General features: G+C 37.0%; 3 protein-coding genes across 3 annotated transcripts; all 3 read left to right on the top strand.

The window, feature by feature from the left end:
• Nucleotides 1–12,202: 12,202 nt before the first annotated feature.
• Nucleotides 12,203–21,048, top strand: LOC114350090 (transmembrane protease serine 3-like). Its single transcript, XM_028300737.1, has 10 exons — nucleotides 12,203–12,424; nucleotides 12,935–13,202; nucleotides 13,704–13,802; nucleotides 14,164–14,357; nucleotides 14,625–14,723; nucleotides 18,192–18,413; nucleotides 18,677–18,944; nucleotides 19,842–19,937; nucleotides 20,167–20,360; nucleotides 20,858–21,048. The coding sequence occupies exons 1-10, from the start codon at nucleotides 12,224–12,226 to the stop codon at nucleotides 20,957–20,959; spliced, it is 1,743 nt and encodes a 580-aa protein (XP_028156538.1). The 5' UTR covers nucleotides 12,203–12,223; the 3' UTR covers nucleotides 20,960–21,048.
• Nucleotides 21,049–22,969: 1,921 nt separating this feature from the next.
• On the top strand, nucleotides 22,970–25,649 carry LOC114350043 (brachyurin-like). The gene is made up of 5 exons (XM_028300676.1): nucleotides 22,970–23,191; nucleotides 23,685–23,952; nucleotides 24,154–24,252; nucleotides 24,662–24,855; nucleotides 25,382–25,649. Exons 1-5 carry the CDS (start codon nucleotides 22,988–22,990, stop codon nucleotides 25,481–25,483), a joined length of 867 nt encoding a protein of 288 aa, XP_028156477.1. The 5' UTR covers nucleotides 22,970–22,987; the 3' UTR covers nucleotides 25,484–25,649.
• Nucleotides 25,650–27,796: 2,147 nt separating this feature from the next.
• On the top strand, nucleotides 27,797–30,903 carry LOC114350044 (brachyurin-like). Its single transcript, XM_028300677.1, has 5 exons — nucleotides 27,797–28,044; nucleotides 28,371–28,638; nucleotides 29,915–30,013; nucleotides 30,188–30,381; nucleotides 30,735–30,903. Exons 1-5 carry the CDS (start codon nucleotides 27,844–27,846, stop codon nucleotides 30,834–30,836), a joined length of 864 nt encoding a protein of 287 aa, XP_028156478.1. The 5' UTR covers nucleotides 27,797–27,843; the 3' UTR covers nucleotides 30,837–30,903.
• The last annotated feature ends 34,371 nt before the right edge of the window (nucleotides 30,904–65,274 follow it).

Here is a 65,274-nt window from a genome sequence, read left to right as displayed (position 1 = left end):
AAAGTTTTAACTGGATAAAGTATGTGGGGGATATTTCTACATATAAGACTTATACGGTGGTGGAATGTAACAGACGCTGACATATCTAACGAAAATCTTGTAAAGGAGTTACGATTCACGCGTTATTTGCTTTCAACGTACTTATATTTCATTTGGAGATAATGTCCTCTCGTATTAATGTTCCACGTTGAAGTTATGGCCTGTTAAATGGCATGGAAACCGAGAAGATGTCTGATAGGCAGAACTTGTGGTAGATCTAGATAGTCGCGGGATTAGATAGGGTCTTATTTGTTAGGATTTATCGCGAAACATTATGGCAAAAAGTTGTCTGCCGGCGTATTTGCCGAGTCTTGCTTATTGTCTGTGGAGAGTTGTTTGTTAGTTTTTTTATTTGCATAGACTTTTTCAGTGTAACAAGGTTATTGTTAATGGGAAATTATAATATAAGACCTAGGAGGTCTAGAATGGGTATCATGAAGACTTGTTTATGTTGTCAGGAACTGCTTAAGTGAATCCAAAAATAAACCGTTAGAGGTTTTTAAAGTTTCTGCTCTAAATTGAGTCGAGTCTTTGGTATCAGATGCCAATTAAAATTTCACCGGTCTCCAACGTGTCCACTATTCCATGAAATATTAGGGCCATAAATCTTATTATGCTGTATGGTATTGAAAGATACGTGACGATAGGATTAATAAGGCCGTAAAACAAGAACTTGTTACAAACATGACAGGGGTGCGACCGTCTTCAAATAGTGGACCTGTGACCTCCGGATCTATTTCATCCTATGAAGTGGAACCTATTTCCTATGTTTTCAGGCAAATTTCAGAAAGTGTCAAAACTTTGGGAGCATTCGCTGGACGACGAACAGGAAATGTTGAATTAGCTTTATTAAAGCTAGAAGTTATTTCATTTGATAGAACTAACTTTTGGCGTCAAGCAATTGTAACATTCACATTTTCACAGTCTTGTACGCAAAAACGTACAAAAATAGAGCATGATAAATGTTAAAATTTATTAAAAAAGATTATGAAATACATAGGAATACTCTTAAACAAGTAATGAAGTAAAGGGTTCTTGGTATAAAGTAATAAATTATCCATGTGGTAATAAGCGTTGGCAATTAAAGCAAAGCTAATTAGTGCTTACACCTGAAGCTTGAGGATTATCTTGCAAGTAGCGGTGGTGAAACCTCAACTTAATTGTATTTGCCGCTTTAGTTAAATTAACACAATCTGCAAACAAACTAATGAGATGAGAACACAATGTTCATATGGACAAGATGTAGTTGAGCAGAATCTTATTGTAATTGTAGTTATGTGATGGATATGTAAACGTCGTAAGTACAAAGATAACTTACGATACTTTGTTAAACTTGCGGTTTGTGTAAAATAACGCATTTTCAAGTCTGGGCAGATTTTTTCAAAAGTTTATCTGTAGTTACAGACAAAAACTTTTCAACAAAAAGCTACAACCGACGACGAATTTTGACGAAAATCTACCAGTTAATATAACCTATAAATAACTAAAGCTAATTTTCAATGCATGGTGCTAATTGGCTGGGAACTTATTAGTACTCATAGCTAAAGTACCTTCAACGTATCCCACCCAACTAAACACCTTAATACATAGTCCATTATGTGGTAATTTCTATGAATAATGGATGATCCGTGGCCCGTGGCTCTGCCGTGTAATCGCTCGGGCGGCATTTGATTAAAAGGAATCTAAATCAATTTGAATTTCACTTACCGGCGAGGCAATTTATTTCATATTAACCAGAATGTTAAGATGCAATAGTAAATTTGCTGCAAATTACCCGCTACATGACTTCGCAATTAATGGAACGTATGCGCGTCGAATTTTACATTTTATCAAATCTTTAAATTCACAAGTAAAACTTTTAATTTTTGTGGGATGCATTACATTATTTTGATCAGTGACTAAAAGAAAGAACTTAATCTAGTTCCAAGTCGACGAAGTATTTGCTACCGATAAATTTAACTTCTGTTGTCAGCTAAACAATCATTTGTTGTCTCTAATGGTGGCCACAGGAAAGCTGTATTTCCGTAGAAATTAATTAACAGAACGTTTGGGACGTCCATTAACGTCACTTTTATTACACACATATCATTCGCACAATTGCGTAACAGAAAGTCCTTACTACGATCTCAAAAATAAATTGGACCCGCTTTAAAAATAAGTGCAGCCATTCTGGTTTTGCCGCCAATGTAAGTACGAATATTTCGTGCAAGCACATTTCCATTACACAAAACTTCTGTTGCCGACCGTGAAATGTTCTTGTTTGTGGAATTAATTGTTATTATTATTGTTAACGTATCGTCATTTTTATTGCTGCGATGACTGATAAAAGCTGTATCGGTAGCAAATTCGGCGGTTTTTTCGTTTTGCAACAAATTATGTGTATGAAAACCTCGAGAAGGAGGCAGTTGTGAAATTTTTGGCCTTTAAAAGAGTCTCGGTTATGAAGTCCAGACAGTTTAAAGATTTTTTACGAGCGCTAAACAGCCGGCCGTCGCTCTTGATTGCTCGGCGTTTCGCTCCGAGCCCTTATTAAGCGATCGGATGGTGGTATTTTGCTACCACTTTTGACTGTGGCATTTTAAACTCAATTTGCGATAATAGTTTCAATTAAACCGCTGCTAAGTATTGCTGCCGATTAATTAGGACAACACTTCCACTGAGTTAACGTTTCCTTGAAATAAGTTGAACTGAAGTTTATTCGTGCTGTACAAATAAAATATTAATAATTTATAAAAAAAAATGCATTCGGTGTCCGCTCACCTGTTTTCAGAGTTATTTCCTGACACATAAATAATGTTAACAACTTCGTCGTGTTTAATATGTGTGACATCAGATTATAATCTCTCTAATAATATGTCGTTAGTATAATTTTAATGCGATTGTTAGCAGCGTTACCTCGTTATCGGCCACATAAATGCACTATTTGGTTAATTAACACGTCCATTCTAACTCACATAAATGTCAACTTTTACATCTAACATAACTCTTTCCGAACCATTTCACCGTCGTAAATATATTTGGAACAAACGAACGGACGTGTCTTTTATGTTTTTGGTGGCTTGATGAGTTATATAGGGCCAGATCTTATTAATTTGCTAGTGGGATATGTTTTATGGCTGAATTAATTTGGATAACTTAGATAAATTTTCAGTCGAGCTTTGTTAGATAAGATGAATGAGATTTCTTTTGTTGATGCGAATCTTGGAAGCTTTCTTGAAAGCTAATTGCATTTTGGTAAATGGACCGACGTCGTTTAGTTACTACACGAACTACTAACGCAGTTAGAATAGTAATTAATACGATACTTAGTGTTAGAACTTGTACATAAGTTGATTACTTGACCGCGTCTTTAGAGCTATGGGTTCGGTTTATTGTTTGACAATAAAGTTCACTGTTAACTTAATGGCTGTAACTTGCGGTCTGCTCACTATCAGCTAATTGAAACCGTAACTATTGCTATCTGCTTGTAATTCTATCAACAATAAAAGGGACATAAAACACCTTATAGTATGTGGTGAGATACAGGGTGGCGATTTCAATACCGGCTCTATAAAGTCAGATATACCTTAGTTAAATTGACAAACGATTATTTAATTTTCCTTATTTCTTCACTACTACTACCTACACTTTACTTGAACTGTACAATTTTATGAACCAAATAAACAATTCTTCTTTCTTCTAAACAGGGCTCTATCTCTATGAACTTTCAGAGGTTTTTTTCAGGATTTAGATGAGGGTCCCAGTCAAAGCGGTTTGTTGTGGTGAGCATAATCATTTAATTGCATACTGCAGCTATCTAAATCCTTTAACGGTTGGCGACAAAGCTGTTGCACGTGTATTTATCTGCATGGTTTTGTTTCATACAACTTTCTCTTCTAAACATAACTCATTGTAAAAGTGATAATAAACTTAATGTCAATAAACACCTTAGTGCACAGAATTATAGTTGCTTTCCCTTTCGTAGTATTTAAAAAATAGCTTTAGGTTTTCAATCAGTAGCCTTTTTATGGTGAAGTTTTCTATAGACGATTTAAGGTTTTTTCAAATTTCAAATTAGATGTTTTCAACTAATAACTAACCATTGGTAATTGTCAATTTTATTCCATCGCAGTTGTTATACAATCTGTGTGCGATCCTGCAAGCGTACGACAAACGTCCGGCTCAAAATGTCTTAAGGCTTGGTATTTCTGCTAAAGTAGGTATTTCGCGCTGTCAAAATCTGCGCGCGCAATACTTCGCCGAAGACAGCGCGCCAAAGAGCTCTCGCGGCTACACAGTATAGAAATACCAGTTGGTTAGGTTAGGTTGACTTCCTTCCGTTCAAGCGTCACATTCACAGCACTTTCTAATACAAATCATATCCAAGTGATACAAATTAAAACAACTTTCAGAATTTTTGGGAATATATTTTAGAATCGAATAAATATAAAATATAACTGCCAAAGTAAACACGGTTCAAAGAGGCGTGGCGTCACCCGACCTTCCGGAATTTTCAAGATTACGTCACCCGACCTATCGTTAGGTCCTCGGGAGCTTGAGCGATTGGAAAAACATTTTATGATCAGTTACTCTTAGTAGCGATTATTTAGAGCTTGGATAATAAATTATAGTTGTTGCAATTCACGAAACTTTGCATGTGGTTAATTACATTAATCAGTACACGCATCAATTTTGTTCAGTCTTTTTGTTTATTAATAAATAAAAATATCATACTAAAATTGCATACATATTTTTTTGTATTGGTCTGGGTGTTTTCTTTCCATAATTTATGTATAACGTATGTACGGGGCTCTGTATTGAAAATCACTATGAGCATCACACGCGGTTACCTGCCGCAGGCACCCGCTCTGAGCACTCATGGGAGTTTATGCAGAGGTCGCTAGAGTTTGACTTTGAGCTTTGTTTATAGTCATTACGAAGCAGATTTTGATGGGAAACTGCACTGTCTTGAATTCGAAAGGGTAATTTGACGGTGTTAGGGGAATTCTAGGAATAAATGCAGAGCCTCCTCATTGAAATTGAGACATTTCAATTTGAGATTTCACTTGACATTGATTGCATGAAGGCCAGCGGCCGACTGCCGCCCGCACCCCGCGAAGGCCCCCTCAACAGCAAAACGTTCGGAATTTATCAAAAGTAAAATTTATGAATGAAAGTAATGTTCGATTGAAAAACGCAACGTGTCATTTAAAGATTAAAGAATTCCCAATCTATTCGTGCAAAAATCTTTTAAATTAACATAGCCGTTTTGGAGGAGTAGGGAATTTAAGTAAAAAATCGATGTCCCGTATTTATTTTTTTAATCCAAAACAAAGAGACGTAGCGAAAATTCAAACGTCACAAATGTAGTCCTTGAACTGTTGTATAACATATATTTTTTTCAACTATTTCTGTCCAGCAGTAAAAGAGGAGTAGGCTTTACAAAATGCCCATTTGGCGCGGATTGAGGACACTAATCGCCTTAATCTAACAAATACAGATTTTGTTTTTACTTAAAATTCAAACCTTGGTAGCGACCCCTAAATGTCTTTTAAAAAAAATAATGAAAGACTTTCATATGGTATATATTCAAATTACGTGGTGCCCCGCAAAATATAAGAAAAAAAATTTTTTTCGTAGGAATAAGGACCACCCTAATCTATACATATATAAAAATGAATTGATGTTCGTTAGTCTGATTATAACTCGAGAACGGCTGGGCCGATTGAGCTGATTTTGGTTTTAAAATGTTTGTCGTAGTCCAGGGTAGGTCTAAACGGTGAGTAAATACGCGCGCAATATTGTTTTTCTGTGACAGACAAAATTCCACGCGAGCGAAGCCGCGGGCGGAAAGCTAGTCATGACATATTTACGTAGTACCTACTAAATGTTATCAGATGGCAGATTATTATTTTTGTCTCTCAATATAATTTGCATAGTGACAGCGAGCAATCAAATAGGATACCTAGCTGATAGATGTTACGAGGATGACCGATGGCAACTCACAGGATTGCTTCATGAAAATTCAGTAGTTAGGTAGGTACCTTGATTGTAATACTAGCCTAGTACAGGGTTTTAAGTTACCCAGGTAGCGTTTAGTTCACAAACTTTAATATGTAAATTTTGACCCAGTTTTCTTCTGGTTCACTAGTGATAAACGACTTTTTAGAAACGGCGTGGGTAAAATGAACGATTCTTCTTTGGGTTTCGCGAAAATTGAATACACAGCTAGTACACAATTAGGCGCTTACACTACTATCAGCGTCTAGACCTAGAGCTTCCTATTTGCCCCTATGGGATTTAAAAGTGCAACCTGCGCTGCTCTTTCTATTTTTAATAAATAGGCAATATGATAATTCAGAGTCGGACAGTAAAATAAACTGCTTACCTATTTAACTATTCAGTGTTACCACAGAATAAATAATAGTTACTGAGTTTATTCAGTAATTGGAAATGCAAAATACGATTCACAAATTACGAATTATCTACCTAATTGATGACAGGTTTCTTATTACACGCTCCACCTGTTTCCCCAATAAATTGTACGCAAGTTAAAAGGAATCTCGAAATTATTTATAATTTCACACGTGAAGGTTCTTGAATTAGGCACTCATTTGTTTTATCTTTGTTCAGGCAAATGTACGCTTTACAAAAGTAATGATTCTTTCTGCTGCTCTGAGGTGTTTTTATTTCGTTTTGGCTTCTCTTTGTAAAGCCAGCACAACAAACAATAGTGCCCTAGTATTTCGCCGTAGATTTGTTGCGCGAGTCGAAAATTTAGTGTAGCCCCTTTTAAACTTGACCTGTTACGTGGAACAAGGCTGCAATGGAGCTGGCCAGTAGGTATTTACAGAAATATTGCAAAGTCATTTGGACTTAAAAAATCATAGAAGATTTTTAAGTTTTAAGAAAGCGTCATTGCTTTTAAATTAGTTATAGGAGCTCAACTCATAACACAGTTATTGTCGATAAAGAATAGGTAGGTACAACTTATGCCTATAAAATATTGTTTTTTATTGAATTAATTGTATTTAGCAGTAAACAGACAGTGATGATTTATCAAGAATTTACTGACTGAATTTTAATGAAATTTTGTTTTAGTTTACGGTAACGTTTTCATCTACATTGTCATGGTCTAAAATGAATTCAATGTTCACTCATATCTCTGAAAGGTGAATAACATGAATGAAATTCAGCATATTTTTAGCCAGTCTATTCTACGGTTCCTGTGTTCCCAGTTCCGCCACGATGCGACACCCGCTCTCGGCGTTTTGGATTATCTCCTCCTTAATTTTTCTTTCGCAAAAAACAAAGAGCGGACTTAAAATTTTTACGCTCTCCTGCACCCGGCTAATGTCCCCGCGTGAATTACACGAACCGTGCACCGTGTGCATACATCACGTAATCACGCATTGTTCTTGGCATTAGCTGTCTGCGGCTTTGTAAGATTTTTTGCCCGTGGACATTATTTCGGGAATTTGCGACTCCATCGCTGTTCTGTTGGGATAAAAATGCTAATTATTTTTTTTTGAAACTGGATGTTTGTTATTATAAATTACTTGGTTGTACGAACAAAATTGTGAAATAGAATGTTGATTTTTTATTTACTTCTGTAGGTTAATTTTAGTACACTTTTATAAAACGTGAGTTTCAAAAAATTCTCATAAAAATTACTCATTTACGGACATAAAGTAAATTACATGCATCTTAGATCATTGTCAGAAGATTGACGATTTGTCATCAAACTTTAGTCCTCAAAAAGGGCATAGGTATTCTAGAAATTGCCTAACAACATGGGCATGGCTGGACAGGGCAATATTGGACACTGAGACCGTTCCACAAAAGACTACCGATCAATTCGTTCGGTCGAATATTGTGTGGCGCATCCTTTTAACGTTTGTGAGCCGCAAACAAAGATGTTAAATACCCTAGATATACCGACAACGTTCAAAAATGGCCTGAAAAATGAGTGCTTTTAAGCTCTCTTTTGCTCGTAGTCGCGCGCGAGGCATAGATGATTCAATACGCCAAATTGCTCCTTAAAAAGAATTAAAAAATATACTTTTATAAAAGACAGTCTCGACCAAGATTTTATACGTGATCACATCTAGGGTATTGAATATCGTTGGCCACAAACGAGTACCCTGTTTGACAGCACTTGGAATAGACAAAAATAGAAACGCAAAGGCTTTTTGTGGCTGAAAAGCACTAACTGGAGTGCCACCATGATGAGCTCCAAATGAGATTGTGGTCTTAGTACGATTCTCACTGGCGAACAGCTATAGGAGGATTTTGTAGCAATAAAGGAAGTTAAACTTTCTAGTTCATTTTATAACATTAACGTTAGGAGGGTTTTGTATTCATTCAAGTAAATAATTCTAAATTAGTTTTTCTCTAATTTCTCTCATCTATTTTTGGCTGACTTCTACCGTCCTTACCTTACCTTCTACGTATTTTTAACATGAAGTCTGTTGCAACTTTACAATGCGCATAAAATAGTTAAATATTAAACCTGAGTTACTTTTAAACCAATCTCATTTCCTCGACTTTATACTGGTGGGTAATTCTAGTATCAAAATTCGAGCTACCCTTGGGAATGCTAGTAAGGTTTCAAGGAATATAATGCGTTCTACGTAACACTTTCACAACCATGTAACTTGTTAAATAAAGAAGTAACATTTTGGGGTTTTGTGATGAGTGCAATTCCGTTGAATTTCATGTACTAGTTTATTTACAGGAAATATTAAACATTAAATTTAGATTGACTATTATTAATACCTGTGTTGTCAAATAATTTAAAATGAATGAGGGAATTCTATTGAATTAAGTAGGAGGTTAGCATTAGGCGTAACTACAGTTAAGTTACATAAAGCTTGCTGTGAATAGTGTTTGAAAAATATCGAAGTCAGAAAATATAGCTTTACCTGCAATAAAAAAATTCAAGCGCAGACAAAAATTGAGATCTTTCTCATATGAAGGCCATCAAAAAGTTGCTCTATTTGAACTTATCATGTAAGTGAAAACAGTCTTGTTTTCTAGTGTTCTCGACTTCTACTACTATAGGGATGTTTGTTGAGTGTTGTTGGAAACGGGGCCACGAATGCGACTCGCTTTAGACTGGGACCTTTGCTCGTAACAGGCTAAATAGAAAAACTGTTATTTTATTTCAAAATATGTGTTTTGGCGTTTATAATACTATGTATTTTAAAAAATAATTTTTCGTCCAGAAAAGTGTAAAAGTAACGTCTTCTCAAAAAAATCTTTCTGATAAATTCACTAAAAGGCTCCACCATTGTATCAGGTTAGTTCCCTGCAATGAAAAAAATTTAAGTGAATTTCAGTTTCTACCTACACGAGTTTAACATTTTGTAGGATGTAGGTATACAAATCCACTTATTTCAATTCAAATATTTAGGTTTATGTAATATGAGAGGTTTCTTGATCATAGCTTTCAATAATTAATTGTTAAAAAATAAATCCGTTTAAAAGACTTAAGTACGATGATTTTATTCAACACCGCTTCCGCAAGTTCCATACCTCATAATATAAATGCATTTTTTAAGTACTTAGTACTTATCAATGATTAAAGCACTAATCCATTGCTTTTATTTGTTATCGATTTGTACAAAAATATCAGTAGGTACGTATTGAAGTAAAGCACATTAAAACGATGCACTTGATTCGATAAGTTAAAATTTAAATACAGGTAGGTAGGTACTTAGTCCTGAATTTGGTGTTTCCTTACAGACAGGAAATTCTTTATCATTTGAGATTTGAGTCAAATTAAGCTGTGAAATTACAAAAACACACAAGCACATACACCACACACTATTCCGAAGTACATAAACAGCAGTTAGAAGTACCTACCTACCTAATAGCATCAAGCTATCCAAAAAGTATACGAATCTAACGAAAACGTACCTAAATGTATTTACATGGAGTTTCAGTTACTGATATAATATACTTTTAGAAAGAAAGAAAGAAAGAGAGAAAGAAAAAATATTTATTTGGTACTAAATTTTACGTACCGTTTCAGTATTTAGTATAGGATTCAGCTATACATATTTCCTTAATAATGGTACAGGTCTAGGTCTAAACGTGGACTAAAGAAGACTGATATGAGAAAATAGTTAGGTGTTTTCAGTAAAAACCAATAATTATAAATATCATAATGTTGTAAAGCTACTTACCAAAATTCCCCAGAATGCAAACAAACTATTTATCGTTTCCCTTCAGTTATCTCTCCCACAGACCAAAGATACGGTAATCTACGAGTTTTTATTAAGTAAGTACGTGTCATTTTAATTACTAAATTAATCTCTTTATCTATTATCGGGTTTTCCTAATTACCAAACAGCAAAATAAATAATTGATTCCTTATCTTTCATGGAAGCTTATGAAAAACTAGCGGCCGCCCGCGACTTCCTACGCGTGGATCCCGTTTTACCCCCTTCATCTATCTTACGCGGTTTAGATTTTTTCATACAATTTTTTTAACGCTAACTCCCGTTCCCGTGGGAATTCCTAAGTATACTATAACCTGCCCAGGAGTACGAAGAATAATTGTAACAAGTTTCGTCAAAATCCATCGAGAGTAGTTTTTGTTTCTATAAGGAACATACAGACAGACTGACAGACAGACAGACAGACAGACAAAAATTTTACTGATTGCATTCTTGGCATCAGTATCAATCGTCGAAAGTCGATGATTATTTAAAAGATAAAAATATTTGGGATGCGTTACTGCCTAGCTCGCATAAATATTTATAACTTTGTACATTTTAAAGCATGTAAACCTTTGAAAAAGAGGCTGACAATAGTGACTGAGTTTCTTGCGCTGCTTCTTCTCAGCACTGGCCCTTTTATTGTCCTGAAGCAGTGGCAGGGTTAGTACTGGGACGTGTAAAAGTGCTTTTTTTAAGCCTATTTACAGAAATAAATGAGTTTTATGAGTTTTAGTTTTTATGATCACTAATCATCCTCTGATAGTTATTTTAAAAATATATTTTCATGTACAGAATAATTGACCTCTCTACAGATTTATTAAAAGTATAGATAGATAAATATGCGACAGGTCCATTGATATTATGGTCCCAAATGTGTCATGAATGCTGCTAAACTTAACAGATTCTTGGAAAGTCACACGCTCGTCCGCTTTTGGCAGAGCGGTTGTGGTCATGTTAAGTCCTCTACTTCGATTGTAGAAGCCCTCTGCACGATCTACCGCCATCTTTTCTTATCATCAGAGTTTTATTTATCAGATCGAAGCCACGATAGCCGAACGGTGAAGGGGTTGGACTGGCCGACTCGTGATCCGGGGAACGCTGGGTCGGTCCCCGCCGCCGCCACTCGTGACACAAGCATTTATTTAGCTTAGTACGAGGAGCTAACGGGAGTATTGTTGAGTATTAGTAATTTGTGAAATAACAAAAAGACTAGTGCAGTCAGATACGCAGTTTCCTTCCCACTGCAGATTTCATGAAACTGAGTGCATGTGACTGGTCACGCGATCGGGTGACAAGACACACAATGTCTTCAGCAAATCGTTCGTCGACGCGTTGTTGCGGACCCCCGTTGTGTCACCATTTTATCATTGGGAAATACTAAGGGAAATACATTTAATCCATCAAAAATAATTAAGTAATCATTAAACCAAAGGGTAGGTGCGGCACTATCATGCACACGGGATAATTATAATACACAAGATATATTTTTTATTACTTATGTATAAGACAAATTGGATGCCTGATGGTAAATAGCCCTGTACTTAGTCATCACGGAGAAGAATCTGTTGATGTGAGGTCAGAACTACATTGCAATTATGGGAAAAACTGCATTGCTATTATGGGAAAATATGACTACTTTCTATTTTTTGATACTACTATGAAAACGTCGCGTCCCGGTTTACCTACTCCGTGTTACTCCGTGACTTATGCCATGGCGCTTGCAACAGTGCCAAAATATCGAAAACATGGTAGCAATCCCGTTAGTAATAATAATTATACTGTTGTCTGTCCTTCGGTCGACACTACAGGTCTAATTCTTCACACAAAAAAAAAACAGGGAGATAAAAATTATGTTGTGGGATATAATTTCCCGCACCTCCTCAAATTACATATGATAAGATTAAGAGCGTAAAATTTCTATCAATCTCTATACTATAAAATAGAAGTAAATTTTTCGGAGTTAGTCTGACTCTGGCAAAATGAAGGTACTTCTTGGATCACTGGTTCTAGTGCTGGCCGTCGCGGCTTCGTATGCCGAGGGGCCATACAACTACCATCAGAGGATTGGTATTTCTGAGGCAGCTAAGATCAAGAGCAATGAGGAAGATGCGGCTAAAGCCGGAGTAACCGGCAGAATCGTTGGTGGATCCAACGTTGACATCTCCCAAGTACCTTACCAAGTAAGTTTTGGTCGTTTATTTTTACATTTTATTTTGATACTGTTATATTAATAATAATAAATAATAATAATAAATATCCTTAGACATTTCACACTGCGCTTCTAGTCCCAAACTAAGCAAAGCTTGTACTATGGGTACTAGACAACGGATATAAACATACTTAAATACTTTTTTTTGATTAATTAAATGACACAAAGTATTAGCTAAACTAAAAAAATTGCAATGAAGTTAAAATTTAAAACCTACACTTTATTCTACAATGAAGGGAATTTAGATATTTTTCTTTGTACTGTAGGCTAGGAGGTAATAATAAAAACTTATCACTGTTTGACTTATTTAAAACTAACAATACAAGACCCAAGAATATTTCAATACTTCTAGTTGGTGCACGCTGCATAGGTATAGGTTTGTGCCTCTATATAAACAGCTAGATAGGTACTTCTTTGCGTGAGGCTTCTTGCTATGTCAGAACAAAATCTTGCTTAACTGACGTAACTTCCTTTTTCCCAGGTCGGTCTCGTCATTCAAGTTCTGTGGATCCTGCAATCCGTCTGCGGTGGCAGTTTGATCTCCAACAACCGTGTGATCACCGCTGCTCATTGCCACCATGACGGTGTCATCACCGCCCAGTCCCACACCGTTGTTCTCGGCTCCAACACCATCTTCAGCGGAGGAGTGCGCCAAGCTACCACCAACATCGTCATGCACCCTCAGTGGAACCCCCAAACTGCTGCCAACGACATTGCCGTCCTCAGAATCAACAATGTTGCTTTTACCAGTGAGTACCACATTCTTCTCCAGCCCACCAGCCCACCAGCTCGTAGAGACGATGGCCGTTGGGGCAGGAAAGTTCTCGAGTGGCGACCACGGGCTGGAAGACGTAGCGTGGGCAGGCCTCCTACTAGGTGGACCGACGATCTGGTAAAGGTCGCGGGAAGAGCCTGGATGCGGGCAGCGCAGGACCGTTCATTGTGGAAAACCTTGGGGGAGGCCTTTGTCCAGCAGTGGACGTCATTTGGCTGAAACGAACGAATGAACGAACGAACCACATTCTTCTGTTATCGCATATGACCAACGTTTTTCAAGTATCAAAAAAATTTATTCAATAATATTCAACTCCATCCAACAATGAATGATGTGATGCAATTTAAAAAGAAACTCCAACATCTGTCTCTTTCGTTCAGAAACGAACAGATTGATGACATGAATAACAGTGCTTTAATCGAGTCCTTTAAACCACTTAATAGCAGCCTAATATTGTGTTCTGTCATCGTTTCAGACGTGATCCAGCCCATCGCTCTGCCCAGCGGCTCTCAACTAAGCAACTCCTTCGAGAACCAGATCGGCATTGCTTCTGGATTTGGACGTACTGTTGATGGTAATATAAGAGACTACTTACACTTTAAAATGCACATTTAAGGACAAAGAGAATTTAATAGAGAGAGGAAGAGAGAGAAACATGATATTTCAAACGCGTCCTTGTGTTATGAGATACTCGTATATTTTTGATTCATGAAGTTAACTGCTTAGCTATGTTTGGTACTATTACTTATTCTGGGGCTATGTTAAGCCTTTAACGGGCATAACAAGTCCAAAATGTTCATTGTTTTTGGACCTTAAGACAAGGGAATACAGTTCGAAATGTGGTGGGAACTATATTCCCACTGCTGTGTAAACTAAACAAGTGCTATTCAAAAGCCTTATTACAAAAAAATAATGACTTTTATGCCCTATTCCAGGTGCCAACATCCCCAACAACCAAGTCCTGAGCTGGGTGAGACTGCCGATCATCTCCAACGATGACTGCGCGGAAATCTATGGCCCCTTCGTCCACGCTAGCAACATCTGCACCAGCGGCGCTGGCGGTATGGGCACGTGCCAGGGAGACTCCGGCGGCCCTCTGGCGGTGGAAGTCAGCGGCTCGAGACTCTTGGTGAGTAAACTTTTGTATTAATGAGTGTCTGTGTAGACTGCGCGGCAATCTACGGCCTCTTCGTCCACATCAGCGATATACGCTAGGTTAAGGTTATACGCTAGGAAGACTCAGTCGCCCTTTTGGCAGAGTTCATTAGACAATAATCTTTAGGAAAAATTTTGCACTTTCCGCGAAATGTAGCTCGCGGCGCTACTCGCTTGAGGAGTTATTCACTCGCTGAACTTTTTAGAAAGTATATTTATGTAACAATTTTTTTCTTTCTAGGTTGGTGTGACGTCATACGGTGCTGAAGCAGGTTGCGCAGCTGGATTCCCGGCTGCGTACGCGCGCGTCACCTCTTTCACTTCCTGGATTTGGTCAATCTAAGCTCAAAATAATAACAGTGTAACATCCTTTTCGTACTGGATTTTGTGATATTCAGAATAATTTTTATTTTATTGTTTTGAATAGAAAAATAATATTCTGAATTTGCCTGGTCTTTATGTTGTTAATAATTTTTATTAATGATAATAAAATAATTTTAAATTAAATTGTAATTTGTCCGTTTTTTCCTTTTCCCCGTCCGTCAGCTGTGTAATAAAATAAGTGGATATTCTCAATATTTTAAATTTACCTACCGTTATCGTAACTTGAAAAAGTACATATAACCTAAAATTGTATCGTAACTGTAAGGCCGCTTTCTGGGTTTTGAACATTTTGGACATTACCCACTACGCTTCTAGTCCCAAACTAAGCAAAGCTACTAGACAACGGATATAAACATACTTAAATACTCTTTTTATTTGTAAATACATACTTAATAGACATAGTGACACCCAGCCCCATCACAGAAATTAAAATTCATCATTTCAATTTCTGCCCGGCCGGGAATCGAACCCGGGACAGCCCGGGACCTCTTGGAATAGCAGTCCGTTCCGAACCACTACATCAAACGGCCGACTATATGATAAGTGGGTCTAGACAAACTGCAAATTATAATCGCAAACCAGTCGAAAAGTGGTCGAAAAGCCCCTTTTTTGTATGGAGTTTTGACGGATTCGATTTTCGATTCGATCAAAAAGTGCGTTTTGTCTAGGGGGGCAGCTTTGCAATGAAAATGACAATTAGGTACCTACCAACAGTAAGGCTGAGTTGCACCACCTAACTTTTACCGTAGCTATAACGGTAACCGGTGCTTTTTGTATGGAGTTTGACAGATTTTTGACGTTTGTTCAAAGTTAAAGTAAGATGGTGCAACTAAGCCTAAGTGTGCGGACTTGCATACCAGTGACAACCGTCCGGCTCAAAACGTCTAATTTGAAAAAGCTCTAATGGCACAAAATAGTAACAGAAGATAATCACCTGTATTCTATGTACGTCATTAAGCTTACGCACACTATGTGTACACGTTGCCCGAGCGCACTTTGTATGTAGATTATTGCTCCTATGTATTTATTGGTAACTAGCTTTCTGCCTTAGGGCATGTAATATCGGAAGGTTTTCAATTCCGATATTGGATTCCGATATTAGATCTCAATATCGGAATTCCGATATTAATATCGGAATTGAGTTCATGTGCTATAAAATTAATATTTGGTTATATTCGTAAGAATTCTGGATTGTTTACAATAAAATAATGATTTTAATCAAAATCTTTAATTTTGTACAAAACAGCACTTCATAAAATTGAAGTATTATAACCATTTTTACGTTATGGGTATCCATTGCATTTGGTTTTTTATGTGACAAGAGGCAAACGAGCAGACGGATCACCTGATAATGAATGGTTACTGATAATGAGCCTATATGGACTAGCAAATAATTAAAGTGTTTTTGTAAAATCACAGGTATCAAACAAACTTTTACTCCTTCATTATATTACCCTGTTTTATGTTGGCGGAACGAATTTTAGAGTCATTCAAATCACGTGTTACAAAAATTGTAGAGAGTGGTAAAAAACTTGAATATGCTTGTAATTTGTTCCTTTTTGATTATCGATGTACAACTCACAAAACCACGAGCCATCATCATCATCATGTCAGCCATAGGACGTCCACTGCTGAACACAGGCTCCGATGCTGATTTTCACAATGGCCGGTTGGTGGCGGCCTGCATCCAGCGCCTTCCTGCTACCTTTATGAGGTCGTCGGTCCACCTTGTGGTTATGAGTCCTACGCTGCGCTTTCCGGTACGTGGCCTCCACTTCAGAACCTTGCTGCCTCATCGTCCGTCTGTTTTGCGTACTAAGGCAGAACCGTTGGAAGACCTTATCACAATGCTCGAAGACCTTAATCGAGTTTCCCAACAGGTAGGCCTTCGGATGAATATGGAAAAAACGAAGCTTATGTCGAATGTCCATGTTGCTCCTTACCCAGTTTCGGTTAGGAGCTCGATTCTCGAGATTGTTGACAAGTAAGTATGTCTATCTCGGACAAACGATCAGCTAGGTAGTTAGATGCAATTTCGAGAAAGAGGTAAATCGTCGAATACGAAGACGAAAGTCTTCAATTAGTGTGTGTTACCAGTGATGATATACGGCTCGAAAACGTGGCCTTTGAATATAGGGCACAACGTGCTATGGAGAGGGATAAGCTTGGTGTTTCTTTACGAGATCTAATCAGAAATGAGGAGCTCCGTAAACTAACTAAGGTCGCTGACATAGCCCGACGGATTAGCAAGCTGAAGTGGCAATGGGCAGGGCACATAGTACGCTGAACTGACGATCCATGTCCAGTAAAATTAATGTTTGAAAGGGAGTTGAAATGTCGTTCTTTGTTGACCAAGTACCTATGGCAAATGCTAAAATTGATTTAGGTCAAGTTAAATTAACCATAAATAGTAAAAATATTAAAATATTTGCAGTGGAACAAAAATTGATGGTGAGAGACATGAGAAAATCATTGGTCTTTGCCAATCATGTACTTTGGGCTTTGTGGCAGGTTGTGGCGAGTTTAAACGCTTTGTTTAAAATCTCAATTAAAACTTTTATCTGATTCAGATATTACGATATTGGGTCGCTCAATATCGGAATTGAAATATCGGATCTCGCAGTCCGAGATTCCGATATTACGAGATTCCGAGATTCCGATATTCATGCCCTAATCTGCCTGTGGCTTCGCCGGCGTGGAATTTTATCTGTCACAGAAAAACTTTATCGCGCGCATCCGTTTCAAAATCGGGATAAAAACTATCCTGTGTCCTTTCCCGGGCCTCAAACTATCTCTTATGCCAAATTTCATTTAAATCGGTTCAGTGGTTTAGGCGTGAAAGGCATTTTTGTCGATAAAATTGACATAATAACATCGCCTTAAATTATCGCTAGCCCTATCCCAAATACACTGTATGGATAAATTGGTGCCGGCTCGTGCCAAAATTTAATCCGTATAATCAAATCAAATCAAAATCTAAAAATAATTACAAATTATCATATTAAAGGGTAGTTGCGGCACTATTATACATACGGGAAATTGTAATTACTTACTCCCGATATATTCTTTATAACTGTAGGAAAATCGAGTATATTTTGTAGCCTGATGGTCATAGGATAGGAAATAGTTATTAAGCAGTGAAAAAAAATCATAACATAAAACATTTTTTTCTATGGGTAGCTTAGTTAATTAATAACCCTCCTTCTGGCACAGTCGGGTAAAAATTCACACCGAAGTTCCAATTAGATTCAAAATACTTACATGGAGATAATTAAAATAGTTACTTAGTTAAACATATTCTTAATCCTTTTGTTTGATCAAGTATAAAAAAAGCACTGTATACGTCACAATTAATTAGCCGTAGCTCCTCAATCAAACGAAGATAAGATTGGGCATCACTATAAAATGTAAATTAATTTGAGAGGCGCGTATCTATTCTGACTTATTGAAGGTGCTGCTTGGATCACTGGTTCTAGTTCTGGCCGTCGCGGCTTCGTATGCCGTGGGGCCCTATAACTACCATCAGAAGACTGGTATTGCCTTGGCAGCTAAGATCAAGAGCACTGAGGAAGATGCGGCTAAAGCCGGAGTAACCGGTAGAATCGTTGGTGGATCCAATGTTGACATCTCCCAAGTGCCATTCCAAGTAAGTTTTGGACATAATTTTATTTTGACACAAAATTCATACCTGTTAAGGTTACAAAATTATTGGAAAAAGTTAAAAAGAATAATAGAATTAAAATTGAACACTACACTTTTGTTACACTACAAGAGACAAACAAGGTTCAAGATTTTTCTTAATTCTGTGTCATTTTATTTATTTCTTATTTAATCTCGCGAATTTCAATATTTGCATAGTACTTTAAGCCAGAATATAGTTGATAATTTCTTTGTAACATCTTCCCCCAGGTCGGTCTTGTCATTCAAGTCCTATGGATCCTGACCTCCGTCTGTGGCGGCAGTTTGATCACCAACAACCGTGTGATCACCGCTGCTCATTGCCACCATGACGGTGTCATCACCGCCCAGTCCCACACTGTTGTTCTCGGCTCCAACACCATCTTCAGCGGAGGAGTGCGCCAAACCACCACTGACATCGTCATGCACCATGACTGGAACCCCCAGACTGCTTCCAGCGACATTGCTGTCCTCAGAATCAACAGTGTTACTTTTACCAGTGAGGACCACATTATTCTGTTGTCGCATTATATTACAATCACTAGCGGCCGCCCTCGACTTCGTACGCGTGGATCTCGTTTTACCCCCTTCATCTATCTTACGCGGTTTAGATTTTTTCATACAATTTTTTTCCCGCTTACTCCCGTTGCGGTGGGAATTTTGCAATATCCTGTTGTAACTAAGCTTTATGTTTACTAAGGTACCTGCATGCCAAATTTCAAGCGTCTATATTACGCGGTTTAGATTTTTTCATACAAATGTTTTTTCCCGGTAACTCCCGTTCCCGTGGGAATTTTGCAATATCCTGTTGTAACTAAGCTTTAAGTTTACTAAGGTACCTGCATGCCAAATTTCAAGCGTCCAACTTAAGCGGTTTAGATTTTTCATACAAAAGGATTTTCCCGCTAATTCCCGTTCCCGTGGGAATTCTTAAGTATCCTATAACCTGCCCAGGAGTATGAAGAATAATTGTACTAAGTTTCGTTAAAATCCGTTGAGCAGTTTTTGTTTCTATAAGGAACATACAGACAGACAGACAGACAGACAGACAGACAGACAGACAGACAGACAGACAGACAGACAAAAATTTTACTGATTGCATTTTTGGCATTAGTATCGATCACTAATCACCCCCTGATAGTTATTTTGAAAATATATTTCATGTACAGAGTTGACCTCTCTACAGATTTATTATAAGTATATAGATTGTTTGGTACCTAATTGTTAAAAAACTTTATTCTATATTTAGCGAATAATGATATGAAAATTTAATTCAATCCAACAATGAGTGATCCACTTTATTTAATTTTAATTATTATTAAAAATATTTTTAAGCCAAACCATTCCGGTCTTCCAAACTTAACTAATAATTTATATACTTGAATTAACTTTTCAGACGTAATCCAGCCCATCCATCTACCCAGTGGTATTCAACTGGGCAACACCTTCGACGGCATCGGTACTGCTTCTGGATACGGACGAACTGCTGATGGTAATAAAACATCACTCTCTAAATTTCTAAAAAGTAGTGAAGGAAGAGAAAGAGTGAGACAACAGAGAGAAGTAAATAGAGAAACATGATATTTCAAACGCGTCCTAATTGGTAGCAAATTATTTGTTACTTTTTGAAGTTGACTGCTTGACAAATTATTACCTAAGAACATCGTGCCTTTTTAAAACTCTTATTGCAAAAAAATAATGGCTTTTATGTTATATTCTAGGTGCCGGCATCCCTAACAACCAAGTCCTCAGTTGGGTGCGACTGCAGATCATCCATAACAACGCCTGCGCTGCAGTCTATGGTCCCTTCGTCCACCCTGGCACCATTTGCACCAGCGGCGCTGGTGGTATGGGCACGTGCCAGGGAGACTCCGGCGGCCCTCTTACGGTGGAAATTATGGGCGTGAGACTCTTGGTGAGCAAACTTTTGCATTAATATGTATAATGTATTGAGATCCACGCCAGCAGTGTAATGTTGCACACAGGGAGGCCGTCTGGCAGTGAAAGTCAGTGTCTTGAAGGGTAAACGTGAATTCGTAAGATGAATATTTTGGAAAAACTAAGTAGGTACCTATGTAGATTTGAATATTACATAGACATCCGTCATTAACTCTGCCATTGATTTAATTTTCGCGTGTAATTTGCCACTAATTTGCCACTAACGCAACATTTGTGGTTATGTTTGTTGTTTCGAATGATCGAATCCCGATGTAGGTATGGAGCCATGACTCTTACACGTGCATACTTAGTTTTTTTTTAATTTGTTATCTTATCACTACATCACACCAAGTTAAATAATGTGTTAATTTGTTGTGATTGTACGAACGACCAAAGATGTGTGCAACTAGCCATAAGCTCACTTCACACGCACAACTTATTAGGTGTTTGTAACATATTTCTTCTTCTTTCTAGGTTGGTGTGACGTCATTCGGCGCCGAAGCCGGTTGCTCAGCTGGATTCCCGGCTGCGTACGCTCGCATCACCTCTTACTTTTCATGGATTTGGTCAATCTAAGCTCAGCTAGTTTATATTGAAACGAAAAAAATTACCGGCTGTGTAATCTTTGTGCTGTGAAACAGTTTTTATAAATGATAATAAAATAATTTTGAATTAAATTTTAATTTCTGTTTTTTCCTTTCCCCCTATTATCGAAATCTTAGATCATCTGTAAACCAGACCCCTAAGTCTCTCACTCTAGTAACTCTTTTCATCGGCATCTGGTTAACATTGTAGGTCCTGTAGTTGTAGTTGACTACGAGTTCTTGCAAAGGATATCATGACACACTTTGAAACATTAAATTGCAGCTTGTTATTTTCACTACATGCCACAACCCCGTCAATATCCCTTTGCAATCGCTCGCGATCCTTTTCATCTTTGATTAGCAAAAACAATTTATGATCAACTGAAAAGAGCAGGCACTTTGAATATCTTACCACCTCCAACAGATCATTTATCATTAAACTTGAGCACAAGATTACTGCCCTGACTCACTCTTGATCGAATTAAATATGGTTCAGACCGGCAACCAGAGTATTCAACGAAATGCTTTCTATTTGTCATGTAGCTTGCTAAAAACCATAATAGCTGAGGCGTGCAGTCGATAGCAGCTAACTTCCGAAGAAGGATATGATTGTCCACAACATTGAGTGCCTTGCGGAAGTCGAAGTATGCTGCGTCTACTTGAACCTTTTCACTGTCAACAGCAGGCATTATTTCCGTTACATAGTTCAGGAGATCACTTGTTGTTTGTTGTACTACGACCCGGTCGAAAGCCGCGCTTCGCGTCGGTTAACTGTGCGTTCACTTTTTTGTATTGCCGATTCGAATACCTTAGCAGGCGTCGGTAACACTGCCACTGGTCTGTAACCATCAACTGATGTAATGTACCACATAAACCACCCTTAGGGTCTGGAACCACGTATGTAGTTTTAAAAATGTCTGGAAACAGTCACTTAAGCACCTGTTATAAATAATAGCAATGGCTCAGGCAACATACCACGAAAATCCCTAAAAATATAGACCAGAATCCCATCAGGACCAGTAGACCTTTTGGGATCCAGCTTTGCGAGTGAGCGCTCGACCTCTGCCAACTGTAGTTACCCTATATTGTATCCTGGTTGATCCATTAGCATCGCCAGCGCTTGCTTTTGCTTTTTCGATATTAAGTTCCGCTCGCTGCATGCTGTAAACGGAGAGAAATTAACTGGCGAACTCATTGGACGGGGGTCTTTCAATATTGTTTTAGTATTCCTGTAATCTCGTTTAGACTTTATACTTCAAATCCTCTGCTAAATGGTTTTGAACAGATTTGACAAGTTGCTCATGACAACTCACTATCCTATTTTTTACCCGACTCCTACACAAAGCAAACTCCTTATAATCAGTCTTCACAAAAGTTTTGAGTATTCGTAATCGTGAAAAAACTGTTTCCCCAACCTATATTACAAGTCAATTATCAGTTTGAGATATTATTTGCTTAAAAAGGATAGCAAAAAGTAAAAACTGGTTATAATTTGAAATTAAATTTTTGTTTTGATGATCATTTACTATTTTTGGCATTAAGGAGAATTTTTTTGACGTTATATTTTACTAGGTAAATCTGGTGATAAGCCATCTTTCGTATAAACAGAGTCATTATCTATATAAAAGGGTAGGTGCGGCATAATTATGCACATGGATCGTTATTATTAATTCCCATATAATTTTATAGATGTAGGACAACCGAGTAAGTATTTGTAGTCTGATGGTAAGTCATTATAATCCTATAAAAAGTTGTGTAATTAAAAATAGAGCAATTAACCTACTCGATTTGCGGGGCTTAAAAGGCTAAATGGCTGATTGTTGATGATAATTTGTATGGAAAGGTAATTTTCTTTAAAAACATTTAATGTCGGTCCGAGGAAAAGTTGTTGCATTTGAGCAGTAGAATCAATCCTTTTGTGATTACAATTAACCGTACCTCCTCAATTGAATAAGATAAGATTAAGGCTATCAGTATAAAATATAACTTAATTTGACGGATGCGTATCAATTCTGGCATAATGAGGGTACTTCTAGTATCACTGTTTCTAGTACTGACCATTGCGGCTTCGCATGCCGTGGGGCCATATAAATACCATCGGAGGATTGGTATTCCTTTGGCAGCTAAGATCAGAAGAACTGAGGAAGATGCGGCCAAAGCTGGTGTGACAGATCTCAGAATCGTTGGAGGATCCAATGTTGACATCTCCCAAGTACCATATCAAGTAAGTTTCGGTCATTTATTTTATTTTGACACGTAATTCATTGCTGTTAATATTACAATATTGTGGGCAAAAACTTAAAAGAATAAAGGCTATATTTCACCGGGACACTATGGCGGCGCAACCAGCCGGCTACCAACAAAATGTTTGCAGTTTTGCGCAACCAAACGGACACCAGGTGAGTAACTCTCTATAGAGCTGCATACATTTTGTTGGTAGCCGGCGACTGGTTGCGCCGCCATGGTGTCCCGGTGAAATATAGCCCTAAGAGAATTAAAATTGAAAATCTACACTTTTATTCCACTACACTAAGAGACAAACGAAGTTCAATTTTTTTTTATTCTGTAGATTTATTCGTACCACAAATTGCACACTTTACTATACTCTTTCAAACTTGTAAAACAAATCTCAAGAATTTTAGTATTTGCAGAGTACCTACTACCTACTTTATGCTAGAATATGATTGATAATTTCTTTGTGATTCTCTTCCCCCCAGGTCGGTGTTATCAACCGAATCGCATTTTTCCTAACCTCCGTCTGTGGTGGCAGTTTGATCTCCAACAACCGTGTGATCACAGCTGCTCATTGTCATGATGACGGTGACATCGAGGCCCTGTCCCACACTGTTGTTCTTGGCTCCAACACCATCTTCAGCGGTGGAGTACGTCAATCCACCACCAACATCGCCATGCACCATGACTGGAACCCCATGACTGCTTTTAGCGACATTGCCGTCATCAGAATCTACGATGTTACTTTTACCAGTGAGTACCACCTACTACACCAGTCTGTTGTCCATGACAAGTTCTTTTAATTATTATTATTAATAGTCTTGTTATCCCCTTTTGATAATGCTTGTGTAACGAGTGGGTTCACCACAAAAACCAGTGGCGGCGGCCAGTCCGACAGCAAAAACATTTTTTTGAATACAATGCTATACATAATATTAATTATCATCGTTTCAGACGTGATCCAGCCCATCCATCTGCCCAGTGGCATGCAGCTGGGCAACACCTTCGAGGGCCTGATCGGCACTGCTTCAGGCTTCGGAAGAACTGCTGATGGTAATATAAAACATTACACCTTAAAATATTACACTTAAAGGTAGCCTTTCAAACTAAGCGTCACAGACGCAGCGTCTTTAGCTTTGGTCTTGTACCACCAACGCCGCGTCACAAACTTGCTTCGAAAGGCTACCTTTAAGACCAAAGCTAAAGACGCTGCGTCTGTGACGCTTAGTTCGAAAGGCTACCTTTAAAGTGGTGAAAGAACAGAGTGAGACTTAACTAATAGACACAGGAAAAGGGAGGAATATGATATTTCAAACGAGTCCTTAGTGATAGCAGATTTTGTTACTTTATGAAGTTGATCTGTTACTATAAAGTTAATTATGTTAAAACTAAACGTGTCATATTAAACACATTGTGCTTTCTAAATGCCTGCCTTATTAATGACTTTAATGACATTCTTAAGGTGCCAACATCCCCAACAACCAAGTTATCAGTTGGGTGAGACTGCCGATCATCTCTAACAACGCGTGCGCCGCAGTCTATGGCCCCTTCGTCCACGCTAGCACTATTTGCACCAGTGGCGCTGGTGGTATGGGCACGTGCCAGGGAGACTCCGGCGGCCCTCTGGTGGTGGAAATTATGGGCGAGAAACTCTTGGTGAGCAAAATTTTGCATTAGTGTATAATCAGTCCCTGTGTCGACGTCAGCAACGTGCATCAACGGTCCTGGTGGCAAAGTCACGTGGCAGAGAGGCACTGGCGATGGAAGTCAGTGATTCTCAGACTTGCATTCTTTGTTTTTTTATCACATCAAGATAAACACTGTGGTTGAATTAATTTAAACAGTTTTTAACGCGATACGCGAAGAGGTAATATTGAAATATTACCTGTATTTGCCTGACGTTTCGACCGAGTTGCACCGGCCGTGGTCACAGGCTGACTGAGCCTACGTAGTATGTTTCAAATAATTCAATTATGCAACGCGAAAGTTTAAAATTAAACACTGTGGTATCTTGTTTGGTTTTTGTAGGGGCCAATTTCCATCAATTTTTTTTGTACTTTGATGTGACGTCAACTTTCTTGGTTTGTTGTGATTGTACGAATGTGATAAAAAAGGTGTAAGCTCACTTCCTTACACTTTTTAGGAGGTTTTGTAATTTTGATTGATTTCTTTTTCTTTCTAGGTTGGGGTGACGTCATTCGGCGCTGAAGCCGGTTGCTCAGCTGGATTCCCAGCTGCGTACGCACGCATCACTTCTTTCATGAATTGGATTTGGGCATTGTAAGCTCAAAATAATAACTGTGAACATTCAGTTCGTACTGAAGTTTGTGATATTCAGAATGATGTTTATTGTTTTGAATAGACAAATAAGCACTCTGAATTTGGCTGCCCTTTGAGTTGTGTAATAGTTTTTATTGGTGTCAATAAAATAATTTTAAATTAAATTGTAATTTGTCAGTTATTTACCTTTTCAACGTCCGCGTCCTTAATTGGATTATATTATAATCCTTAAGTCTTTGTAATAAATAAAAATCTCAATTTTTAGGTCCATTATCCTACAGAATAAAATATCTATAACGATCTTAAAAAGAAATCTAACATACAGCGACAATAGTCCAACGGTGTCGGTGTAGAACTGACCGAACCCACCTTGTTCAAAAATCTGTCAAACTTCATACAAAAAACACCGGTTATTGATGTTACGGTTAGGTTAGTTAGTTAGTTGAAGTTGGCTAAATTTATATAGATACAGAACATACATTTTAGTTAAGGTGTTATTCCCAAAGGTCCACAGCTCCAATCCATATAGAATGAGTAGTATTAGCCAACAGTCAGATGTTTACCATTACGTAATATTTTTTTTACAATTTATAAATGCAACCGTATCCACATCAAAGCACTCTTCTTGAGATAGTGAAACGAGGTTGACATAGTCTGACATCAAGGTTATACAGTATTATAATAGTTTTTTTTTTAAGGTAACACAGGTGTTTATTGGGTTCCAGTTGCAACAATACAGCTATACAGGCAGGTTGTAGCAACACTCACGAGATTTAACTTTTAATTAAAAGTAATATGAAAAGTACCTACTAATTGTCATATTATAAAAAAATACTAAAATAAGAAGAAAGTAGATACATTGCTTTATTTAATTAGATCTTACTCGTAAAATAGCTTGGTATCTACGAGTACGGAGACGCTCTACGGAACTCCGAGTAGGTACTTAGTATTTTAATAGTGTGATTAGAAATGACAGCCAACTGTACTGAAATATGGTAAACCTATCATAAAATAATAATAATTATTGACGGGATTGCTACCATGTACCTACCTTAATTTCGAGTTTCCGATATTAAGGAAACGATAGTAATGTTAGTGACCATGAAAGTTTAAAACAATATACTCGTACTATCATAAAATTACCAGCTACTATGACACAATACGACTAACTAAACCGGATGTACCTAGGTATTAAATACTTAATAAGGAAATTAAACCTATTGTGACGACAATTATTTTATCAATCGCCTTGAATTTCATATTGTACCTACTCGTATTTATCATAACAGATGAGTAAAATTGAACTCAAATTGTAACTTAATAAGAAATAGATAATAAGATGGCTGAATTATTTTTATTTCGACCAAAACTGTAAGGTTTTTATTGTGGATTAAAAAAAATAAAAAATATTAGATGTTAAAGTATCGTTGTTTTGAATGAAGGATTGACCGAAAATTCGTTTTTCCATAAAAACTTATAATTACCTTGTCTCGGTGAATAAATATTCTTTAATTTTGACGAACCACATACCTATCTATATTTTTTGTCCTTATAACAACAAAATACTTACAATATTTTTGAAACGCACTCAATGCACTGAATGCAATCACTGCCTTTACCCCATCATAATAAATAAATAGTGAAGTACCTACCTACCTAATTATTAAGTTCAACAATTGGACTAATATCATAATTATTTTTAAGCCGATTAATGACTAGACATTTAAAAAACATAGATCTGGAAAAACCCAAACGTACCAAGAAATGAGAGTATACACGGCCTAATTGTCACAATAGAAATATACGGACACAGTCATAATACGCACGCATTGAGCAACATGTTTTTGTCCTAACCGACTTACTTATTTTCAAGAATCTTCATACTTAGATAATTATATTTTTATTGTCTAAAAAAAGTTTTCATTCAATACGATAGAAATAAAGAAAAAAGTTTTTATTTCATGTCCTTTTTTTTCTCAAACTTCTGCGTTCGTTCGTTCGTTTCAGTCGAATGACGTACACATCTGAACAAAGGCCTCGGGACCAAGGATTTCTACAAAGATCGGTCCTGCGCCGACCGCATCCAAGCATTTCCCGCGACCTTCACCAGATCGCCACCACATCAAACTTCTAAAGTTCATTAAAATGCGTCCAGCAATTTAGGCTTGAAAACATAACAGACAGTAATAAGACAGACATGTAATATCTTAGTATTATTATTATATTATTTTATAATAATAGTTTGTCATCAGTGTGCCAATTTCCCACACCTCCTCTAATAGATAAGATTATAAGGATTAATAAAATACTATAAAATACAAACAATTTGAAACTATCAATTTAGCGTTCATTAACACTAACAACATGAAGGTACTTCTTGGGTCAGTGGTTCTGGTCTTGGCCATCGCGGCTTCTTATGCTGAGGGGCCATTTAACTACCATCAGAGGATTGGCATTCCTGAGGCAGCTAAGATCAGAAGGACTGAGGAAGATGCGGCCAAGGCTGGTGTCGATCTCAGAATCGTCGGTGGATCCAATGTTGACATCTCCCAAGTACCTTACCAAGTAAGTAGTCATTAGTGCTTCGGTCTTTTCTTCGTTCATTGAGAAAAACTTTCAAGCTGTACAGCTGTACTGGCGATTTGGCAAATCAATAAAACTTACTGAAATTGTAACCGAATTAAGAATTATCTAACTATCCATGGTGACCTGGTGACCTTGTAATCTTTCATTAGGAAAATAAATTATTTTGAGACAGTCAGTCTCTTCTATTATTATTGTTTAATTAATTTCTCTATTCAAGGGAAAACTTGCAAGTCCATGATGGAATAGTTGCAGTGCCATGCTGTAAATATGGTGTTAATATGTTTTTAACTTTACTTCTTCCATAGGTTGGTCTAGTCATCCAAATCCTGTGGATCCTGACTTCTGTGTGCGGAGGCAGCTTGATCTCAAACACCCGTGTGATCACCGCTGCCCACTGCCACCATGACGGCACCGTCACCGCTCAGTCCCACACCGTCGTGCTCGGCTCCAACACTATCTTCAGCGGTGGTGTCCGTCAGACCACCTCTGACATTGTCATGCACCCTCAGTGGACCCCGGAGACCGTTGCTAATGACATTGCCGTCATTAGGATTAACGCTGTTACTTTCACCAGTAAGTATTCTCATACCTGCCTAATTAGACATAAATTCACAAATAAAGAATGCAGGTATTCCAAATTTCCGCTAAACAACGCGACTTAATGTTCAGAATGTAGGCTGTATTTCCACGATATTTACCTATGGCCAATTTAATGCGTTCACTATGAATGCTCTTGTCATTGCATCGTCTGTGCAGTCAAAGTCCGCACAAAGCGTTCCTATGGGGTGTTGGCCAGAAGTCTCTCATTAACAACCCCCACGTCAATGCTCTGTTCTGCCCACTGGCTATGAAGATCACTTTAACTTCAGCTTTTTATTTTTAGTTTCACTCTCTCAGCATACAAAATTGTGTATTGTTGTAATAAGTCATTAAATAAATAATAAAGTCAATTAAACATTTTGTATTTATGTCATTATGATTGCAACTTAGTCAAAGGACTAAGTAGATTATTAAGCATATTTTATTTATTGTGTATTGACCATTTTGTACTCGTAATTACTTTTATAGCCTGACCAGAAACATAAAAACCCTGGCATAGAGGCGCATCAATTGCATTTGATAGTGCAACACTGAGTACAGTCGTACCTGTGTTAAATTAATAGGCTAACTTTATGTATCAGGATTCAGGATTGCGGGCTAATTTAATATTTTTATAAATTAACGAAAACATATTATTATAGGTAACCTGGTTTAAATAAATTAAATGAAACCATCAATCAAGCTAGTAGGATTTATTTTATTATTCATCAATAATCAAATTCAGAACTTGAATATTCAACTGCAATGTCTGCTCATGAACGCTTCAAACTCGGTACTTCTTTCCCAATTCCATAAAATTCAACACTTAGAAAGTGACAAAAATCTTTAAAATAGGTAGTTGAAACAAACCACAGCTAATTTTTATAGTGGACTGTACTATACGATAAACATGTCAGTCAATTTGACAACCTTTGTTGGAAACATTATTCAATGAAAATATTGTCCGAACCCTTGGTATTTCTCTTCGACAAATACTTTAACACATTGTGAACCACTTTTCTTTCACGACTATAAAAATATTTTAGCAATTTCATTTACAAAATCAATTGCGCACATTTAAAATAAAGTTTGTTTACACTTTGACAGCAATAGACTGACATGCAAGGTGACATGTCAATGAAGTTTTTAGATAATGTTGCCATTAAAAGAAATTAGTACCATTAGATTTCCGCAACATGGCGAGGGTTTTTATGTTCCTGGTCAGGCTATAGATAATTCCCGACTCTACTAAATTATATCTCTATTTCAGATGTGATCCAGCCCATCTCTCTGCCCAGCGGATCTCAGCTAAATAACAACTTCGTAGGCCAGGTCGGAATTGCTTCTGGATTCGGACGCACTTCTGATGGTAATTATAAACACTTTGACAAACATAATTTTGTACATTCTAGTTATTCACAAGTTTACAGGATAATACGGCTTATCATCGGTAGAAAAAATTCGTTCGATTTAGGTCAAATTAGTTATTATTTTGTTTGCAAAAAAAGTCTTCGATATGATGACACATTTATCATTAAACCAGGTGCTAACATCCCGAACAACCAACTCGTGAGCTGGGTGAGAGTGCCGATCATCACCAACCAGGCGTGCGCCTCAGTCTTCGGACCCTTCATCTTAAGTAGCACCATCTGCACCAACGGCTCTGGTGGTATGGGCACGTGCCAGGGAGACTCTGGTGGTCCTCTCGCTGTGGAAGTTGGCAACTCTAGGGTCTTGGTAAGTTTTTTTATACTATCAGTGCAAAAAACAGTATAGAAATGATACAGAAATAAAAATTAGCAGGAACAGCTTATTGTTGTCTCAAAATAAGAGAGCTTTCAATAATTTTAATGCAGAGAACAAAAGTTCGCACGCACTTGTGATTTAAAAAACATTTCTCCGAGGATTAAAAAAAACTTTTCAAATATTCCTTCTTACGCCTTCTTAATCACGTTCTTAACGGAGAGCTTAAAAAATGTTAGGTACTTACTTGAGCGTAACACATAAATTCTTTTACAATCATCCCATGTACTTGGTAGGTATGTATTAAGTCAGGATGACTTTCTTAACAAACTCGTTCTTCTTTCTAGGTCGGTGTGACTTCCTTTGGTGCTGCTGCCGGTTGCCAAGCTGGATTACCTGCGGCGTACGCTCGCGTCACCTCATTCATCTCTTGGATCTTGGCCATATAAGTAAAATGATCTAACGAACCCTACCTGATCTGTAACGTGTGATTGTTATTAAATAATTTAAAAAATATTTTTTTTTGTTTTCTTACGTTCCTACTTGCCTACACTTCGATGATTAACATCGTAATAGAAACCACTGATAATTTGAAGAGCATGACTTTCATTTAAGTAAAACGTGTGACATTCTGTGAATCAATTTAATTATAACGAATAATTCGTTAAAAGTTGGAAATAAAAGTTTTGTGTCCATCCAAGTAAGAATTTTTCTAAGCATAGTAAGATGACTGAAAATCACCTAAGTATAAAACAAAACGTGAAATACATCGCGTGACATACATAGCATCTATCTTAGTTCAAAATGTACACGGAATTGCGGGAACGGCTCTTAGCACCATCTATAATGTACGCCAACAAGCTTGAGAGACAGCTCCTGAGTGGCCTATTGGTTTCTAATTGCTCGAAACAGGAACCGGGCTAGAACCGGGATAAAATCATTTCGACAATTTAGACGACAAATGTATGGGCTTATCGTCTAATCGATAAAATGTCTGGATATAATTTTATTAATATCTAGACATACTGGTGAGGTCTGTAAACGGGAGCAATTATGTTTTTTTTTTATCGTACATTTAATAAAAATTTAGTAAAAGTTATTTCTGTGTTAAAGTATTTGATTTATTTCGGCTTCGTAGTAATTGTTTTGCTGTATTTTCTACAGTAATTGGCTTTTAACCTCGGAATATCGGTTCGTCATAAAAAGGCTATCGAGACTCCTTTGGGGCCTGTGTATGTTGCCGTAGCATCCCCTAGACAACAATGTGGCTCTCTATTAGTGGAAGCTTTTTTCAGAATCGCATCGGAACTTTTTTAACCGACTTCAACAAAAGGAGGATGTTCAAATTTCTGCTTTCACCATATTTTGAATAACTTTAGTAAAACGTAATGTTGGTGTAACCCATTACTCAATGTATGTATCACAACATGTTGGATAGTCGATACCCATAAAAACAAAATAATACTAAGGCAATACGTACGGTTTGCGCTGCTTTATGCAGTGCCACTTCAAAGAGCTTTTTAATAAGCTTATCGCAAAATCTAAATGACTTTTAATTTAATACCTTGTTAACCCTTAGTCGCAGTATGAAGTTTTTAATACACAAACACAACACCATCGGTCTATTCGATCAGCCGGTCTATCCCACGGATCTTAGCATAATCCGGGTCGTAATCAAAATGAATCAGAGCTAGGCCCTTGCCCTGTCAACCGCTCACGCGGACTTGATAATAAACCAGGGCTCTAGTATTAAATCCCATTAGGGAACAAAAGACCGAACTAAAAGCTTTACAGGTTGATTGCGTTTAGGATTTAGTTTTGTTTGGATTTTGTTGATATTTAGGTCTTAGGCCGAGTTGCACCAGCTAATTTTGACCGTAACTTTGACAATAACCGGTGTTTTTTGTATGGAGATTGACAGATTTTTGACGTTTGTTAAAGTTAAAATACGATGGTGCAACATAGAGTTAGTCCTAGTTAGGCTGCGTATACGAAACAACTTTGGGACATCGATGTTTGAGAAACAAATTTTGTGTACTATACCAGATTATCAACACACGAGTAGGTATGCTTATTAGTTTGAACTCACTCCCATAGTGTAAAAGCTTCTGTTAAACTCCTTTTTACACCTAACTTGAACATTGATTTAACTATAAACACCATAAGCATCATAACACTAAGGCTGGGTAGCAACCTCTTACTTTAATGCTTTAACTTTAACAAACGTCAAAAATCTGTCAAACTCCATACAAAAAACAACGGTTAACGTTAGTTACTTATAGTTACCGTTAAAGTTTGGTGGTGTAACTCGGCCTAATACAAGTGTCAGTTGGCATAAACAAATCGTAGCATATTATAATGTTGTTATTAATGTAATAAAACGGCAACACAACTAATGTTAAACTTACCATTATAAATTATGGGCTAACATGAATCCAAAATCATAAATTATGAAATTAAAATGTATTTTTATAAAAACAAAGGCAGGAATTTATTCAAGCAATTAGTTAAAAGTTACATTTTTGCCGCGTTCCAGTTAGCAACTAAAATAATAAATTCTCCTGTAATCTTGGGTTTACTTTTGTTCAACTTCAATGGGATCTGAACCGGTGCGATTAAGCTGAATGTGTGTTTTACGTTTTAAAGTAAATCTTTGTAATTTTAAGGGCTTTTAACTGGCATTTGGCAATATATAGGGTGGAATTTTGTAATGCCACCTGGAGGGAAAGTACTCATAATATTGTAGATAGAAATTTTTTCTCAAAGAAAACATTCCTTTATTTTTGAAAAGAAATAGAAGGAACTGCATTCAAAATTCCACTCTGTATACGAGTACGATTACAATTGGTCAAAATTTCAGTCAACGTTTTTATATTGGATGGTTTATATGAAAAAGTTCTTTGCGTTTATAGGTAAACTCGTTGTGGATAAAAAAAAAAAAAAAGTCAAGGTAGTGCATTTTAGGTACCTAGGTAATGTACCTACCTACTAATACTACTATTTTAGATTCGAATTCGACTTTGCCTCCCTTCCATCCTTAAAAGAGGCTCAAATCTAGATTTGTATAACATCATTTCAGCCACGGTACGACTATGCTGAAACTCGCGTGCGTTTTAAGTCAGTTAGTAAAAATAAACTAGTATAAGTAAATTAAATTGATAAGAAAGACTTTTATTAGGTAACAGATGTACTTTAGCAACCAAACTTTATCATGTGAACCTACACTACTCCTCATTAATCATTACACCAGTTTCTATTTAGGCATAGTTTAACTTGACACCTCGCTTACCATGACTTGTAACAGCCATTACTCACACATTAAGTAGACCTATGCAATATGTCACTGTGGTGTGACGTAGTTAGGCGGCGTATTACTCAAATACCGTTCATATGTCACAGTTAAATATTGAAAGCGGCCCGATCTGTTCTTGTCCGCAGCCCCTGTTTCAGGCTGGAATAAATGGGTGACGTAATTAAAGTTGTTAGCGGCAGGTGCCCTCTTTAGCCTATACCTGGACTGAGACACAAGGTATTAACGCACAGAAGAACCATGGCACTCATTTTGAAGTCATCATTTCCTTTAAGAAGTCTATTCCGGGACATAGGCCTTCCTAATAGAACAATTCATCAAATGACTCTTCTGTTTGCATCCCGCAATCTTAACTAGGTCGTAGTCTTCCAGGTGGGATGCCAGCTCTTTAGGAGCGTTACTTGAGAACTTTACAAAGGTTGTCGGTTCTGCGAGCTTTGTTGCCTGCCCACTTGGCAATTCGAAGAGCTATAAAGTTATTGGAGCGTTTTCAATCAAATGCAAGTTTATGGAATATAAGTAACTACTACGAGTATTTTCTTCTAATCGGATGTATGAATATCTCTGATCTTTCATTTCATTCATAGAGGGCAATAAATGGTGTTACAAACGAGATACTACGCTACAGATCTTGTAGCGTCGTTTCCGCAAAGCTCTAAAGGTCCGGTGTGCTTACCATGAGTTTACGTTAGGTGTGTTCGCTAGCGAGTACGTCAAAAAAATCTATGAAGATTCTATTTATTGAAAGTAACCGCCAGAGGCGCTACACAATATGTCATACATTTAAATGTCATTTTTTACGCAGTCGCTAGCGAGCACACCTAACGTAAACTCATGGTAAGCACACTGAGCACTCACTCACTGCTTCAATTCACGTCACGGTAATAATAGTTACGAATTACTCTTGAATTTGGAGATATGCCGCGAGTCTACTCTTTATGTTTACATTATACCTATAGGTACTAATGAACTTAAACCCCGAGGCAGTAGTCGGGAATACTTTCCTTGAATGTTTGATTTCCTTTTACTCGATCGACACCTTTTAGGGCTCTATTTTTGTACAGCTGCAGCTGCTGTAGAACTTTTAACTATTTAAGATAGCATTTAAAAGGATTCCGCTTCCAATAATTGCATCTGTCTGTCGAGTTTCAAATTAAGCTATTTTTTCTTTAGATATAGGCAAGTAGCTGATACTTAGCGGTTGAAAGAAGACAGCCAGATATCGGAGGTATGTATCATCATAGAAATGCATGCTGTTTCATACATAAAAATAGGAATAGGTAAACACAAATAGAAATGCGTGATATTCTTCACACTGCACTACGAGTCTTCTACGAGTTGTCTTCAAATACCATAAAACTATCCTACTAATATTATAAATGCGAAAGTTTTGATTTCTGGATGTCTCGATGGATGTACGTTTGTTACTCTTTCACGCAAAAACTGCTAAACGGATTTTGATAAAACTTTATAGTATTATTGTTTATAACCCATAATAACATAAAGGCTATAATTTATGACGATCTGTGACAAACTAAATTTCACGCGGGTGAAGCCGCGGGCAAAAGCTAGTATTCAAATATTTGTTTAGACGGACCGGAATGCCAAGAACTCTCCGAGGTCAACCTTAAATCTATTCTTACTTATGCATACCAGCAGTATGAAGTTAAATCCCCTGACTCCATTCAAAAAATATTTAAGCGATTAATACAACTGAAAAAGCGACTACTTCAAAAAAATCTTTAAAGATAATCCATTCATTTGATTGACTTCTCGACTTTATTACTTAGAAATCCTCAAATATTTAACCCTGACTAAGCAGCAAGTTCTTAATGACTGACTCAATTTCGCTCCTTTTTGCGTATTCGTGCGTCAGCATTATTAGCTTTAAAGTTTGCTAGACTGTAATGCTAGTGGTTAATCAGTTCAGATTGCAAGTGTAGCGAGCATGCCCAATTGAGCATTCTTTACCACCCCAGCATTAATGTGTATAACCCTAAGCTTTGTTACAGTATAAGAAGAACAGACATTTTTAAGAAGTAAAACCAATAAGGAATCGCATTGTCCAATTTGAAAACAACAGATATTTTAGTGATTAACGAATAAATAATTTAATTAACCTGTTAAAGAAAACACTTGGCAGAATAGTTTTCAGTCGTGAGCAACTGTTACTCGTTATCAAAATTCTGTAAACATGTTGTTTTTATAGCTATAACTTTTATTCTAGTTAGTTACAAAATCAGTTGCTTTTCATATTTTATATTTTCATTGAGTGTCTGTTGATTTTTTAATTCGATTTCAATTTTGCATTTATTGCGTAAGAGATATTTGAGTACTTTGTACTACTTCAACGATTCTAATAACTAGAGATGTTATGGATATGTAGTTTCGGTTATGGATACGGTTAAAGATATAGGAATAATAACCGGTTTTGTTTACGGTTACGGATATATTTTATTTCGGATATTCGAAAATTTCGGATATCCATAACATCCCTGCTAGTAACGGGGAAACTTGTCTATGAGGTCAGCTGGCTGTTATTCTCTGGCTATGGCTGTGGCATAGGCAGTCGTCGACTTACCTACGTCTCATTCCGAGGTTGTTTTTTCCACCTGTGCCGACACTCAAAAGCCGTGTAATGACCCTTTCGTATTATAAAGTCTTTTTACCACTTTTACTACAGAAATTATTTCCCTTTGCGTTCTCGCCAAGTAGAAAAGTACCTTTCAGTTTGCGCTAATGGTTTATTATTTGATTGTTTATAACGTTTCGCCCTCAAAAACGTTGGCAGGTGTTGTAATTTATGCTCAGTCACTTTTTGTTGGGTTGTTAATTTTTTGTCGTTTAAAATTTCGGGCGAACTGAAAAGCTGCTTTGAAAGATTACGGTAAAAATAATATGTAGTGTTAATAGTTTAGCGAAATAAAAGTGTCACAGATATATTTCACAACGATTTTGAATGTTCAGTTTCGTTAGTACCTTTACCTATTAATAATTTACAGTGATTTTTGAGTGTACCTCTGCTAATCTCTTCTAAGATGTACGATAGAATTGTCTTAACTGAAAATTAGAACAAATTACCTAAATCTTTTGCCTCTCTATGTATTCTGATAGTTGAGAAAAGATGAGACTCCGACCTAGAATTACAGACCAAATATTTCTATAGACACACGTTCCCACACCAAAAAGGTCGTAAGTCGAGGCACAACAATTATTCAACATCCGAGAAGTCGCACAGTAAATAACAGGCCAAGTTGGTTAATTTTTCAAGTGGCCAGGTAATGTAGGCACGGGGAACATAAAAACGTGAAGGATAAAAGTTTTCGTTTGCGACCGCGGTCGTAATCCGACAGTTTCCCGATGTACGGACCTCTATACGTCGAATAGTGGGACAGAGAATGGGATAGAGTTGCTTTTTGACATAGTTTTATTATTACTGGTAAGTCCTGTACTGGTCTATAGTATACCAACGAGCTCAATAGGATTGTGTATTGTAAATATATAACATTTACAGTACCTTCTACTTATGTACTATTGTGAAAGCAATGAAGGTCGTACTTTGAGGAGGCTTGTCCAGCAGTGGACCGATAATGCTTGAAATGATAAAGTGGGCTTTAGTTAGAGGCTTGTCTGATTTACTGCGTGTACCAGTAGGTCTCCCTAGGTTTGGGAACTGAGATTGTCAAGATTATCTGTGATGTTATGAGAAAAATAGAAAACTTCAATTTAAGTAGGTACCTACCTACTCGAAATAAATAACACACACCGTATTCACAAACGATACTTGCTTAAATGACCTAAAATGACTTCGCAATTTTAATTTATTATTTACTGAAATAGCTGATAACAAATCCAGCTTACGAGTACATCGATATTGGGTGATTATGACGTACAAACTTTTATCGCTCAAAATACTTACAGAATATTTTACAGAAAATTAGATACTATTGCGTGTTCTTTAATGGTTGTGTAGTTAATAATTATAGAAGTATTATTTATCAATTAATTACAGCGTGTACTTAATCTACGTATAACATTATCTTATACTTTTTATCATGACACGTGCACAGGATTGCTTGATTGATTGATGTTATTTAGTTAGTATTTTTAAGAACTACATTAAATTAACTTTGCCTGTGGTATTGCCCGGCTCGCGTGAAATTCAGTTGGTCACAGACCGTTAAAAATATAAAAAAATGTTATTCTGATGTTTAAATAAAAGAACTGCAAATTTTTATCATAATCCGTTGAGTATTTATAATATTAGTACGAAAAATATAATAAAAAATAAAAGTTTTAGCGACTCCATTCCACCCTTATTCCCAACCCAAAGGAAAGGCAAGGCGGGTGAACACTGAATTTTCTCTTGTTACAAGTCAGGCCATTGGCGATAATCCAAGAGTTTGGGTCCTATCACGACTATTTCCTGCGCCTGCACTGCAATTGCATCGCTTTATTGAGTTACAATCGATTAGGTATGTTAATACTGATACGTGTAAATATTATCCATAATTGGGCTGAGGGAATTACAGATATTGGAAAATTTTACTTCATTAATTTGTCTGGTGATAATTTTTAAATTTTTTAATTTTATTTATTTGGAAAACAAAACAGATTACATTCTTTACATGGTTTAAATAATACTTAAATGTAGATATAGACTAAAATGTAACCCTAAATATGTTTTCACAGATTTGTTATACATGCATTAGGTACAAAAATATATATATATATAGGTAAATAAATCGGAAAGTGTTAATAAACTGCAGAGTAAACAAAACAAAACAAAGAGTTCCTCAACATTATTTATGACGAGTCATGGGTAGCTTGGCTGAGGGCATCCTTGACATGTTTCTTAAATGTATGCTTCCTTTGGTCGAAGATATCCAGGTGACTATCATCCAAGAATGCAAGTTCATTGTACAATCGGCACATTCTAAGAAGAGGCTGGTAGTATGAGACGTTTTTATGTTGAAGAGAAATTGAGAAGGTTTTAGGCCTGCGGGGATTGTGATTCGTGCTAAAGCTAAGTTTACCTAACAATTTGGGAGAGTATATGTGGGAGTGCAGTATTTTGTGGAGACAAATGAGCTCTTGTTCATTTCTGCGGATATGAAGTGGCACCACGTTATATTTACGTAAGCGATCCTCATATGAACGGCATTGTCTGCTGACTCCTTGTCGGTAGCTTAAGATTTTGAGAGCTTTCTTTTGGACATTTTCAAGTCTGTTGCGGTGAATAGCATAGTGAGGAGACCATACAACTGAACCGTACTCTAGTGTGCTTCTAACTAGGCTGAAGTAAATATATAAGACTGATCACTGTTGTATTGATCATTAAATTACTTTAATTCTCGTGCCTCCTATTTTTGTTTATTATGAATCTATGAGTAATGAGCCAAAATGTAGCTGGCTACGGTAAAATAACTAAGTGATCAATTCTGCTTTTTCTAAAACACGGCTAAAAATTACTTATAGATAGACCACATTTTTAAAATTTGAAAAAAATCGGCCGACTTTTTCGAAGATTTCCCGTAACGTATCGATTACCATGTAGGTACGTACATTTTGATAACTTCATGCCCAGACTCCATTACTACAGTTTTTCGGCAACAACACAGAACTTAAATCACTATGTTGTGTCCTGGCCTACGCGACAACTACAAAAGGACAACACGGAATGTGATTACTCAGCGCGAGTTTGCATGTCATGGGTTCTGAGTTACTGCCCACTGCGTTGCGTTTGTTCACAGCTCAGGTAAACCAGCCAGTCCATTTTGTACGCGTTTGCTACGAAGTCAACGGAGTACTTTTATTTTTCATATTGACTAGAATAGTCCAATCCCATATTTCTTGTGGATATCATATGAGACGTCTAAGGCAAAACTATGCAAACATCACGCCTCCCAAAAATCTATCCTTTTGGGTTCTGGTAAATTAACCATTGGAGCGTTCTGGCTACTGCAGTGCCCAAAACGTTTCGGGAATGGGAAGAGGGTTGTCTTTCTGCAGTGGGGACTTGATGATGATGATTGTACTTATTGTAGAAGTATTTTTCAGCTACTATACCGAATTTGAATCACTATGGCTGGGTTGTTGCACCATGTTACTTTAACTTCAACAAACGTTAAAAATATGTCAAACTCCATACAAAAATACCGTATAGTGTTATAGTTACGGTTAAATTTAGGTGGTGCACCCGTGCAACTCAGCCTATGTTGTGTCCTGACCTACGCCACAAAAGGACAATACGGAATGAATGAGGTGGCTCATAAATTTTGGCTGTGCAATTTTATACAGGTGAGGCCAACAAAACTGACAAAAAGTTTGGGGAACAGTGCACTGGCAAGCGACGCTAACTGTTCACACTCGGCTGTAAACACGCCGCGACATGTTTGGGAGCGGACACGCTTCGTGTACCCGAGTGCATGTTTGCAGAAAATGGAATAGGTTTTTCGATTTTGCAACGGATATACTGCAACAATCGTACGAGTCTTGGGTACATCGAGGGCTGACGTTTATCTGTGTAGGGTTTATGCGAAGTACAGATTTTTCTGAAGCAATTTTCGCGGGTGCTGTGCACTGCGACTCTCTATAGTCTATAGACTTTCAATTTTGTTTTACGCGGTTTTTACACCCTAGTAACTTTTGCACCTTTTTTGAAATAAGATATAATTTGAAAACGAATAAACAAGTGCTTACCTAATTAAATTTTAAAGATAATTTAGACTAGGTATTACAGATGAAATTACTTATGATCATTGATAAAGCAATTTGTATTTTTATTTTAAAATTGATTAGGCTGTATTGCGTATTGTGGGGAGAAATAAAGTTTCTAGAAGAAGCTCCTTCTCGGGACGGGATTTACAGATAATAATTTGCTCTAAAATCATAATTATGCTAACAAAACGGCTGGAAATCTGTATTCCTGTACTTAGGCTAGCACTTTCTTCCCTAACCTGGATTTGCCCGAGTCTTAGGGTTCCAGCCCCAGCTATAAAGATGACTCGCTCAGGTTAGCATCAAAAGACAACATCATCCATGACACTTGTTATAATTTTAATATCATTTTCTTTATACAAACACGCTCCCTCGTTTGTTCGTGTTACACTTGCGTTAAAAAGATAAGTTTCGCCAAAAGCCTTTGGGGTTGGATGATGAGTTTCATACATTCGAATGTGCGTCAAACTAAAGCAGTTTGTGAGTGGTGCTTGCGTCTTTTGCCTTTCCCTTTAAAAGGATGTGGGGGAGAGTCTTACGGCGTTACTTTGTTAAAAGTAATTTAATGGCCGCATTGACGTACTTACTTACCTCGGATTTTTTGTCATCTAATAAAATTATGGCCTTCTTCGTTAAATATTTTTTGTATGGCAAAATCAAATCCAATAAAAATAGTAATCTTTGTGAACAATACGGATTTAAAATAATGGCAATACTTGTTTAGCTGATCTAAGTATGTTCCCTCGTATAATAAGGCAATAATTTATTGGTTAAAAAGATCAAGATTTATTTAGAAATAGGTATTTTTTTTATTATTCTACCATAACTTTTTGTGTTATTAAAATCGGCTTCATCGATTCAATTCTACCATTAAAGTGTCAACTTTATTTGATTGTAGCGCACTTATCAGATAGTAGAGTCGGTGCAATGCTGGCCGTGTAAAGCGGTACTATCGCGACGCGATTTTCTGGCAACGGAAACAATTTGCAGTTATACTGAAATTATTCAACTCGTAGCTTGAGAACTGCCAACTAAATTGGTTTATCGGAATGCTGAAATAAATTAGAATCATACTTTATTGCCTAAGTATTTATGTCAATCCAAAAAAAAGCAATTGTATCACTTCTGATATTATGAAATTGAACATAGAGAGATATTATGGGCCATTCTTATTCTTACGCATTTTTGTGTGAGATGTAAGAATAGCATATGTTTTTAAAGAAAATCAGTGCACTGTATATTAATTTACTTAGTAAAATACCTCTATTAACTAGGCCCAATATCATTTTTATCATAAAACTATTAGAAGAATATTAAAAAAAAGTTACAAGTCCAAAATGTCACGGGCCGTGTAGTGTGAGATTCCCGGATTTGGACATACAATATTTTTTTCTGAAGAGATTTTATGTTATTTTGATAAATATTACAGTAACTATGCAAGATTAATACATGTTATATAAGACTGTTAAAAATTTATATCAATAATAATTACCATTTTTGATTTTGAACACCAAACATTGTGTGAGCAGTTTTTGTGTCACAACCACGTGCGCCACTTTAAATATGCGTAACTCGGTAAAAAACTATCTTTGATATTGACATCCCTTGCTAAGTTTTTTTAGAACAGTAACATTGTCATCTTATTAGATTTGCAAATGGCTGAACGTAGTGAGTGAGCCGCAAAAAATTATTTCCTATTTATTTGAAAAAAGGGACAACCATAACACGTCCATCCCGTGTACGGTTTTTAAAGGTAGGTATCAATGTCACGCTATTGTATAAAACATAATTATGTACCTCATGCAGTATAGTTTCAGATAATTGCACAAGATCTGCTAATTCACAGATAGTTTTTTGGATATATCGGACACGTTCCAAATTGTCACGGCCATGGTATTAAAAATGTGTCACTACCGCAAACTATTTAAGTACATGGTCGTGACATTACAACGCGTGGTTGTGACATTCTATTTTTATTATTTTAATAGTTTTTGTTGTTCTGCTAAATTATTTTGTGTATTGTGCAATTTTTAGGAGTAGCCTTTTAGTAAGTGTACTTATTTTTCGCTAGTATGATTTTCTAGATGCCACGAAGGAAAAATTATTGCACTTTCTCATTTCTGCAGTAATATCAAATTTTACTGAGACAGCTCCCGGTAAAGGCCCTGCAGAGGTGGTCGGAGTTGTTTTAAAAGGAATTGCTATTAACCATATTTTTAGTGGTACGGTGACTATGAAACATGTTTAAGTTGTCAAAACCAACCGTTATGTGAATCCTACAGAAATCTCATTTGATACTCAATTAGGTACCTACTGTGTTTAAGATTTACTAATTTGTTAAGCATATTATCATATCGAAACCATGTAGATAGCATATCGGAAGCATGATCAGATAGTGCCAATAATAAAAAGTCTATTTTTTTGATTATCTAGTAGATATATTAACCACCTGACGGTATTTTTGATCTCAATTTTAATTAAATTTTTGGATGTTCAGAAAAAAGTACATATTACCAAATAACACCTTTGTTGATGAAACGAATTTAGTGTATTTTATTGTTAATCAATTTAAACTATGATGATATAAATTTAACAACATAAATATTATTATTTACAGTAAAAATGTAAAACTGTCACATCCGTGTCATGCAGTGTCACAGCCGTGGTTACGTAGGCTATTTTGTTTTCTTTCCGAGGGCTTTAAGGTTGTCCATATACATCAAAAGTATGCTTTTGGTTTATACTTTCGATACACATCGCAAAAAGTTTAAAAAAAAAATCTTTAATTTTTAAAAAAAATTTGGCACAAATTTAAGAATGGCCCATCATAGAGAATAGAACATTTGAAATGGACAATGATGAGACAAACTACTGACACATTCGATAAGTGCTGAAAACTTCTAATTATACACGAACAGGGTCAGACATTAATTTAATTTCATAGAAGTACACGTATTGATTTTCATCACTATAACACTTGTAAATTATAATAGATAGACATAGTAATAATTTAGCCCTGTTCTAATAAACATAGAGTTAGATTCATGGAAATACTGATAATACTGTACAGAATAAGGCACTAAGTATTATTTCGACTGGAGTGTTATACGATAATTTTGAATTATATCCATACTTTGTACTACTCGCGGCGGAACAGAAATCTTTGGAGTAGTTTTAGGCCTACGGATTTTTTTAAAATGGCTACATTAATTTGTATTAAAAATTATACTTTTTGTTATTAGCGAAATGGAATCTACATATCTACATATCTATAGCGATATGATTATACGATATGCTGACGCTTGCAACTTTGTATGGTGTTTCTGTCTGAGAGACAAGAGTAAGCACTATCCACAAATATAAACTAGTTTATAATATGTCCTTGGACAGCGACAAAATATCAACTTCAAGTGCCTCATTAGGTAGGCTTGGGTATCATAGGTGTGGCTTTACCCTGTTGTAAAAACCGGGATACAAACTACCTACCTATCTATACCAAATTTCATTAAAATTGGTTCGATGGTTTAGGCATGAAAGCGTAACAAGAAGACAGACAGAGTTATTTTCGCACTTATAATATTAGTAGGGATAATATATTTAACGATCCGACGATCTGGTAAAAGTCGCGGGAAGAGCCTGGATGCGGACAGCGAAGGACCGTTCAATGTGGAAAACCTTGGGAGAGGTCTATGTCCAGCAGTGGACGTCATTTGGCTGAACTGAAAGAACGAACGAATATTTAAATGATAAGATATTGATATTTAACTAAAATTTTTGAAACAACAGCTGACTCTATTCACTCCGTGATACCCATCCATTCTCAAAGGTTATAAATCTCGATCCACTTTTCGCTAAGTTTCTGTTTCGCGAGCTCCTTACTTCAATTATTCCATAATCCAAATCTCGCACAGATATGGCGGAGTTCCACTGAAAGTTAAGGTTTAAGGGCAGACCACACCACTAGCTATGTTTACTTAGCTTATGCCCGTTTTCACCATTAATCCTTAGGGATTAAAAATTAGTTTTTAAGTGATCCCTATGAAAACAAAATTCCTATTATGTGTTACCATATTATTATGGGTTACCTACTTAAAATTAGGGATTGATTGTGGAAACGGGCGTTAGCTTAAAGGGCATAAGGGCGTAAGGGCAGCCAAGTGCCAAGGGATTATGAAAAGCGATGTGAAACATACGATACTACTTTGACAAGTTTTGTCTTTTTTTTATGCAAAACAAGGCAGGTATTTGACCACAATCGCACCTGATGTTAAGGNGTGTAAATAAATAAATAAATAAATAAAAGTATTTCTATACTGTGTAGCCGCGAGAGCTCTTTGGCGCGCTGTCTTCGGCGAAGTATTGCGCGCGCAGATTTTGACAGCGCGAAATACCTACTTTAGCAGAAATACCAAGCCTTAAGTGGGATGCAGTCTAGGATGGTACATATCTGCCCTGTAAGTGCCTATTCACTCTCGCCTTGAAGAGGCCCGGATTATAGTTTTCGGGAGAGACAGCAGCAGGCAACGAATTGCAGTCCCTAGCTGTTCGCATTATAAAAGACTCATCGAAACGCTTAGTGCGAGCTGCTGGAATGTCAACAATATAGGGATGGTACGCTAACCTGCGTCTAGTTCCCCGATGATGGAAGGGGGCTGGTGGAATTAATTCGTGTAATTCTTTCGCACATTCTCCGAAGTGTAGCCTGTAGAAAACCGATAGGGATGCTACCTTACGGCGATGGTCAAGTTCCTGGAGCGCCGCTTCAACGGGTGGGGCTGTCGATAAGTCTTCTGGCACGCCTTTCCACCGAATCCAAAGCAGCCAAATGTATGTCTCAGGGTAAATATTCGTTCGTTTCAGCCCAATGACGTCCACAGCTGGACAAAGGCTTCCCCCAAGGATTAATCCATAACGACCGGTCCTACGCTACCCGCATCTAGGTACTTCCCGCGACCTTCACCAGATCACTAGGGTAAAGATTAATTACGAATATGTATTATATTTTGAGCACATATTGTTTGGCACCAAAATTATATTATTCTCACGAGTGCCAATTATAACTAAGTACAGCAGCTATCAATTGATTTAATTAATTAACTTGATTAGGGTCGGCACTTAGGAGATTTGGCTCTCTCGACAGTAGAGTAAATAATTCTTATATGTTAGTACTACATATTGGACTGAGTAATCAGTCTAATAATATTTGCTACTCTCAAAATGAGTAGAACCAAGCGTCCGCCAGAAATAAGTGCAACAACAATATTGATATTCAATATTAAATGGTGTCAAAAGATATTCAGTATAAAGCTAAGCTAATTCATGAAGCCACGATACGATAGCCGAACAGTGAAGGGCTCGGACTGAGCGACTCGAGATCCGAGGAACGCGGGTTCCAATAATCTATGAGCGCTGTGAGCTGAGCTCATGTTACATTAAGCATATTTAGCTTGCCACGAGGGGCTAACGGGAGTATTAGTAATGTGTGCAAAAACTAATTAAAAAAATACGAACATAACTTGACTCACTGTGTGGTCTGGCCCTTATATTGGACTGCGGTAAGCGCGTCCCCTAAGGCAAAACTTATTTTAAAGGGCGGTAAATCAAAGTAATACGTTCCTAGTCAATTAAAGGGTTTTGAAGTTGCTCAATCGATCGGTTATAATGTAAAGAACTTTGAAACGTTTAGAATACAATTCGTTGTTGAAAGTTCACAAGCAGAGTTTAGTGAGGGGTTAACAGAATCGATATTACAATGCCGTTTTGCGATTAAAGAGAGCGCTATAAATTGCCATTTCAGGATATAACTAGAACTTCTTAGCCTCATTTTCTCTATCTGACCAATCGGGCTGGGATGGGTACCATGATAAAATGTTGTCGACAATTTTAAACGACTTATCGTGCAAAATCGCTTCGACCAAAATTTATCTTGCCGCTCATCCTAGGCTTACCTACAGGCAGATAGATATTAGATATTGACATTAAGTCCGCCAACATTCGTGCAATAACGCTTATTTCTTTTTACTCCCCTTTCCACCAGTTAAGATCACTAACTTATTATTAGTGGACACGGGTACTAAGTGATATCACTACATTGAATAGATTAGTGCTGAAGATAATCTGATACGCACTACTATCACAAACGCTAAACAAACAGACAAAAGTGCAGTCTAAAAGCCTGTGTTACTTTCAGCATAATTTTATTTGCCGACAACATGGCGACCAATTAACCCGTGGAGCGTTTAATCCGGCTTTGGTCATAGAGTTTGGAATTTTTCATGGCGCCCTAATCGCTTACAAATCGCACCGATTGAATTTGGCTTAAAAATGTTTGCTTTGAATATGGTTAGGTACATTTTTTTTATCCCCCGTTATTGAGATATGGTTATTTTTGTTAATTAAGCCCTTTTTGTTCTGGTATCAGATGCAAAAATTGCAACCATCGATAAAAATATGCAAATGCATTAAAATTAGTTGACAACGAACAATATCGTGATGTAGATGTAGCTGCGTAGGCGTGGTGACGTCATAACTACATGCCGTTGCATGGAGCTCATTTAATTAGCAAAGTCCATTAAAGTGATTTTTAAAGAGTGATAATAATATTATCTCGGGGTGTTTTAATGCTACCGAAGTGATACTTTAAGCAGTGTTTCTATTTTATATGCCTATTTTCGTGCCTTAAAGCAAGCTTTCCATTATTTTCAGAACTGTAAAAGGTTTATCTAATGCATAAAAAATATTTAGGCAATCACACGTCAAAACTGTTATTGAATCAGTCATTCATACCTAAATTGTTTTCGCTCGTGCCTAACTTTGTCCCGCTCTTATTTCTCTATTGCCTTTATTGTGTTCTATTGTTTGCAACGACTCCAAAATAGATTACCAATGCTACGGCACACTATAAATCAAACTGTATTTTTTGGCGTTCGAAATGCGCAGCGAAAAAATAGGAATACAACGAATTTGTTGACAATTTGTTAGGTTAAAACAAGCAGGGCATTCAGGTGCTCCTGTTTATTTGGCTTCCATAAACAAATAAAGAAGTTTCGGCTCGTTTGATAAAAATATACATTTAAAATATACAAGTGTAACTTGTTAATAAATCCAATAATAGGAAAACAAGGCGAAAATTTTACCGTTGCTTTTTCATGTTACTGATTTTTTACCTTTGAATAATAAAGTGAATTCACAGCCAAAAATAAAGTCGAAATAAACTCTATCCAAATAAAGATTTGTAATTTAATAAAAGCAAGCTAAACAAAAAGTTACAACCGAAATAAAAGACTGCTGCATAACTTGTATTCCAAAGAAATAAGGAAAAGACTCGCTCAAGAAAACCGTGCCTGTGCCAAAAAACTTAAGGAACTCACGTAGCAAACTATACCGGGAGCATAAACACTTATAAACGATGGTCGAGATTGCCCCAGTTGCAAGTAGCGGCACTCATCTCGCAATCGTTGTTGCATTTTATTACTTTTCCATTTCCACTGGGGTTCCAATTTCCTTTCTCATAATTAATAGCCTTTCAACCGGCTGCCTGACGTTTTCTACTCCTGCACCGCAGAAACTTTACCGTTCAATTTGCGTACCATCCACTACCTTATTACGGCTTTGTTTCTACTACCCGAAGGACTTTTTTTTAAATCCCCGACATTTCAATGGTGCAGTTTTGATTTGTTCGGAAATGCAATGATTATTACGTTGCGATTTTTTTCAAACGAGTTTGTAGTGTTCCGTTTTATCGATTTGAATGTAACTCTTTCTAATTTTTCTACATTTTAATAAACTCTTTTTATAAGTATAAAGTTTATATTCTTTGGCATTATTTACTCTTATGGATAATGGCAGTTTACTTACCTGATCCTTACATTGGTTATCGCTAAACATTGTACCTATATGATGGTACTAGCTTTCCGCCCGCGGCTTCGCCCGCGTGGAATTTTGTCTGTCACAGAAAAACTTTATCGCGCGCGTCCCTGTTTCAAAAACCGGGATAAAAACTATCCTATGTTCTTTCCCGGGACTCAAACTATCTCTATGCCAAATTTCATCAAAATCGGTTGCGAGGTTTAAGCGGGAAAGCGTAACAGACAGACAGACAGACAGACAGACAGACAGACAGACAGACAGAGTTACTTTCGCATTTATAATATTAGTTGGGATAATAATAAATAAGGACGTGCTTGGCTACAAGCGATCACTAAAATATTAGGCACATTGACTTGGAACTGTAATTAAAGAAATATGTTAATGAAAAGTGAAATCTGAACACTGTTATTTTGTTTAGGTACGGTAAATGCTTATGGAAAAAGTTTTCCTTAAAATATAATTATTAATAGTTCCAGTCACAAAGTACTAAAGCTTGGCGCTTTGTCTCATTAAGTTATAAAGGGAGCCTTCTGTTTTAACGACAAAGACTTCTCAGATACTTCGTTATGATGAAAAATAGCTGCGGAACGCTTAGGGCCGTCACCAGTTTATTTGGCGAACATTTAAGGGGACGTAGGAATTTTTCATAAGTGTCTAGCTAATTAGTGTTGGCACAAATCTTCGACTCGAAACTTTTAATGACGACTGAAGTTTACACGCCTCTTAACTTCCACGACGCGAAATTTTCTTGGCTTCATTAAGAAAGTTGCCTCTCGATTTGAATCGAGTTCTCGCTATTATTGATAACAATAAGTGATGTTTCGGCTCGTTTGATGGAATCGGGTCGTCCGGTGCGGAATATAACGACGCGACGACCAAGAGGAGAAGACTAAAACATGTTTAATATTATTAACTTGTAGAGAAGGACAATATTTTGGAATAGTGAATAATTATCATCGTTTCAGCCACAGGACGTCCACTGCTGAACATTTATACCTACCACATTTCCACATCGCCCGGTTGGTAGCGGCCTGCACCTATAGTGCCTTCTTGATATCTTTATGAGGTCGTCGGTTTACCTTGTGTCAAGTGAATAATGGTGTGCAAATTTTTTTTTTGATTTCCCAACGAAGCCGTCTTACTTTATGTGAATAATTGAATGCTATCTTACTTGAATGGGACAACCATTTTTTTAATAGGTTTTCCTCAAGCATAGACTAATAAGACAGTTTTCCTTAGAATTCGATTCGAGCAAACAGTTTGTCTTTAAATTTTTTGCCTCGAATAAATGTCAAGGTTTTCCCCAAAGTCCCAACACGTTTTCGTAACTGTGATAGAAGTTGTAAGCTTGAACATAATTAAAACTTGAAATCAATACCGACCTATTTTGTCGTTTAGAAACTTTCCAGACTAGGCGATTTGTCATATTTATTAATTTCAATATAGTTAGAATTTGGGTAATTTATAGTGAATTGAGTTTTTTGAGTAATCATTTTAAGGCTCTGTTTTCAATAGATAGCCTAGCTAGGTCCAAGAGCAATGATTGTTTCGTGAAACACAATTTCCCGTACAAATCTTGACCTTTAATAAATTAATTATGATTGAAGTATTTTAAAAATTTAAAACCTGAAAACTTCAAACGTTTAAATCCAATAATGATAACACTGACACAGTTTCTGAAAAGTCCTCAATAAATAGACAGGTACAATATTCTTAGTTGAGAAACTAAATAATATAAGAACGGTCGTAACTGTAGTTACGACACCGAACCTTATTTTACGAGTTCCAGTTATGCCGATAATGGATTAACCTAGATTAGTGGGTTAATGATGAATGTATTATTTACACATGAACCCTTACTTACTGTTCTTTCTAGGAACCTTTACTAATACTCTTATATTATTACTAGCTTTCCGCCCGCGGCTTCGCCCGCGTGGAATTTTGTCTGTCACAGAAAAACTTTATCGCGCGCGTCCCTGTTTCAAAAACCGGGATAAAAACTATCCTATGTTCTTTCCCGGGACTCAAACTATCTCTATGCCAAATTTCATCAAAATCGGTTGCGAGGTTTAAGCGGGAAAGCGTAACAGACAGACAGACAGACAGACAGACAGACAGACAGACAGACAGACAGACAGAGTTACTTTCGCATTTATAATATTAAGTTGGGATTGGGATGGGATGTCAAGTAGTAGGTCGATTTTTCCGTAAGAAGTCATATGTTTTTGGATATTTGATATTGCTAGGCCCACCTATACTTTGATAAATGTTTATTAAATGAAAATCATTTTTTATACGCTGTTTTGAGAAAAATAAAAATAAAAGTAACAATAAGATCAAAAAACAATTTGGATTCTGAATTTAATATTCCAACATCAAGTAATATGAAAAAAAAAAACAAACATAAAAACCGACTTCTCAATTTCCTGGAAAAAATATGTGTCTATAAACTACCGTCCGCATATTTCCGTCACAAGTCATAAAGTGAGCACAGCATGTTTACGAGCGATAAATCTCCTAATAAATCGTAAAAAGTTATCGTCTTTCAGAGATCGCGACACAAAATAAGACGGTAAAGAAGACCCATTTAGTGTTGTTAGTATGACCACGTATGACTATAGGTACGCTATAATAGACACTAGTCTCCGTTTTCACCATCAATCCCTAATTTTTAAGTGACCTCTATGTTAACAAATAACAGGAATTTTGTTGTCATAGGGGTCACTTAAAAATTAGGGATTGATGGTGAAAATGGGCATAAGTCTCTCTATAAGTTGTAAGTGAAATCTTAAACGCTGGGTTAAAAGATGGATGGTTAGGTCTAACAATTATTTTTAAAAGCAAACTCCTGAAATAAAAAAAAATGTTGAATTTTTTTACTCTTCTGGATGAAAAACTACTGGATGGACTGGATGTTGATTAAACTTAACTCTAATTGCTAGTATACTGTTAAAATAAATTAGTAGTACCTGGAGTGGAAATAACGTACAGAAAAGCGCGGTGTGTCCACCCACAAGGTGGACCGAGGAACTCATAAAGGTAGCAGGAAGGCGCTGGATGTAGGTTACCAACTGGGCGATGTGGAAAACATTGGGGGAGGCCTGTGTTTAGCAGTGGACGTCCTAAGGCTGAAATTATGATGATAATGATGACATTAGTAGAAGCTTTCAGACTGTTTAGTAGAAAACCTACTGGTTACCTCTTTACTATGTTCTTCTTCCCATGCCTTTTAACACTAGAAAGGCCGCCGTCCCATTTTTGTCCCACTCGCGAGTTTGATCAGCTCTAACTTTTTTATTTTTCAACGAAAGTCCATGAAACTTTTTGACTTTTTCTGATTTATTGAATTTTATCATTTTTTGATGTTTTTGATAATATAAAATTAATAGAATTTTTTTTAAAATCGGTTTTACCTAGAAGCGCCACTGGGTCAATTTTGTCCCACCCTGGTATTTGCCACAATAATTCGATGAAGAGTCCTTTTTTCGAGGAGATACGAAAGTGGAGAGATGAGGAGAGTTTAGGTGACCAGTGACAATGCAGAAATATAAATATATTGTACTAGTTTTTGCCTGTGACTTCACCCGTGAGAAATTAAGTTTATCATAGAAAGACCTAATTTCTTGACACTTATCGTTGCTTTTTGACCAAATAACTGAATATTATTCTAAATTATAGCCTGTATTATGTTATTCTGCAGTATTAACAATAAAATTGCAAGGTTTTATTAAGATCGGCTTAGTATTTTTTGCGTAAAAGAGTGAAAAAACATCCATCGATCTAACTATGAATCCATACTCACTTAGTTTAAGTTCCAGGCATATATCCACCTATTCATCCATCCTATCCATTCATCAGTCAATCCATCCTTCAATTCATCAATATTTATTAACTTTTACATTTATAATATTAGTAGGAAGATGGCCTCTAAACATAAGCCAGTTCATACATTGTATGATTTTATACATTTTTAAAATGTGTGACTTATAAAATTTTGAAGATTAAACGTACATACTTTTCATTGTAATTGGTCAAAAACTTCATTGTTTGTGTACAGATAACAGAAAAATAACCATACCTATAGAAATTCCTAAACACATAGTACACCAGATAGACAAAAAACCATACAAAAAAACTTTGTGCAAAATTTGCACTATTTATTTTTAAGATATTAAGTTTTTCTTTAAAAATAATAATGACTAGTTAAAGTAGTAATTTCATGATTTTAATACAGTATACCACCACGTAATATGCGACTATTTTTAAATGAAACCAAAAATATCTAAATTTTAATAATTCCAAATTAAAATTGAATACATTTATATTTTTAAAGAAATAAGTACATATTGTTTTAACCACATAGATAAACCTTTTTTTAAGGATACTACAAATAGTTTTAACCATAATATTCATGCCTGAAACTAAAAAATGTTACAAAATACATGATGGGACAAAATTGACCCAGCGGCGCTTTTAGGGGGGTCGTAATATTCGGCACTTCTAGTGTTAATAGGCATCCGCATGATTTGAAACACGGAATTAGACTACCGATTTTCTTGTTTGATAACATGTAAGATTGCGACAACGCGAATTGCTTTTGAATTAGAAAAAGGAGGTCGTATAAATGAAAGGTATCCTTTTTTGTTGCTCGTGTATTGCCTAAGCCTTGTAAGGTGTGCCAGGTGCCAGACAGGTGTGGATTAATGTTAGGTATGTGTTCCGAAAAAGTTTAATTTATTAGTGACTAGCGGCCGCCCGCGACTTCGTACGCGTGGATCCCGTTTTACCCCCTTCATCTATCTTACGCGGTTTAGATTTTTTCATACAAATGTTTTTTCCCGCTAACTCCCGTTCCCATGGGAATTCCTAAGTATACTATAACCTGCCCAGGAGTATGAAGAATAATTGTACCAAGTTTCGTTAAAATCCGTCAAGTAGTTTTTGTTTCTATAAGGAACATACAGACAGACAGACAGACAAAAATTTTACTGATTGCATTTTTGGCATCAGTATCGATCACTAATCACCCCCTGATAGTTATTTTGAAAATATATTTCATGTACAGAATTGACCTCTCTACAGATTTATTATAAGTATAGATAAGATTTTATATCGTGGAAAATTAGACAGGCTTTGATAGGTATCTGTAATAAATTGAAATTCAAAAACCATTGCGAACTAGTTAGTTAAAATAAATTTATTGCTTAAAGTTGAGTTCAAAACAAATGAATAAAGTAAAAAAAAAAAATACCAGGGGAAAATTTGGGGGGTTAAAAACCCTTACCGAATTATTCTTCAAACAGTGTGCTTACCATGAGTTTACGTTAGGTGTGCTCGCTAGCGACGGCGTAAAAAAATGACATTTAATTGTATGACATATTGTGCAGCGCCCCTAGCGGCTACTTTCAAGAAACAAAATCTTCATAGAGATTTTTGACGTACTCGCTAGCGAGCACACCTAACGTAAACTCATGGTAGGTACACAGGTCATCTTGACACGTCAGCTTTCAAACAAAATTGGTTGGCCAGACTGCAAACACGTCATGCATGCAAAGGGAAGAATCCCATAAAACAGAAGGATGATTTGTCGAAAATCCTAAGTCACCCCCCATACCAGGTACGCTCGTTTGTGTGTAAATAAAACACGATCGAGTAATTTGCCATACATGCCCGGCGCGCAGTCACGGCGCGCTCATAACTCTGCTACGTGCTATGCAGTCTCCCGCAAAAAGTTTAATTGTTCCCCCTGATCAGGGTCACCACCCGTTTAAGGTAGTTAGGACACATAGATTTTGTCTTGCCGGACAAGGATAGACCCTTAACGACGTCAAAATGTATGGGCAAAGTCGATAAAATGGCGTGATGACCGCTTATCGCGGTGTACATCCTAGGCCTACCTGGCCTTTTAATTTGGTCTGTCCTTTTCTCTTATGGTCGTACAAACTCAAGCACGTCTTAAAAACACACTGTATTTTTCGTTATTCCTCATTAATTTGTCCTTTATCTTTTTGATAGGTGTATCTGGCTTATTAAGGCTTTCTTTCTAGATGGCAGCCCTATCGCTGATGGAGCAACGTGTGCTTGCGGGAGCAATCATAAATTAGTTTTTGCGCCTTTTTCCAGTCCAACTCTTTGTTGCTGAAAATAGGAAATATGACAGCGTTATGTCGTTGTCGTATCTTATTTCACAAAAAAGCGTAACTAGCATGGCTAGATGTTCTGATGTAATACAACTGTAATAATGTTTTTGGTGCTTTGATGCATGTTTATGTAGTGTAAACATTCTAAACATTGATCTTCCTAACAAAAAAAGTAATGGAAAGAGACTTTTTTATTAAAACATGATGGATTAACTTAATTTATGGGTTACTTACTTCATGTCATTTTATCTTAAAATATTTTCAGATGTAAATAAAACTTCAGACCTATTCAAAAGTATATCATCAAGCGACTAAAGTTTCGCGATTCAACCCGAAGTGGTACCAAAGATTCCAATCCTGGATTCCAACAAAGAGCAACGAGATTGCGTGATACCATCTCCACAGTTGGAGGGACACTGCCGTATTTCAGTGGTGCTATATTGCTCGTTAGCGACCGCAAATGGTGCAACACCGGATCGCAAGAAAACAATTTAGATGAGGGCGATGCGCCGCAAAACCAGTGGGAATGCGACAGCTGACCTGCACTTGGGTTGATTTTTATTGAGCACGATAGATGTCCTTTTGTTTTTCATTTGATGATGAAAATGTGGGATTTTCGTGATTCAGTATTAGAGTATTTTGAAAGATAAGGGTGTCAAGAAACTCTTTGATTCATGAGATGTACTCGTACCTACAATTTCCAAAAACTTTTTTTTCTAAAAATGTTTAAAATATTGTTCCTGGTAACATTTCCCAGCTTTAAGAACAATGATGCACTATTATGGTCCCCCTATTGCCTATGTAATAACAACATACATAATATGAAAACGCTTTTCAGGTGTTTTTATTGTAGGCTATTTTTATAAGCAGCTGAAAAAATATTTCAGATGGAAATACGATTAAGCTAAACAGGGTTAACTTTTTATGCAAAAGCCTTAGCTTAATCATGATTAGGTATGTGTAATTTTTACAGTAGGTTCAACGGCGACAGCGAGAAAAAAAACAGCAGTATCCTGCATTTTGCTTCAATCGATATTTATCTGTTTTCCGTCTACTTGTCTTACCCACTGATATATCACCCAATAAATAAACAGGCATTCCGACACGTGCTACCTAACAAATGGTGTAATTTTTGAGCCTCCAATTCTGGCCAGTGCCCCTAACCGACAGGGATTAATGACTAAAGCAATTAAAGTAGTAAACAGCAGGTGCAGTGAGACGGTGGCGCCCCCTGGGGCAAACAAACTAGTGTGGGAAGCTGCCGGGCTTGCGAGCTAACTAAATGATTTTGTATACGGCAAGGGAGGATGGGCAACTTCGAGTGACATGGTAACTTAACTAGTTTTGTAGATCAAGCTAGTCACTAATTTAAATCAAGGTTTCTGTGAAGTTGTGAAGAATTGGTTTGAGCTTGGCAACTGGATAATTGAAACACATAAAATGAGTCGTTAAACAAAGTATTTAATGACTCTAAGAAGTTTTTTGTAAGTTTCGTTACACAAGTTTGATAACGTGTTAATGACATGATATATCGCATTTCAGTATCAGCATTTCTTAAAATAAAAATACAAACATTAATTTCGTTCGTTCGTTACAGCCAAATAACGTCCACTGCTGGACAAAGGCCTCCCTCAAGGCTTTCCATAACGACTGGTCCTGCGCTGCCCCCATCCAGGTTCTTCCCGCGACCTGATTTACTACAAATTAATCTTTTTGATATGTAGAAAGCTGGATGTTTTTTTTTTGAGATGGGTCACAGTTATTCGTTATCCTCTCCACCCCTGTGTCAGATCTATAAGAAAGTAAACGAGGAAATGGAACAAGTCGGTTAATTCCGCCGGGTTTCCAAATAGTGCGGTGTGCGGGCGCAACGTGATACTATTTGTGCAAGGAAATAATCTCTCTGGGTAAACAAGCAATGCACTTTATTTGAGCCAGCTACGTGCGGAGACTGCGTCCGTGGCTCAAGGGACACCGCTGATGTTTGTACTGTAGGTGAGATTAAGTTTTCTGATGCAGTCTTGGAATATATTAGCTTACTCTTGCTCATACTCGCATGCGGTGAGCTACAGGCCTATTTTATATCGCGCTTTAACGCTGTGCAGTAGGTATCGTGGCATCGTGAGTGCTATACCTGCTTTATAATGCCGTCAGTGTGATATAGCTCTTAGAGATTGTTCCAGGATACTCACTTTTGCCTGCTATTGACGGAGTTTTATAGTTTTTGTAAACATGCAAAGTCCGAATAGTAATGCTTAGTAACTTTATTTAAGTAATAGCTAAGTATCTTAACTATTTTTGCTACATAATCGCATAATTATAAATTACAGCTGCCTAAGGTTTTTCCATTTACCTCTATGAGCCATTGTAATCATTGATGATAAATTTTAATATACCAGTCCCTAGCTCGCCATGCTATCTAACCATCTCCTTGCATCTTACTTCATATATTATCATTACCATCCTCATGGTATCATTTATATCTATCTCCCCAGCTTATGGGTACGCCCTCGACAATCGCGTATATTTAACTTGTCCGCGAACCCGCGTTGACCCGCGAACTCGAAGACCGCGCTGTTACACCGGCTTACATTCGAATCAAACCGTTTTATCTCTAAGAGAAATAAAGTAACGGTCAGTAGAACGATTTTATTGTGGGGTGACCGCCCGACCCGACACGAGTGCCACATAAATTCCGTGGCACGTGCCTCACCGCAAGAAAAATTAACTGCCACCAGTGCCACGTTTTTGTACCCAGCAATATGTAGGAAGCAGCTTCAAGTTCAAACGAATTGTGAGGTTTTCACATGCGATTGCTTTGTTTTGCAATATATTAGATATTCGGCTATCGCTGGAGGCCATCTTGGTATTTTCACAGTTTTGTTTGAGTTGATGAGTTATTGGTAAGTACAAATAATTTTATTTACAAAAAACAGATTTTTTTTTAAAACTAAGGCAAACTTAACTCTAAACAAAATAAAAATATAAACTTATCTAAATGCTGGCTCTTTCCTTGCACAAAGGCTTAGTATTGCCATTCAGCGAGGAAATGCAGCCAGCATTCTCGCCTCTTTGCCTCACGGACACACTTTTATTTTTGAGTAAAATAAGTTATTGTAATTAATTATTTTAATCAGGTTCATAGACACCTCGTTTGCTATAAGATATAAGATATAAGGTACACTATTAGACTATAGATACTATCACAAATTGATTACTTGTGGTAGGATATAGACTGGAATAGGTATATCTCATGTGGATGGTACTTAGGTAGGGTAGACCGGGGACAATAGTACCATTTTTTGGAAATTGTTCAATATTGAGAAATCTAATGAAATGTAACTTATTCTGTTAGGATGCTGTAAAAACTAGACTCTTAAGCTACAAATTTAAGCATGCAGAGTTGAACTATTATTTCGAATACTTAATGAAAAACGAATTTGAACTGTACGATGTCTCATGTTACAATTGACCCCTACAACGGGTCAATTGTACCAATAATATATGAGGCAATAAAAGTAGTTATGTTTATCTAATCATCACCTTTATTGGTATTCTGTTCTCTTAATCTCCTACAATCATCAGTCTTTATTAATTGAGATCGAAAATATTTAGGAACAAGTATGAAAAATCAACACTTAAGTTTAAAAACTACACAATAACTTTTCTTCCATAAAAACGAAAAAACTAACTGTTTCTACATTATATGCCATCTATTTGGCTCGGATATTGCATCTGAAACAACAATAAGCATAATAACAATGATAGAAATATCAAAACTGAAAAATCTATTTTTGTATGAGGGTACAATTGACCCCTGGTACAATTGACCCTGATTATTTATACCTACTACTGCTTCGACCTTTTAAGATTTTTTCATAAGCCTGTTCATAAAGGAATAGATCCGTTGATCCGCGATCCGTACTTTTGACTCTACGCCGAGGCATCTAAAACAAAATGTTCAAATACTTAGTTACTTACTGAATTAAGCTAAAATGTACATATTCAGAAGGGTTTTAGAAACCTATATTAAAACATTTTAAGTAGGCATTTAGGTACTTATATCACCTTTTTATCTACTTATTTAATAAAACACATTAAGTATGTATCTAATTAATGCTTAATGCATGCAACTATGAATGAGCCTAGACTATATTTTCAGTAGGTAGGTATGCCTGTAATTGTAAAAATATAATTGTAAAAATGTAAAATAACCACGTGAATGTTTTATAATAACTTATCTTATTATAAGTATAGGTACTTTAAAACCAATTTAAAATATTATGTAGTAAGTATAAAATAAGGTTCCGGGGGTTAATTGTACCACGGGGTTGATTGTACCGCTACAATTGACCCCATGGAGACTGGTACAATTGTTCCAAGTTGGTAGTCAAGAGAACTCACCTAAAATTCAGTCATTTTCACAGTGAATGCCAATAATTCGCTGTCGATACAAAGTTTAGAGCCTAGATAAACTATTGACAACAATACTTTGGTAACAAATAGCATATTAGGCAACTTATGGGCTCATATATTTGACATAAAAACTTACTGCGGCTGGGCAAAAAACAAAAATCCTTCCTGTACACCTTCGTTTCTCAGCACAAGCGCCGCCGACTGGTGAGCGGATGGAAACATAAAAAACGCATATTCTGACGCTATGCACACAATCTAACGTCGCTTGTATGAAGAAATATCGCCGATGGTACTATTGACCCGTGGTACTATTGTACCCGGTCTCCCCTACACTTAATTATTACCAAAGACTTGATTATATTTATTGCTAACCATCTGGACACTACAGCGTATGGAGTTTAGGCTCAGATGATCTGAGAGTTTAGGCCACCAATCCACCATTTGCCTATAGTAAATTTGAGAGGATCGTGCTGCTGTAGTGGAGACTAAATAAATAACCTGTTGGTTGATGTTATAATATGTATCTACCTTTTATCATATTTTGTGTGCATCCAAAATCCAAATGCATTTGAGGCGACGTCATCGACAAAATAAGTTAATAATTTCTTGTCCACAATTTTAAAAGAAAGATGAAGCGATACTAAGAAGAAAACAAAGTGTTTCCCAGGAATAAAACCGCTTTGTAAAACAGGGAATTTACTACAAGGAAAGATCCCTGAAGGTATACGGCCGGTCACGATTCCCTAGTTGCCCCGAGGAGGATTCCGGATAACAAGGAAATTAGTACTGTTCGTATATCGTTTGAAGTGAACATTTGATACTCCGTGATTGTAATACTGTATGACGGTGATCGTTTTGAACAATTCGTAGTAGGTATTATTTTTAGTGCTCTTTAATTTTCGAGTCTTGGTACCTTCTTGACTAAATTAATGTGCCTACATATATAAATATAATATGGTTTTTAGTTTCTCTACATCAAGTTCTACCTATTTTCAGAAATCATAAAAATTATACCAATTAAATTCTTCAGTGAGTTTACTTACAGGTATAATTAAAGAGCGAATAAAATAAAAATAAAAAACAATAAATTGCATGAGAACTTGATCTAGCTAGATTCTAAGCTTCTTGACATCTGAACAAATTGAAATAATCACCTGGGAAACTATGAATATTAAATTCCTCTAGGTACTTACTTACAAAGACACCATTTAATCAATCAGCTAAATGTCTAGTTCAGGGGTTTTCTTTTAGTCGAAAAATTAAGTGAAATATTGATACTAGCTCTCTGTGGACTGTCTAGTTCTGAAATATTAAAGCCTTCAGCTGTTGTGAATACATAACGTAATAAATCTTCATAGATGGATGGATTGAACTTCAGCATGAATTCCTAGCTTAACTAATTATTTTACTAATAGTCTAGACATTTAAGCCTCCCAGATCAGATTTATCGAGTAATTTTAATTTATTTATTAAGACAATATTTTAAATAAGTAGGTACATGTTAGAGTACGTGTACCTGCCTATTTAAATTAATTGGAAAGAAAAAACTGAAACTTCCTAAATTATAAGGAATACCTAACATTAAGCATAAAGGTAAACTATAAGATAATAATAGAGGCACTTGTTTGCCAACAAGCGAATAAATATGTACATTAAGAATAGGTACTAAATTTGATTCTTCAAAAAATTAAATATTTCAAACTAAATGATTATGACTATCATCTATCATCAACCAAGCTGATTTAATTTTCAGGTGTGTTACACAAAGTCGTAAGAAATCAGTTTGTTTGGTTAGGATGAAATCAATTTAATAGTCCGATAGGAAAGATGATCCCTCGCATCAGAGGGTACGTTAAGCCGCAGTTCCTGATATGTCTCTACGTGGGGTGGCTACACACTTAACCATTTCACACGATTATGGCGGCTCATATAACATAACACTTCTTATCACCCTCGAATTTAATACCTATTAAGTGGGAAAATAGGTAGGTAACTTTTGCTTGCAAATCCAAAGATTGTTATCTTTTCTTTGCGGTAAATCATACGCGGTTTCCGGTTGTCAATGAAGGACTTAGGTTGAGTTGCACCACCTAACTTTAACACTAACTTTAAAGACAACCAGTGTTTTTTGTATGGAATTTGGCAGGTTTTTGACATTTGTCAAAGTTAAATTATGATGGTGTAACTCAGCCTTAATTCAGTGTAGCTTGATTTTTTGTTCTAATGAGTATTTAGATATCAATGTACTGTAGTTATTTATCATCAGCAAAGCATGTTTCAGGTTTCTTACCATAACATATTCAGCCAGACTAGTATACGCACCGTGATATACTTTATCGACGTCAAAAAGTATCGCGGCGCGCATCCTAGGCCTAAGGTATTCAATTTCTTTCCAAAAGACTACGATCCAATTCGTAGAAGGCCTGCTTACATTACTCCCGGTGCAGGTCGGGAATATTTCTGTTAAATTTAACGTAAACAAGTTTTTATTACTGAGATAGGTAGGTAGTTCATTTGTTATTGTCCCCGCACCGTTGTCGTTCCTTTCAGATCCTTCATCCCTCTTTCTCAAAGAGAGATAGAGGGTCGAGTAAAAGCGAAAGATAGACCCAAAAATACGAAAGCCCTGCTAGGGCGGACTATGCATGGGGCTTTAATCCCCTTATCTCATTTCAAAGTTTGCTACTACTCAAAGGTTTACGATCTCAAAACTACCAATGTTACAGTTCGTTACATAAGTACAATTTTCAACTCAATTTAGGTACATCTGAACAAATGGTCTCGTGGGTAGTAATGAAACAAGGCAGTTATGCCCGGAGGATTCCTTTTATGGGCCAACCGTTTACTACCACTAAACTTGACTTCTCTTAAACGCCAGTTAAACGCTCTTGAGACACACTTCTGTCCAGTTTTATAATTTACGAGAACTTGGAAATGCCGTAAAATAATGATGAATGCCTATTCAACACATTGTTACAAAGAAATGTAGATCAAAATTAAATTAAGTGTCTCAATAATTAGGAATGTTTATTGTCGATGGTATTTTACTTTCATTTATTTCAATACACAGTTGAGCACGCGTTGAGCACATGATGTAGGAGTATACAGTTCCTGCCAAGTTATTAAAAATCCCTAGTTAGAGTGTGTCACAACTCATAATAAAATTATAATTAAAAAAAACTTTTTTAAAAACAAGCTTTATCCTGAAATGCAGTTGTACTAAAACGAAAAAAATAATTGTTTGGTTCAAAGAATTTCGAAAGCTTGTATCGCGCATGGAATTTATTCCTCTTTTTTCTGTTTGCGCTACAAGCTTTCGAAATTCTTTGAACCAAACAATTATTTTTTTCGTTTTAGTACAACTGCATTTCAGGATAAAGCTTGTTATTCCTCTTTTTTCTGTTTGCGCTACAAGCTTTCGAAATTCTTTGAACCAAACAATTATTTTTTTCGTTTTAGTACAACTGCATTTCAGGATAAAGCTTGTTTTTAAAAAAGTTTTTTTTTATTATAATTTTATTTTACACTTTTTAGTGCTATCGCAATCTCTGGGTCATTATTTAGCACCAAAGTGCTCGAGAAGTCGAATCCAACGAACCCAAACTCGATAAGATTCCGCCGTTTCGTTTAGTAGTTCCTATGGCCACCTCCTGACTCCATCATCAGAACCCTGGACATCATCTAGCACCCATTCTTTTTTCATTGTACGTCAATTACATCCCCAAATATTCGAATACGGATTTAGCCCTCTTTGCGGACGACACCGCACTCTACAAGTCCGACCGTAATCGGAATTACGTCATCTTGGCGCTCCAACGCGCAGTCACACAATTAGGCGAATGGTTCAGGAAGTGGCGTATCGAGTTAAATCCCGAAAAAAGTGCAGCAGTGTACTTTTCTAGGGTTTTGTCTGCGAAACGTCCTCCGGTTCGCACTCGTCCTAATGTCCCCACCCATCTCACCTTATTTGACCAAACTATTCCTTGGAAGAGTGAGGCCAAGTGCTTAGGTGTCACCCTCGACCAGAGATTATCGTTTCAGCGATTACCGCACCTCAGACGCGTCTTGAGCCGTGCGAACCACTACACCCACCGACTCTACCACCTAGTTGGAAGGAAAAGTAAATTGTCACTTAGAAATAAGTTGACAATTTACAAAACCTGCATCCGTCCAGGGTTGACTTACTCCAGTCCGGTGTTTGCTCACACTTCCTGCACAGTCCTTAAGAAATTCCAGACCCCCCAAAACTAATTCTTACGCCGAGCCGCGGATGCCCCGTGGTTCGTACGTAACACGAATCTCCATAGAGATTTCGAGATCCCATCGATTGATCACTTTATGAAAGAAGCCTCTCGCCGCTACTTTGATAAAGCGATCAACCATAAGAACCCTCTTATCGTTAGCGCCGCCACGTACACACCCCAGAAAGATGTCGCTGCCCAATACCGAGGACCTCGGCATGTCCTAGACGACCCGGACGATCTCGATACTCGCCGGCGAGTACGAGGCCCTGCATTTCATTTCGGACGGTACAGAAATGTACCGGGCCGGTTCTCCCCAATCCATCCCCCGGACACGGCCTGAGCCGAGGTCCGAGCCTACCGTGGCGCCTTCACGCCGCGTCCGTAGTCCCCCTCGATCGGGCTCACTAGAGTGAGCCCACCGTAGGCTGGACTTTGGTCCAACACCGCGGTAGGCAACCCTTTAGTTGGCCCTTTAGTTGCCACTGATCGGGCGCCTTATGCGCTTGATACAAACCAAACCCTTCAAACAAAAAATCATCTAGCACTAAACTGCTTGAAAAGACAAATCCAACGAACCCAAACTCGATGAGTTTCTGCCTTTTTGTTAAGGATTTCCTATGGCCACCTCCCAAATCCATCATCAGGACCCTGGACATCATCTAGCACTAAACTGCTCGAAAAGACAAATCCAACGAACCCAAACTCGATGAGTTTCTGCCGTTTCGTTTAGGAGTTCCTATGGCCACCTCCCTAATCCATCATAAGGACCCTGGAGATCATCTAGCACTAAACTGCTCGAAAAGACAAATCCAACGAACCCAAACTCGACGCGATTCCGCCGTTTCGTTTAGGAATTCCTATGGCCACCTCCTGACTCCATCATCAGACCAGCTCAATGGTACCATAACATTGCATTGTCATTGTACTTACATAAGTATACCAAATTTCAGCTCAATCGGTTGGGGAGAAGTGGTCTTAAATTCAGTTGCAAGATTTGTCCCACACATACTAACAAGTGAAGTCAATATAAAGCTTGTAATAAAATAATAATAAATGAAGCAAACAAGTTTATGACGTCATTTTTGCGCTGTCACTATTGACGCTGTCACGATTTTGCATTGAATGTCGGCCTATTGCATCGATCCAGAGCCATCATGTAGCATGGACTAAGAAATGGAGTTGATAATAACCTATTATACCTCTTTTACCAAATAGTGCCATAACCGCATCACGTTTAGGTGCAATTTTTGCGACGTCCTATCGATCGCTGCAGCGTCTTCTGTATTATTACTGCCGCAGACTTGTGTCCCAGGGCACTCCCCCGGGCCGGTGTGCTGGACACACGATACTGACTTGTCATCGTAATGTAGGCAGTTTCAGTAGATTTGCTACAAGTAATGAAGGCAGAAAAGTTAGCGAGTGCCGAACACGGGCCGAAAAACGTGTGCGCAGGACTCCCTCCCACAAGACAGGTGATGATCCAGTGAAGATCACGGTGAAGCAGAACCGGTCGCTGTGGAAATCCTTTAGTGATTCAGATTGTATCTGCCGTTCAGAGTGCTGATATTTTTTTATGTGACAGGAGGCAAACGAGCAGACGGATCACCTAATGGTAAGTGATTACCGTCGCCTATGGACGCCCGCAGTCCCAGGGGCGTTGCCGGTCTTAAGGTAAAGATACGATCTCTTCTTGAAAGCTTGCAAAAATTCCATAGAGTAAAGTAGAAGTATCCAAACTCTTGCTCGTTATGGTCAGGTCAGAGATTAAAAGGTGTTTACAAAAAAAAATCTTCATGCATAAATTAGGATTATCAGAAGGTGAAGGACAAAGAACCTTTGTGGGTATGTTGCACAACGAACTTGCTGTATATCTTTCCTTTGCTCTATCATCGTGTTACATATCAGCGGGACTTTGTTATTCTCGTACGTTGAAATTTAGTCTCAAAATGCTCCTTTCGTCCTGCTACAAAATATCGGAGTGGAGCTGAAATGTTATGTTACGGGGCATTTTCTATTAACTACTGAAGTAGTTTCTGTCACAAAAGTTCGTTTTGTGCACTTCACCTTATTGTCACATGTGTCTTGTGTATTATATGTATTTCTAAATGTATAAAATCCACACATATACACGACGGTTTAGTTGTTTTATATTTGTATTTCAGTGGAGACAAGGTTTGTCATTTAGTAG

The sequence above is a fragment of the Ostrinia furnacalis genome, unplaced genomic scaffold, assembly GCF_004193835.3.
Source record: "Ostrinia furnacalis isolate ACB-3 unplaced genomic scaffold, ASM419383v2 OfSCF0780, whole genome shotgun sequence".
NCBI lineage: Eukaryota > Metazoa > Arthropoda > Insecta > Lepidoptera > Crambidae > Ostrinia > Ostrinia furnacalis.
Note: the sequence above shows the minus strand (reverse complement) of the source record. Positions and strands in the feature narration are given on the sequence as shown.

Bases quoted from the DNA above. Each gene is read 5' to 3' on its own strand.
- LOC114350090 (XM_028300737.1), top strand. From the start codon at position 12,224: ATGAAGGTACTTCTTGGATCACTGGTTCTAGTGCTGGCCGTCGCGGCT. The intron at 14,358-14,624 runs GTGAGTAAACTT...TTTTCTTTCTAG, and splicing joins TCAGCGGCTCGAGACTCTTG to GTTGGTGTGACGTCATACGG. The intron at 18,414-18,676 runs GTAAGTTTTGGA...ATCTTCCCCCAG, and splicing joins TCTCCCAAGTGCCATTCCAA to GTCGGTCTTGTCATTCAAGT.
- LOC114350043 (XM_028300676.1), top strand. From the start codon at position 22,988: ATGAGGGTACTTCTAGTATCACTGTTTCTAGTACTGACCATTGCGGCT. The intron at 23,192-23,684 runs GTAAGTTTCGGT...TCTTCCCCCCAG, and splicing joins TCTCCCAAGTACCATATCAA to GTCGGTGTTATCAACCGAAT. The intron at 23,953-24,153 runs GTGAGTACCACC...TCATCGTTTCAG, and splicing joins CTACGATGTTACTTTTACCA to ACGTGATCCAGCCCATCCAT.
- LOC114350044 (XM_028300677.1), top strand. From the start codon at position 27,844: ATGAAGGTACTTCTTGGGTCAGTGGTTCTGGTCTTGGCCATCGCGGCT. The intron at 28,045-28,370 runs GTAAGTAGTCAT...CTTCTTCCATAG, and splicing joins TCTCCCAAGTACCTTACCAA to GTTGGTCTAGTCATCCAAAT. The intron at 28,639-29,914 runs GTAAGTATTCTC...TCTCTATTTCAG, and splicing joins TAACGCTGTTACTTTCACCA to ATGTGATCCAGCCCATCTCT.